The following is a 72,089-nucleotide window of genomic DNA, read 5'->3' on the forward strand; positions in this document are numbered from 1 at the left end:
ACGATCATGGTTGGGATTGATTTTTTGGGTTGGTTGGTTGGTACGTACGTTGGTACTATTGTCGTGTGGCAGAGGATTAAATTGCATGACATTTTTCATTTTAGCGCTTACTTGTGAATTTATTTCACCAAAATGAGAATAAAAACGAACGCTTTTGCTGTTGCATACTGTGGCCAAGCTTGCTATACCTCGAGCTGGGTACTAAAAATCGATACCGATTTGCTCTGGTTCAACCTCAGGGTAATCCATCTGTACAGTGCGACAGTGCAGTTCGCAATCGCTTTACTACACTTCCTCCCTCCCCCACCCCTGGTGCTCTGCGGCTAAAAAACAAGTGTCCCTATTTGTTGACCCTCCGACCGAGACCGAACCGTGCAGTGATGATGGACAATGTCACCCCAAATGGGATCGGTTGCAGGCGAATGGATGGATGGCGAAACTTCAACACTCCCGGTGTAAGGGGCGTCTGGGGTTTTCGGGCCCCTGAAATTAAGCCCGGTTACAATGATCCGACCATGCAGTATCAGGTCGAAGGAAGCAGAGGCAAAGACACATACACATAGACACACACTCACAGGGCACAGGTCTTCGATGACGTGTAGAAGGCCGTTGCCGTCGCAACCACCACCCCGTACCAGCAGCAGCAGCAGCAGCGTGACTGTCCACGTACGCATGAAGTTTGCGTAATAAAATTTGCATAATTTACCATACATTAAATGCACATAATGGCAAGTTGATAAATTTTGTCTTCCCCTTTTTGTGTGAATCGTCGACTGACGACCGCATTCCAACTGTGGGTTTAAGTTGGTAAAGGGAGCGAGAAGGAGAGAAAGGAGGTAGTAAGGGTGAACGATTTTCAGAGATGGTCTGCGTCTCGGCATCCCGTACCGTGTGCAGGAAGCAGGAACCAAAATTTCCCTCCCTCACTTTCCCTCGCTTGTGGCAACGGTCTGTGCGCCTGTGGTTTCTTCTATTGGGTGACACTTTCCTATTGGAGGCACAAAACGTCGGCCCGCCAGATGGTTCGTAATTGTGAGGTTTTACACTCACACACCCACAGAGTGTGTGTGTTGTGGACACTCGATTGCATTGCATTTACTGATGCAGTGAAAAGGGCCAACTACTACTACTACTACTACTACTTCAACCATAGGTCCCGAATTCTGGCACCGTGACCACCTGTGTGCGCACGCGAAAAAGGGAAATTGCTTTAAAATCGGGCCGCGCTTAAAGATTGCGCGAAGGAACGCAGTGGAAAGCTAATTTTGAAGTAAAGTTGAACGATCTCCTGCACCTTCTCGGGTTGCAACAAGTTGCTTAACGATGTATTTATTTAAATGTTATGCAAAGACGGGGACGGTCGGCAGAGGGGCATAATTAAACGTGACATTAGTCCTGGTGGTGCATAACAATGGTGCTTGGTTTTTGGATTTCACGCCACTCGGTGATGAGATAATCAGAGCGCAGTTAAATGTGAGGACGGTTGTTGGCAAAACATGTGGTTGAGGATCACAGCGGATCTGGTGCAGGTGTCGTTGGAATTGGTGAAGTTTTAAGACGGTTCATGTAAACCTTTGTTTTTAAGACCGAAGAATGCTTCAGACAGTCAGTGTGAGTTGGCATGATTGTGATGTGTGCTTGATGGGAAATGATACGAGAGAAACAATCTCACATTAGCATTGGATAATGATTATTATGTCTGGAAACTCTGGATCAATATATTCTGTATGCTTGGGCAAGATTTTGGGCAGACAAACATGAACTTATTGAGTAGAAACAGATGTTAAAAATGAATAAAAATGAATGTTGACGCTCGGGAGATGTTTGAGTTTGGGAGACGGTAAGATTTTAACTTGCATGCATATAAGTGGTTAATATCCTCTTCTCCATCTTATTGGGCACAAAAACCTTGGTCATTGTAAGCCTGTCTTCTTCTATTTGGCGTAACGTCCTACGCGGACATGCCAACCTATACAGGCTTTCGAGACTTAATTCATTACCACGCAACCGGATAGTCAATCCTTGCTACGAGGGGACGGTCCATTCTAGGCTTGAACTCATCACGGGCATGTTATTGAGTTGTTTGAGTTGACGGACCTGTACCTGTAATTTAGGCCTGTCTTTACCACTAATGAGTTGACTATCTGCGATTTGTTATTTCCTCGTAACAGGATAGTCAACGCTTGAACACATGCAAGTTGACGACTGTACCAGGAGATAGGCCAGATATAAGTATGAGTATATTAAAAGTTCATTTAATTTCAAATAAAGATTATTAGTAACTAATTATGTTCGTACAACGTGTCAGAAGTTCGATCCAGCATAATCTTCCAGAAATGTAATAAAATGACGTGTCCAAGACCTTGGTATGTTTGTAGAATTCGTTTTTTCCTGTTTATTTGATTCAAAACTCAATATTTTGACTTCACCTAACTATATGCAGTTAAATTCTCGCGTGAAGGGACTTAAGATTTAGGACAACAAAGTGGACTTACTTGATTAAATTGAGATCAATGTACCAAACAGATGTTCTTAAAATCATGCAATAAAAATGTGTTAACAAGCGACACTTCATTGTATACTCTTTTGCATTAAATTTTACATTCACAGCCAAGCAGCATCAGTTTAATGCTCCCCAAAACGGCCAATAGCTCATCTCGATGATAACGAACGAAGACTGATCCCTCCCTGGGAAGCGAAGCTGCACGCGAAACGTTTTGTGGCACACCGTTCTTCTAATTAAAGCATCAGTCCGGCGGGCTCTCTGCTACTAAAAAGGCCTTAACCTCAAGCGCGGTGTTTATTGGGTTTTAAAAATGATGCAAACACGGTGCACCGTTGCTGGCACCGTTGTTTTGCCACTCCTGTTCAGTGGGTCCGAACGAAGGCAACGAATGGGACGGAGCGGAACAGAAGGGGGGCAAATGTTTTATGTTGACATTGTTCCCGGCTGCTGTACTATCGCTTGTTATCGGATGTCACGAGCTGCCTGTGCTGTGCTGGCTTTGGTGCCTCGCTGTGCTGCCCGACCCGCGGAGAATCGTCCCCTTGGCTGGCGTAGAGAGTAAATGTGCGGTGACAGGCGGACGCGTCGAATATGGTGCACGGCACTGGTGTACCCCTTTCCCGCCGAAGCCCCTGCCCCCAGGAACGGGCATCCTTTGATTCCGACCGTACGTGAGGACTCGACGGACGTCCGTGTGTGGGTGTTTCTCTGTTTGATAAGGTGCAACCGACCGGGGCGGCCGACGTGGATGTGTTTAGATGTGTTAGTGTTGATTTCACCTTCACCGAACCGTTTCTACCCCTTACTCATTCTCTTCACCTTCACACGCACACACATACATACCCACACTGGGAAGATGTCAGCCGTCAGATGAAAATGAAGTGATGTGAATATTAATTCCCGGTAGTCTCTTTTTTTCCTTCTTCTCTTTCAGCTGGCGCTTCCTATCATCTCTCTTTTTCCCTCTCTCTCTCACTCTGTCTATCACAGTTGCGCACCCTTTCCTCTTTCCGGGAGAAAGAAGCAGGGGGGGTGGGGAGGGGATAGATGTGTCGTCAAACCCTCGCTCCCTTCCAATCAAGCGATCCCTCATCGACCGAGAAAGCCTCCAAGTTGGCGCATGCTCCGTATCCTAGGCAACCTGGATGAATTCTACCCAACGCAAGGAAGCAACGGACGCCCGCAACGTTCCCTGCTGCCGTGCTGCCCGGTTTCTATTTGTCCAGTGTGGTGCGGTGCGGCGGGGGGGGGGGGGAGAGGGGGAGGGGGGCACGGCCAGCCCCCGGAAGCAGGAACAACAAATCACATCGCCCGGTCCGGTGGCGCGGGCGAAAGGAGTTCTTCGGCTGCGTGCTTCGGCGTGCCTCGAAAAGGGGCATGACCTTCGGCTGCCTTTACGAAATGGCTTGGTGTGTATGTGTGTGTGTTTTGTGATTTCTACGGCCTGCTTGATTTGGAGATGATTGGAAAATGGTATATCAAAAGTGAAGAGACAGACAGAGAGAGAGAGAAGGAGAAAAGCAAAAAAGGGACAAAGCAACCACCCATTACCGTGCGGGATTGATTTTCCTTTCATCTTGACAAAATTTCCAATTCGTCGTGTCGTGTCTCGCTGATGATGATTTTTGAAAATTCCAACAGAAGCTAGAGAAGAAAAGAGCCCCGAGAACGTTGACGGTAGACCGTTCCGTCGATTGGATTTCAACCACAGGCTCTCTACTACCCGCCGTTCTTTACGCATCTCAGATTGCTGCCATGCCAACTGGGGGAAGGAAGCGCTCACATCACCAGGAAGGATCACGGCTAACGATGCTTTTGTTTGTTTCGCTAAATCTTTCAAATCAACCGACGAACACGATCGGAAACTGATCAAACATATTAAGCACAATGGGGGAGAAGGACACACACACAGAGAAAGAAGGACCGAAAGCAAGAAGGTCTCAAACTGTACCGGAACCGTAGCGCGCCTCGGTTAAGAACGCTTGTCGAAGACGGTGGGACGGAAGACGGTGTTTGACGCTTCTGCAGCAAGCAAGTCCGGATTGCTGCAACACTTATCCGTTAATCTCGAAGGTCGCGCTTTGCATAAACTCTGTTGCATTTAGCCAGCAGCAGCAGCCCGCGTACTGGTGGTAGCGATTTTGCGGAAAATGGCACGCACCGGGGGTTAAAGCATTCTAATTCTTGCCACTTTTCGCTTGCTACCCCTGATCAAGGAAGGTGGGGGGGGGGGGGTTTATTTGGTGGGTCAGTGGAATTGAGTAGAGCTCAAAGAAGAGTGTGCTGGAGATCTTTTGCGGGAAATACTTAAAAGTTGGATACCAAAAATGGAAGAAAAGTACGATGAAAAAATATAATTCCAGCAAAACATTTCATACTTTTTCCCAGTTTTTCTCTGAATTCCAGTTCATTTAATGCCCTTCACCTACTGGAAGTGGGAAAACAAAACATTCAACACACTCACACACACACACATACCGATCAGCTGTTTTTGCAACACACATACACACACCCTATAGAAGTGAAAATGGAAATTCATTTCATGTCTCGCCAGGGTTCTCGTGGTGAGGTACGATAGCGAACGCGCGACCGTGCAATAAATCCGTCGTAAAAAAGCTTTCCCCGCTTCCTTTCTCTCTCTTTAGCACTCTCTCTCTCCCTGCTCCCTGCGTTGGAATCGGGTCAGACAGCTCCCGTGAGGAGTAGCAGCAGCAGCAGCAGTCAGCATGATCATCACGAGCCAGCAGTCCTCGAGACAGTCGAAACTTTCACGGTGCGTGTGTGGAATTTAAGGAATCTCGCCTGATGCTGGCATGCATTTTGGAGTTTCGCTGTTGGCTTCCCGGGTTGCAGAGGTCGTTTGGGTGGTGTGTAGGGCGGCACCGGGACTGCACAATGTGAGTGAGGACTGCATTTCACTTTCTATGGTTTCTAGGGAGCGGTTCGTTGTACGTTGTTGTGTTTTAGGAGGTTGATAGCATCTGAAAGGATATCAATTTTAAGTGGAATAAATACATTTAAATGCGTTAATAAAAGAATATTGTATTTTTATCTAATAATTTGGTAATTTCACACAAATTATTCATCAAGTTAACACAGTTTTTTTTAGAGTTAGTTGCCTTCTTTTCGCTAATGCCTATCTGCCCCCTTGAAACAAGGGAACCATTTTATATCATCAAAAGCGTCAAATAATTCGATTCTTCCAATCTGTTCCAAAACACACTACAAGGGGCTACACACACACACACACACACACACACCCAGCCAGACACATCTATCTTTGTGTGCGTTGTTGATACTTGTCTCCTTCCCTTGACGCATGTAACGCGTCAAGGGAAGGTAGTATACGCGCGTGTGCAAATTTTCCTTCCTGTGCAACCATTTTCCCCATTTTTTCTTGTTGGAATCGGGTAGGCGATTTTGAGCGGTCTGTGAAGTAGTTCTAACATTCTTCTTTTTTTTATAAAAACACACACAAATATGTATTTTACCGACCACAACACATACACACGGTTCGATTGACGATCGGTCCTGTTGGGACATATTTTAGAACGCCTTTTTGAGTGAAAAAACATCAGCAAGCTCGTAAATGATAGCTTTAAGGCAGTAGCATTTACAAAAGGGAAAATCGATAATTTTTTAACCCGTTTTTGAACCATCATGTTTGTGAGATGAGATACTTCTGCTACCAGTTATGTCCCTTTTTCGTGGCTTTGTGGTAGTTAAACTTGGCTTTTAAAATATGTCGATAAAAGGGTATCTTTACCATCATTCTGAAGATCACAAAACTAGTAACAAAACTTTCAATAAACAGGGCTTGCGCCCCATTTCGAATGATTTTTTTCTCTCTCCCCTGGCGGTCACTGCAACCTTACGGAGAGGCATTCCCCGCAGTGAGATATTGCCCCGGATGGCCTAGGCAAAGAGACCATGAATAAATCATTTAATGAGACAAGATTTATGGAGTGTTTGGTCGTCGTTGTCGTTTTCGTCTTCCTATAGTGTGTAGTATGTAATATCCAACGTGCAACGTGTGTGTGTTGTTGGGATTTATTTCGAATGTCATTTTTTCGCAAACAATTTCCCTTTTTGGGGGAGGTTTTGTGGGGGGAAGGGAAGGGCGTCCCCGTTTTGCAGTTTTTATTTCCTTATGATAGATATTTACGCGCAAGTAGTTGTATTTCCACTGTGTGTATTTGGCTGTAGTTAGCACCAATCTGGCCGGAATGCCGGCAGAGTGATGGGGGGCCGTAGAGGGGTTTCCTTTCGGTGTGTGCGGTGTTTTGGTGTGCGTCGGCGCGTCTGTCCCGCAGGACGAAAAACACGTGCGGAAAATTTATGAACACCCGTTTTGTGCTTTTTTTGTCTTTTTTTTCTTTCGCAAAGGTAGCTCTTATTCACTCATCTAACACTCCCTTTGGCACATAAAAGTGTTCCTTTCTGGTTTTCTGGGCTCTTCATCCACCCGGTCCGTTTCTTATCATCATCAATATTTCAATGGCAGACACGTCGTGGATGGTCGTTATTTTTAATTTTATGCGTAACTGACCTCGATTTATTTCCTTACTGTGGACCTCGGGGAAAGGTTGGCGTCGTTCGTTTTTTCCAACAACGATCGAGATCGATGTGTTTATTTTGTTTCTTTTTTGTTGTTGTTGTTGGGTGTGATAGGGTTCTTTTTGAGATTTTTGTGGGTTTGTGTGATTGGGCTGGTTTAGTTTATGGTTTATGGCCATCACCTTGATAGTGCTTGGGAGAAGGCACGTAGGGAGACGTTGTTCTTAAGCAGGTGCCAGAACGTGATTCAGATGAAGAATGATTGAGTTTGATAGTGTTACAAGAAATAATGAATGATTGCTGGGAAGAGTGTGGATTCAAACGAAATATTCAAGATAAAATAATCAAATATTTGGCATTTTACTTGCAATTTAGTTTAGTTAGTTTTTCTTTTAACGTGTCCTATTTGAATCATAATTTTATGGTGAATTTTTCATGATCTTCAAATTTTAAATCTACCTAAAAATAAAATGAAGAAAAGGTCAAATTTGTTCATTAGAAAGATTATATTGTCTAATTATTTCCTATCCATTAGAAACAGTAAAAAATAATTTTAAAATTAATTTCAGAACCCAGAATCGTGCTATTTGTCATACAAAAACCCCCCCTCCCATGTAGTGTTTTATGGCTTGCCAATTAAAACACCGTAAATCACCTTCGCTCGGCGGGAAAATGCTTCCCCATTCAAATTCAATCCCGGCACTCGTAAAACACATCCACAACACGTCGAGATTAATGAAAAACCACACCCCCCCCCCCCACCTCATGGGTCCGATGGGGATGGATGGAGACCGATGGAACACCGGGCGCCTCCATCGATCTCCCCTTCGTTCGGTACAATGGCTGGAACAGCGGACACGCGTTTGTAATGAAAACTGTACTGTAAAATGGATGTGGCACAAAAGCATAAAAAAAAAAAAACCTCAACCACAACGCATAACATAACTGGCGGCGTACAGAGATTTTGATTATCCCTATCCGCCCGTGTTCCTTGGGTATGAGCGCGCGCGAGCGGCCGAAAGCCGAACACCGAAACGCTAATCATCGTGTCATCGTTTTCGATTATCCTTTCCGTCCTTCAACGCGAAGCAGAGGTGGAAAAAACTGGCACTAGGATTGGATGGTCATGTAGCTTGGGAAAACCAAAAAAAGAACCCCTTCTTTTCGGGTTCGGCCGTTCCGTCACTCCCGGGCTGCCGGTGATATTTGCGTTTTGTTTTATTCCCAACGGCGCTGTTGTTGTCGTTCGCGCTTGTCCATTGCGCTCTCACCCCCCACTCCAACCAACCCTTAACGACAAAAGCGTCCCAATCTAGGTAGCCACGCCGTGTGCGTACACAGCGCTTTCCCGAAACGTCATTTGGACGCGATGTGTTTGTATGTGCGAGTCGATTTCCTCGCCAAGCAGGGGGGTTTTTTTTATCTATGTGTTGTTCGGTGGATTTTTGCCACTGCTCGCTCTCCAGTTTTTCTCCCGCTCCCCCTCCCGAACGAAAGTATCATGCGTGAAACATGAAACCGTTTGTGTCAGGTACACTCCACAAATCGTGCCAAACAGCGTCAGCGGGTACGGGAGGGACAGAACAACAAAAAAGCGAACCGATGCGCACATGGCCACATCATGGCCAGCCACTTTGCGAGCGGGATGCGACATGCAGCACTGCTGGCAGAGCCGAAAGGCACATCGAGACATCGTGTCTCGCGTGTGCACTTGTTTAGGGCAGTGAGAGTGAAAAACTCATTGTCATTCGCCGGTTGGCTTTTGGCTTCAAGGGCAGCTGAAGGTGTGGAGGGGTATAGGGGGAGATGGGGAGGCAATTTTATCCCGAGCTTCCTTCCAAGTTCGAAGTGAAAGTGATAGCCAGTTAGAGCGGGCGACTGGGCCCTGTACAACAGCAAAAAAAGACAATTGAAGCCTTTCAAGCCACTGACGATCACATCCGCAAGTGCGCACTGCGAATGCTAAATCTGGCCATTTGTGGACCATCGGCTGAAATGTTCCGGGGGGGACAGAGTGATGTCACTGCATGAGACTCACACACACACGGAGTGAAATTGAAATCCGGCTAAATTGTTTTTCATCTTCTTGAAACTCCAACTATTGGAGGAGCACAGCACACGAAACGAGCGCACTTGTGATGTTGTGGACCCCGAACCCGCTCAGTGAGTAATTGGTCCTGCGTGTGCACTTGAGCCTGCGGGAGCTGGTGGCGGGAGTTACTTCGGATGATTGAATTAATTTTTAAATTATTCGGCCACTTTCGCCGGGCCACAACATCCACACACGCGCGCTCTCTCTGTCACCGGCACTACCGGGCTGCGGTTCGATTTGAATAGAAATGGAAGTACTGAAGGCCCGACCGGAAGGGCCGCTTCAGACGCGCTGGCGACAAAACGGATGGGCTAGCGATTGGGTAAATGGGTCTCGAAAGTGCGACTTTATCAGTACTCGGGGTGACATCACACAAACACACACACACACAAACACACATGCCATTGGCTAATAGGCATGCAGATAGGTTGGCTATTTGGCGCGCAATCTCATCCGGGCCGCTCCAAACGGATTGAGACGGAGGGGCCGTTTAAGGAGACATTTGCTCTAAGTGAGTGGGGCCCTATTTGCATAATGTAATCTGCATTCGCCCCAGAAAAAATAAAACAATTGTCCCAAAAAAAGGGTTCCAATAAAACTGAATTGGAAGAAAATGCAATTACACCGAAAGCGTTCGGCAGCATCTCACTTATTACTGGCAAAAGTCAAAGTAGTAGTAAGCAGCAACTAATAAAGCTTATTAGAAAGCAAACCGACTTGGGAGAGCTTTTCCACCAGCCTCACCCGCAGCGAACTCTCCCGAGCCTGTGTCATCGTGTTAAATGCGTTTATTTTATCGTTGTTCGTGTTAGTAATGATGATGTTGCTGCTACCCTGCTGCTTCCGTTGCATGTTGGAAGCTTCATCATCATCATCACCGTGGCGAATGTGAGCCTCGCAGCTCTCTGCTACAGGATCACACCGTGTGCCATTACCAACTTCCGGCTGGATGGGGAGCAACCGTTGATTCCTGTGTCTGGTGGTCGTTGGCTGTACAGAACGACAGAAGACACCTTCGCCTTTCGCTGCCCTAGCATCCGGTTGTGATGCGATCGAACTTGTACGAGGCGAAATCGAGGCGAATCAGGAACTACTACCGTATCAGGACCGTCCTGTGGTTGTGGTTTTTCGGTGGCAGCAACCAGGCAGAACCCTTCGAACGGTTCGATGTGCGTGTGCGGTTCCGTGACGTTGCAGTCCGTTCGTCTATCCGTCCGGGCGCTACGTTGAAGGATCAGTTTCAGAACGGCTACAATGTTGTGCGCACTAGAAGCTAATTGTAGAAGTTTGAAGGTGTTTTTGTGAATATTTTAAAATAACTAATCTTTAGTTAAACGCTCTTTCAAATTATTGCTGTTTAATTCTACATTTTTAAGGAGAAAAAATGCATGCTTTCTTCCTTGTATACCATTTTGTGTACCACTGTACCATGCCAAAAAGCCCTTCCCCGTCAAGGACTTTCCGGCTGGCGTGATGATAAATTGTTTATCGTTCCAGCTAACCAACTCCAATTGTAGGACCCTCACATTCCTCTGTGTCTCCTGGGCGATGTGCGTGAGCCATCGCTACTTGTCGAACTTGCGTAGCACTTGCTGTGTGCCAATGAACGAACCTCAACCATCATACGGCCAATTGTAGGTCCTAAAAAATGAGGTGACAGATAGAAGCAACAGAGGCTTCTATGTGCAAATCCAGAACGGTACTTCTGAGGCCAGAAAATCGAGCAGGTTTGATGGCCTACACAGTGATGGCCTGCAAGCTGGGAATCATTGGGAATTAAAGTGTTTATGATAATTTCTTTAAAGGGAGTAGCAAAATTGAGGTTGATGTTCCTCAAAAGTCAAAAGCCACATCATGATAATGAGCGTAATTATTGTACTGGCGGTTGGGTTTTATTTGTCGACTTTAAAGGCGTTAGGATGAAGCTCTTTTCGAATGACTTTTTAATCCTCTGGAAAACAGGGACATTATTGCATCTTTGTAAATGATTTGATGCTTTTCATATTTATGCAAGCAATTTCTGCCAAGTTTGTCCATTTGTTTGGAGATTGAGAATTGAAGGAGAATTTTGGCTTTTATGATATGTGACCCTCCCGAGGACAAAACGAAGCACACAATCTAAACAGAAGGTTGCAAAAGAAGCATATTATGATTTTACGATTTCCATCACATTTCGCTCCATAATTCAAGTGCCTCACAATAACTCCTTCTGCCATACACATATACATACCCTTAAAATTATACCCCAGAGAAGGGACCCCATTGAGGGTGCATGGTGAGGGGTTTTATGTTTTGAAATGATAGCAAACAAAACAAAGCGGGAGCTCAAAAACGATTGCTTCAATATTGTGTGTGCATGAAACGGTCCTCGCTGCCATAGATCTGGAACAATAAAACACTCTTCCGTGTGTGTGTGTCCCGTCCCATCGCTCCCCGTTCTTCCGGCTGCCAATGAGGCGCTCCTCCTAGGCAAGCGCAACGTGAGCATAAATATGTTTTTTCATGTCAATGTGGCAGTTTGATGGCACACAATCGACACAAAACTGTGCAACCCTGCCTCAGGTCGCACAAGCTAAATAAAGCTCGTGTACTCAAAAAAGCACCCCAAAATGCGCACGAACAGAGTCGGGGGTAAGAAATGGAACTCTTGTTTTATTATTTATGGTACGCGCGCCCCGTAAACGGTTGCCCTATTCCGATGTGACGATTTCCAGTGCAATCTACTCAATGTCGAGCGGGAGCTTGATTTTTGGTATCGTTTTTTTGCCCAACTGCCAACTTTACTCTTGACTGGTCTTGGTCTTGGTAAAAAAGAGAAGAGGAGCCACACATATATATTTTATAGCGAGCCCCGAAGTTGTGAGAATCATATATTACGACCTAATAAACGTATAACATAAGTCGAAATGGAGAGTTTTTATTTCCCACTTTTTAAGTGACTGTCGTGATGTGTCTGTCTCGTGCGAAGCTCCGCCAGGCACGAGTATGTGCTGCTCAGAGGACACTCGAGCACACTCACTTGTCACGCTTTTAGGATGTAAATTTTCGTCATTTAGTCAGCTTAGTCAGCTGGTAAATGGTGCATCAAACGTACGATGAGCTTCAAAGTAAGCACGATTTCTTATCTGTGCTGCAGGAGGGGGGGGGGATCAAGGGGGAGTTGAAAGTGTTTCAATTTCCTTTTGTACATTGACAGCATTGCTGCTTGTCATCACTCCATCGATGGTAATCTTTCACATTGTTCCAGGTTAGACTTGAACTCAACTTCTTTGCTTACTGTTAAAGAAATCACCTCCTTCTGGCCTAAACGAACGAACGGAGGGGGATTGGGACGGTTAAATGAAATTCGTTCCAATGAAATCAAACAAACTTTCACACACACACCCGTTTCGATGAGTTTCCGGCGTTCAAGGAAATGGTGGCTGGCACGTAGACTGTAGTATTTGGGGGTTATTTCTCGTTCCTTTGCGCGTCTCGGGTTTCGAAAGGCGTGCTCGGTAAATATAATAAAATCCTTCACTTGTATGCGCTCCGGCCAGTGCTTTGTGCACATAGTGAGAGTGACGGGAATGGGGAGTAGGAATACACTTTGCTTCGAAATCACAAACCGATTAAAACAAATACCGAACGATTTTGGAGGAGAGGGTGGAATAAGAGATACAATGTTTATTAGAAAGACAATTTCGATCGAAAAAGAAGTGTTTTTAAATAATAAAGATAGGAATGATAGTGAAGCAAACGATAGACTAATATAATACCGCAAGAAATATAATAAAGTGGCTTAAACTCCTTAGAGATATGTGAACAAAACAGAAAAGAGAAGGAAAATTTGGTGAAATTGTTGTCAAAATTATATACATTCAGTTTTATTTTCATTAACTTCAGTAGGAAGCTAACTTAATGGGAATAAGAAGCTAAAAAGATAAATGTTTTAAATAAGAAGGCAATTTCAATTGAAATTTAATTGCTCTAAATGTAAAAAATGGTAAAAGAAAAAAACATAAAAAACATTAATTGAACATAATACGTAAACGAATGGTATCTGAACTGATAAAAAGAAGTGAAACGAGCAAGCAAATTTAATGAAAATGTTGTCAAATTCCACTAATTTCAGCCTACTTTTCATTATCTTAAGCTTTTGTTTTAAATCCTATGCATTTTGTCCATTCAACCTTCACCCAGCTCAGTCCTTACACCAACAGTAGCAGCAGTAGCAGTAGCCGAAACGAAACGGCTGCATCCCTGTTTAACGATGTTTGATAGGTTAGGTTAAATTTGTATCACTCAAGAAATCATCCCCCTAACGTTACGGGCACGGGGCGAACGACGATCCGGCACGACACGACCGGAACGACAACCGTTGCGAGCCAATCTCGCAACCAACGCGCGCAGCAGCAAACGGCGGGGGACGCCTATCAACCATGATGAACGCAAACATCGACCACCGTCGTCATCAACCTCACACCAGCGGTGCTGTGCGCGCGCTCTCCCGGATGTTTAGGAACTCATTCCCATTTTGGGGGGGGGGGGGAAGAGCGCTGAGGAGGAAGAAAGAGCGGACACAGCGGAGAAGAGAGGGTGGTTCATTTCGGCACAACCCATCGATGGGTCGTGCTCGTGATGCGGAAGGTTTGTTTTATGCTTCCTTCCGTCAAGCTTCCGCCTTTTTTGCGTCTCCTTGCATCCTTTCGGAGGTCGCGTGTCGAATACGCCACCCTTATCGTGTAACTTGCTCGCTTGCTCTCGCTGCGCTTGCCACCGCGCGTCTCCCGTTCCAGGGGGACAAACAGTACGGCGTCAGGCCGCATGCATGTGTTTATGTGTTCGGGCATCAAATAAATTTACGTCACATTTGAGTGCCATAAATAAACTCTAAACAAATCTGATGTTATGATTGCGATAAAAGTGAGCAACTCTTCTTCGGTGGGCAAATGTAGCGTACAAAAAATGCCCAAAAATCGCAGAAATACGAAGGGTGCCGGGATGGGCTTCCTGGAAATGACTAAAAAGAGATCTCAGCTTCTTTTCTTCTTTTTTTTGTTGGCACGCCTCTTCAGAAGGACGAAAACCAGTAAAACTGTGGGTGAAAATGATCGTCGGATTTATGGTGCATCGATTTTCGCCGGTTTTGTGGGGCCTTGCAATCGATCCCACCGTACGGAGCCTTTTGGCATCAATAAAATGAATCCAGGAATCGGAACTTCTTAGTACGTGTTTCAGATGTTTTATTTTTTCACTGCACCAGCCGAAAACACACACACACACACATAAAGCAAAGGGGTATGGCTTGGTGAATGATGCAAAAAACTGGTTCAAATGTGCTGCGAGGCTTTTTCAGGTGGTTTAGTTTGATGGCTTGGTGGATGGTTTACGATAGTTATGTAGAGAGTCAAGTACCGTGCGAAGTGTTTTGAAATGAAGCTAAATCACTCTGAATTGAGCTGCTGTTGGGAAAGTGAAAGTGATTTACTGAGAGGGCTACACAGAGAATTCAATATTTGAAGGATGCTGTCGTATTGTTAGTGAATGGTATGAGGATCACTACAGAAGGACCACAGAAGGAGGTACTGACCTTGTAATCGAGCCTTGAGTAAAATATGTGATTTATTACTTACATATAACATTTAACAAGAAGGAGAATCCCGGGCTAACTGATAAGGCCAGAACGACTATGGCTCATATACTGGCAAGTAAAGGTAGATTCAAAACCTTCAGGGTCTCTTGCTACCACCAAAGATCAACGTCAGGGGGATAGACTTGCCTATCTCTTATTAACCTTGGCGCTAGAGAGGTTTATCTGTGCCACGAGTATGGAGACTATTGAAACCCTTCGTTACAAGTTTTGTGGATCTTTTGTGTAACTGAAGCCTACCAAAGGATTGAGACGATTGAACGATAATGATGGCACAACCAACGGTTTTAATATGACGAATAGGTGAACGCACTTTTAAATTCTTCCAAGAATACTCCTACATCGGATCAAAGGCTGTAAATCAGTCACTCTATAGCCTGAAGAAGCAGTCCACCTCAAAGAACCTGTGGATGGGAACCGAATGCACATTTGAAGCCTCTGAAACATGGACACCTGCACCACGCACCACCTGTTCATCGACTTCAAGGTGGCCTACAACACCATAGACCGGAAGGAGCTATGGAGCATCATGCAGCGGTACCACTTCTCTGGGAAGTTGATCCAGCTGTTAGAGGCCACCATGAAGGGGGTGCAGTGCAAGGTGAGAGTATCGAATTTGACGTCGGATTCGTTCGAATCTCACAGGGGTCTGAGGTAAGGTAACGGACTCTCCTGTCTGCTCTTCAACATCGCCCTGGAAAGTGTCATTCGAGGCGCGGGGCTAGACAACGACATCCGTGGCACGATCCTCTACCGGTCTCTCCAATTTCTTGGCTTCGCGGATGACATCGACATCATCGGCAGGACAACAGCGAAGGTGTGTGAGGCGTACACCCGACTCAAACGCGAATCAGAAAGAATTGGATTGAGAATCAATGCGACGAAGACGAAGTACCTGCTTGACGGTGACTCAGACCATCTGGGAAGCAGTGTATTAGTCGACGGCGACAGTCTCGAGGTGATAAAGGAGTTTTGCTATCTCGAGACAGTCGTTACTTCGGACAACGACATCAGCAGCGAAATCCGGAGACGCATTGTGCAGGGGAATCGTGCATATTATGGGCTTCACCGACTGCTGAGATCCATAAGACTTCGAGCCCGCACGAAATGTGAGATCTATCGCACATTGATTCGCCGGGTGGTCCTCTAGGGACACGAATCCTGGACCATCCGAGCGGAGGATGCAAACGCTCTGGGCGTGTTTGAGCGACGCATCCTCCGGACCGTCTTTGGCGGTGTGTTCGAGCATGGAGCGTGTAGGAGCAGGATGAACCACGAGCTTGCTGAGCTGTACGGCGAACCGAGCATCCTGACGGTGGTGAAGACTGTCAGGATACGATGGCTGGGGCATGTCATGAGGATGCCGGACTCATGCCCCACCAAGAAGGTGTTCGACAGCAATCTCCAGTTCGGCATTTGGCGCAGTGGAGCACAGCGAACTCGATGGCTGGACCAGGTGAAGCGAGACCTGACGGAGATCGGGTGTCTGCATGGACGGGAGGCTGCAGCCAGGGACCGAGCATCTTGGAGAATTACTGTTGATCGGGCCATGCCACATCGACGTGCTCTATCGTGAGTAGACCAACAAGTAAGAGAGAGAGAGAGAGAGAGAGAGATGTTATCTCTATTTGTCAAAGCTGAACTGAGGCGAATTGTTGATCTTTAGTTTCTTAGAAACCCCTAAAACATAATATCCAAGGCCAAATAAGGGGAGAATCAACTCATTAGACAAAAGATAAACTTGTGAAACATCTATGAATGCCACCGTAATTCAACATATACACCAAGTATAGAAGTATCAGAAAGACTCTAGTGTTCCTCAAGAAAGCCTCCTTAAGCCTCATGACGACCTCCGAATCAGTTTTCCTGAATCTGCCCAATCCGATTCGGCCTTCCAAATGGCCATGAACCCGCTCGTCTCCGTCTTCATCCCTCCCCTTCACGCCGCTCATCCCCCACACATTATCATCCAGCTTAATCAGTTAATTCCTCATCACACTCGGGGAAAGGGGTTCCAAATCACGGCAAACCGCGCACGCGAAATTACATCACTTGCGCCTATACATGCGAACAAGATGAACTCGCGAGACTGAGGCAGCACGAACACGGGTATTTAAGGGAAATAGAAGATGTAAACACCCGATACCCCCCAGCCCCGAGACCACAGTGTTGGACGACTGCTGGTGGCAGCTCACAGTGACTTGTGACTTGACTCTACCGTGTTGGGTGACATCGTGTAGGCCATCGGGTTGGGCATACGCTACTGCTGCACTTCTGCTGTTTTCCGCGGGGTACGGGGTGCTGTCTGGCCGGTAAACCTGCGCCAAACCCAAGCACAGGCAGCTGTATGGAGCTGATGGAAATATTTAAATGAGCTCACAACTCTCCTTGCCCAGTTTGGCGTGACGGAGTTTGACGTGTCTGACTCTTCTTTTGCATTCTGCCTGTTTCAAATACTGCCTATGCCGTGTTGGTGCCCTCACTTGCAATCCCTTGGTAAAAGGATTTGTCTTTCCGTTTGTGGAGCTTCGAAGGCCCGTCGAGGCAGAAACGTCGCGACCCGCGATGCCGATCGATCTCGTTACAGGGCGCTCATCATCATCATCCCGTGCAGGAAGATGCATGACACGAGATGACGCAAACTGGGGTATGGGAATAAATTGGTGGACCGTGCGGACCCGTTCATCTCGGTTCGTCTCGTCGGTTTCGTCTAGGGTGGTCGCTCCACAAGCCACAAGCCACACCAAAAACCCACCGAGCGGAAGCGAATGGGCCGTGCAAAGCGGAATATGCAAAATTAAAGTTGAATTAAAAACAAAATGTGTCCTCGGTGTGCCCGGGTTAGGTCGGTGCGGCTGGTGAGGAAGCACGGTGAAGACATTCCTCACGGGCACCGGGATCGAAGGAAAATGATAAAGCAGGGAAATTAATTTATTAAATTGAATTGATAAATCTGTGCTGTGAACTGGCGGTGCAAGGGGGGGTTACACTGTGTCGGGCGGCCAAGGGCGGCCACCTCCAACGACGGTGCTCGTGCGAGATCGTGGGATGGCATTAAATGGGTATTAAAACAAACTGTTATTACTGGAATTACAGTGAACTACCAGATTTCGAGGAATGACGATTGCCCCGTGCACCATGCAACCCACACTCTTCTGTTGTTGTTTCTTCTTTTTGCTACCAATTTTAGTAAGTTGAAGAGAACAGATGTAGGTTGACGTTTGGTGAGCGTGGAAGGAGTTGGGATTTTCAGGAATGTAAATAATTGTACACAAAAATCCATATAATTTAAACAAAAAGAAATTTTTCAAAATGTATTAAAAATTACCCTCTCGAGGGTAAAGTTAGATCTTAATTTACCACGAATAATTTACCTTCGATTGGGCACTGGAACGCTCCCGTTCCACACTGTTTCTGCAGGCAAGCGTTCTCCTGTCAGATTGATTGTCACACGCTGTTTGACAGTTGAGCGACAATCGCAGGAAGCTATGGGCGAACATGGGCAAAGGCCTTCTCCACTCCACTTTCCAACGGGCAATTACTCCTCGTGTCCAACGACACAGCAACAGGAAGTGGGCCAAAAGTAGTTCTGCGAATGTTTTACTTGATTGATTCTGCTGTACGTAAGCAAGTAACAAGAGGAGGAAAAAACACACATATAAAAAAGGTAAGTCCACATACACACCAAAAGCGCGGGCAGGGAGCAGGGAAGGAAAACATTTTAATGACAAGCGCGAATACGCGAATCAATCCTCGTTGCGGTTACGCGTGTGCAACCACCATACTCGGGCCGCAGGAACGGAAAAGGAGGAAGCAGAAAAATAAGCTTCACCTTCGCCCGTCTCGGGGCTTTGCAAGCAAGCAAAGCAACAAACAAAACAAAAAAAGCGGAAAAAGTCTGCAAAAAGAATCTTATATTTTAATGAACATTACTGTCTGCGAAACTGTTGCAGAATTCCTACCACATTTGTAACATGCTTAAGGAATTTCAGCAACCACAACGCTGCCCGGGTTGCGTACATTTCCCATGCATTTCCGCTGGGACGCGGCGGCTATCGTGCGGGGAGCGATCGGTCAAGATCGGGCGCGATTGACGAGAGTCGTAAATGGCACATGGCAAGGGCTCGACCGAGGGGCGTGTGTCATTTTTAAGCAGTGTGCATTTTTGGGGAGCAGAGCCCCGAGTCTCGTAACCACATCATGGTTATTTATTGTTTTCTCTCGATGCATTTCAATGCATCGGCAGCTTCCCAGCCCAGCAACACGCTTGTCCTGGGGCGCGTGTGTTTCTGCATTGTGTCCTGTGCGTTTGGGTGTTTCTTCTTTTCAGTTTGTTTGCTTTGCCGAACAGCTTTACTTAATTCTTGAGATAAATGCAATGCAAGTTTCTTATCGGGGTTTCATTCTCGTTCTTACCGGTTGCGTTGAGTGGTGTATTGTTTTCGACCCCGCGCGCACATTTCTCTAGTTCTGCATTTTTCTGACTGGTACAGTGTGGTTGTGTGTTTTTGTTGTTGTACTTTTTGCCTTTTTCTTCTACTTCTTCTTAGCTTCAAGCAGCTTCTACGGTCTCCTTACAGTTGCATTCACTCGAGCAAAGGGCTGTTAAAAATTCAGCAGAACTTCATTCACCGTTACCGGCGTGTTGTAGCGCCGCGTACGTAGCACCGGATCGGATTTGAGCCATCGCCGAAGACTGGTCACGTGTGTGTGTGTGTGTGTGTGCCTGGCAATTGATGGATTTTTCCTGCCACCATATATTTGTTTGTTTTGTCTTGGTGTTTTTTTGTAATTCTCCTTCTGTTCTTGGACGAGATCTCCTCATGCGTCAAGCCGGGGCCGCTGACGAGGCACCAACCGGGAACCGACGAAGTGACCAGCCACCGGTCCGGTTCTTTCGTTGTTCTTCTGCGGAGCGTGATCGATCGATCGTTCGCATCGCGTCGGTTCGAAGGGTGAACCACGGCGGCGACGACGACGACGAGGAGGATGAAGACGATGATGATGATGATGATGATCGAAAAACGTACCAAAGCAGTTCATTAACGACGACGTGTACGTGCGAGATTGAAACGGAAAGTACATCATTAGGGCACCTCGCATCCGACCAGGGGCGGAAAAGCTTTCCAGTGGAAGCGGGAACTGGCGGGAGTGTGCGGGTGCCGGTGGTCCAAACAATGCTTCAGGGAAAACGGAAAGCAAACTTGACGACGAGAACCTCGACGTATGTACGTGTGGTTTGTTTCGCCAAGTGCCAAGAGCAACTGCGCTAGTGGGGCACAAGTGATTTTCGATGGCGTTCGATGAGGATTTACGAATCGACTGGCTAGCAAGTGAAGAACTAGTGTGTGTCTGTGTGAAAAAGAGAGAAAGACAGAGAGAAAGGGAAGGAGAGATGCAGATTTTGAAGCTTGTACTCAGTGTGGTAAATTAATGTTTAAGAGAAGAAAGTAGAAAGCAACTCGCTGGTGTAATTTTGTGATGGATGACTTCTATGAGGCAAATCAGGTATTGATTCTCATCTGACTAACCATTAAGTCATTAACATATTGTTTACAATGAACCACTAAGTACATTTGGCTCTTTTTCTCGTTGTACTCATATGATTTGCATTGTGATTTTTTGTTTTGATTCTTGGGTCCAAAGCTTAGACAACATGTTTAAACAGAGCTAAAGATATACAGTTTTACAATAGTTTTTAAGATGTTATTTATGTTATTTTCAATGATCTTTAATTACTTTTCTCGTCATATCAAGATAATTTCTTTCATCGAGTTTATTCCATATTCCTGTGATAGCCTAGGTTTTGTCCTGCAGCAATTTTATTAGTGTCCGTCTTCTTGAGATTTGAACTCACGTCGGTTTACGTCTTCTACACATGCACTTAATGACTGCACTGTAAGACAGGTCATTGAAGCATCTGTTAGCACTCATATACACTCATACAGCAATCCAACAAACGTTGAGATCTGTCTGAAACAAAGGTCATGTATAACCATCAAAAACAGCGAAAAGAAATAGTGTTAGTGTAGTTTATATGTAGGTTTCATATTAGAGAGAAATATTACAATTTATATTCAATTTATAACAATACACCCAATGGTGTTTTAGACCAACAGCCCTGAAGCAATAGTGTGATTTATGATGACTTAAAGCTTCTTGCTCGTTATCATTCCCAAAGAAAAGGAAAATAAAACGCCCCCAGAACATCCTCAATTCTTGGCCTACCTTCAGGGCTATGGACAAGAATGCAAAGGACAGGACGAGCAAAAAATATACGACTCCCAGCGGAATGTGTCCTTCGATGGATGTGACTCACAATATTATTGAATGAACTGAATCTCCCACATGCCACAGGAGTAACGCAAGCATCCAGCAGCAAAAACGTACTACTCTCACGCTCATGTCCTAGTTTAGGGACCAACACTACCACCACACAGATTGGAATGTTACCATAAATCAACCATCGGCAACCATGAATTTATTGCGTCCAATTGAAAGATTATTGTCTCTTGATAGATTTTCCGGACACATTTGGGTTAAGGTTAGGGCTAGCGAGAACATCCCCGAAGGGACAACGGACTCCCGGTCGCAAGCCAGTGTGAAAGAATGCCGGTTTCGTGTCCTCTTACGTGAGCCCGATCGCTTCGGTGCGCTGTGATGTAAAAAGAAAGCACACCGAGTCAAATCTTGCCACTGGTCACAATAAATATGTCACCGATTATTGATACCATCTCACATTTGGGTGGGGCGGGTCTGTTTTCCTCTCGCTCTCTCTCTCTCTACTTGCGTTAGAGCCTCAGGATGCAGGATTTATTGTTCGTTCTTTTGCCCACTTTGCCCCTCGAGGGGCACGGGAGTTCATCTCGAGGAAAGGTTCTTTTGTGTTGTGCTGTTATCACTTACTTACTGAAGAAGCTTCAGCTCACTATTTGTACATCCTTTATGCGCCAAAAAAAAGAATAGATACGATCCAGACTTTTGGCGCCCAATTGTTCCACCTCCCCCACCCTTGTTGGGGGAGCCGGTTAAGTCTAACAAATTTCGCTTCAAATCGGTTTTTGCATAAGAACGCGATTTAATTTCCAATAATAAATTCCACTCACACACAACCAACAGCACTGTGAGGGAGGAGAAGGATGGACAAACATGAGGAGCACGCGTGAAAAATTAACAAAATCCATCCCCAAAACCCCCTTATCTCATTCGCTCGCTTTTTGGTTAAAACCCGTTTACATGCTCGTTCTATGTTCTGGTGGCGCACACGATTGGCCTTCGCACAAAGTGCCACCAATGGATGGCGCTGCAACATCGGTCCCGCGTCTCATGGTTCATGGTGAAACCAATTTTGCCAAACTCAATAGTTTGGTGGTCAGTTTGGTGCAACAAAGGGAAACAACGCGGCGAAGGACAATTTCTTCCTAATACCATGAGTTAACAAGAGATTGTGTATGTTGTGGGTACAGAGCGGGAAGCGGCGACGGAAAGCGCGGCCGGAGGATGAAGCTAATTTAAGAAAACAAATGTCGAACAATACACTGGAATATGAATCTTGTCTTGATTATGTTTTGCCATTTCCCCCTGGTCGTGCTTAGGCGAGGGGGGCTTTCGAGGCGTGTGTTTTTTTTTGTCGGGGCATTTTTTCGCAAATCAGATTTGCAAACTGGGCAGTGAATTGTGGGGCTTAGTGGTCGCAAGATAAAAGGACACAAGAGGAGACAGAGAGAGCGAAAAGAAATGCAAAAAAAAACACTCCAAATCCCATATTCACCGAAAACAAACCACCGTCCACTGCTGTATCGGTATGCGAAAAGAAAGCTTACACACACACATACACACAAACAAATAGCATCGCTGGAAATGAAAAACTTATGTTAATTTATGCATATTACCAGCGTGCGGAGTAGTAAGTAAACTACTACTCATGTCAATGGGTAAACATTTGGATTCATTTCATGTTGTTTTTCTTTTTGCATTGCTTTCTCTGTCTTTCTCTCTCTCTCTTTCCCTCTGTTGGAAAGACGGAAAGGAGAATCTGATGAATTCGTTGTGACGTGGTGAAGCAGCAGAAGCTGCCCTGTTTTTTTTTGGGAGGGATAATAGGGGGTCGCTTTTTCTTGCGCTGAAGAGATGAGGAAAATGAGGATCTTGGAATCTTGGAAAAAAGAAAAGGATAAGAGACATTTCGCTCTAGCCCGTCCGTTCACAATCTGAGCGTAAGGCATTTTTGGTAAAAATTAGAACAACTTTCTCACACACAAACCTCTATTTCTTGAACCTTCTCTTCAATACTTTTCTTCCAACCAACACACATAATGGTCACCAGGCAGCATCAGCATGACAACGTTACGGTCCTCGATTGTTGGTCAAATTTCGTCTAAATAATAAGCTCCGATTTCTTGTGCAAAAAGCAGCCAAACAAGCAAAGAAACGCACAAACAAACAAACAAGACCGTGCTGGCACTCTGCTCAATGCTTAAGATCAGATGAAATTGTAACACCAGCAAATTTGCATACGAAAAAACAAAATGTGAGTGAGAAAATGAACCAGAGTATTGCTGTCGCTTTGAAAGGGTTGAAGCGATGGCGAGCGGTTTCAGATTAGATTTTTGTTTTTTTTTTGGGAAATGAAAGGTCCTTCCCTTCTTTCGAGGAGGTTTGCTGAATGGGCGTTGCATTAGTTTTGGGTTAGCCATTCACTTTATTTTTGCTGGGATGAAACAACCTAGAGAGAACACGGTGAAATGAGCCGATCTAAAACATATCTCTTTTTGGCAAAGGATAAAAAAACCAAACCTTTCGAACGTCTCGCCAGCCATAGCTGCAGGTGGCCGTTATCTGATTTGGTTGAATATTTAAACACAACGAACATTTTGTTACACGCAAACGGGTTCACACACTTTGTGCGACAAATCAAACCCGGCAGCGTGTAGAGAAATCTAATTTTCCGCCATCATCATGAACATCAAATGCAGCACATTGCTCCGTTCTGCATTCTTCTTTCCCCTCTGCGCAAGGCGACAAGAGCGCAGGACACATTCAGCCTGATTTAATGTGTTAATTAAGTGATATTGAAATTTCATAATTAAAGTCGCCCCGAGGGACACAGAAGGAGAAACGCGGCACCCACCAGGGACCGGGCATCAAAAAGCAAAACCACCATGACCGGCGCTTCACACCAGCCGAAAGTGCAGCTCAGATCGGATCGGGTAGCCGCAGAAAAGGAAATGTTTCAAACAATGACAAATCTGGTCTTACAACGCGTCACACGTCACAGCGTCGGAAGCGGGGCCCGGTGCTGGCGGGGATGACATTTTCCATTTTCCATTAAAAATTTCCCTCACTTTTGTGATAACTGATCACAGTGGGCGCACACACGGCGACACGGTCCTGGGCCGATAAGAATCAAATCGGATTTTCCCGCACACAAACCCACTGGGCCTGGGACCGCCGGCCCTGAAAGTGTCAGCCCGGAACGATGAGGCCCACGAGCGGAACATCAAACGATTTTGGGTTCGGTGAGGGTGTGTGTGGGAGAGAGAGAGAGAGAGGTTGTTGTCAATCCTCGCGGGATGAAAATCCTCTTAGGCAAGGTGTTAGTACCGACACCAGCCCATTTATTCCCCTTTTCTGTTGGTGACGCGTTTTCCCCGCGTATCTCAACCAAATCTTGTACATCTCTCTCTCTCTCTCTCTTTCTCTCTCTTTCATTCTCTCGGGTGTTAGCTAAAATTTGGTGACAACTTTATTGACCTGAGTCTGAGGGTTTTCACTCTATAATTGTGTCCTTTTCTCTCTCTCTCTCTCCGCCCGTCCTCCATCGACCATCGACCACTTTTGAGTGCTTTCTGATGAGGTGATGTTTGTCATCATTGGACGTCCGCACTCCCATTCCATCTGTTACGTCAGGTATCGGGTTACATGGTGCAAAATAAAGTGAGCGATTTGTCATCCGGCCACTAGAAAACCTCTCCACCGAAATAAAAGAAACAAGAACCATTGCCCCCCTTTGTTTTGTTGGTTAGGAAATTATCCTTTAAAAAGCGCTTCTCCTTAATTTCGTCCATTTATTGTACCAATTTAAATGTACTCTTAATAAACGCTGCCACCGGCCGAAAACGGGCCACCGTCCCTTTTACATCCTGTCCAGTGTAAATGACATTTTCCCTTTTTTCGCTTGCCCCGAAGGAATCGGTAACCGGATACTTTTACTACAGTTCCCCGGTTCCAGTTCCCCAAACAACAGCAGATTGCAATTATTTATTGCATGATGGCTCAATCAAACGGTCGTTTCGCATTTCATTTGCCTGCGCTCCCCCCCTTGTGCATCCGTAGATCCGAGCCTCGTAGATTAAGAGTGAAAATGGACAAGATTTACAGCGAAAGCAAGTCACCAAAAAGGGATTTCAAACAAACGGTGCTTCTAAATAGAAGAAAGGTTTGAAACATTGAGCAGCTCTCTGGCTGGAAGCGAATATTCATGTGCTAATGTGTGTGTGTGTGTGTGTGTGTGAGTGTCTGAGCATGACCGAAAAGCAGAGTTTTTATTTTTGATGGTGGAAAATCACCTGCAGCGTAATGGTGGTGGTAGTGGTCGTGGTGCTTGAGGGCAAGGATTTGGTGTGGAATCATCGACCATATCATCAAGACACGCGTCTCAAGAACCTGGGAGCTGCGGCACAAATCCCGTGGAAAGAGGGTAAGACGGGGCATGGCATCATCAGCAACAACAACAGGACAAGAAGAAGAGCCACAAAAAAAACTACTCGAAAGACAAGAGCACACCGAAGGAAAATCTTGCCAAAGAGCCGAGTTCTTATTGGATCCTTGTTTCTTGTTTCGGTACCTTACACCCGGGTGGGGGTAACCGGTGTCCCGGTTTGCTGTGGCACAGGACAGGGAACAGAGTGGCGTCTTAAAGAAGCACAGCTTTTCACCAGGAAAGCTGCCGTGCTCTTGGGCCGTCTTGGTGGTGCAAGATATCGATTGAGTGCCAACACGGTAGGAAGAACGTGGAGCCAGAGGTTGGGAGTTGGCGGAATGAAACGAAAGAACGAAGTAAACGCCCCACAGTGGGGGGAAGGGAGGTGGTCACGGTGGCCGAGAGGAGGAGAAGGAGGAGTGTCGATGGTGTGCCACACAGTGCCGCGGGACAACAATCCAGCGCAGCGAATATCCAGTGCTACTACACGGGCAAAGGAACACCGGGGGACACCGAAACCTTGTACACGACGAAGTAAAACAAACTATGATGAAAATGTTTAGTATTCAAGCGACGTCCCGCAGAATATTGATTGGCAGTAGGGAGAAAGCGAACGTTCCGTACGTGTGGGTATACAAGATGGGGCATTTTTTTTCTGTTCGTTGCGCTCGCTCTCCTTCGGCCAAGTCTATTTCCAAGGTGGGATGGGGCGGATTGCTGCTTCTTGGGAGCTCCCTGGCCCGGTTCGTGGAAGAAGGTTAAAGCAGCAAAGGAAGGAACAACGGACCGATGAAGGCTCAAGTGGACCGTGGAGGCACATCTTCGTGACCGTCCGCTGTTTTGGCCGGCAGCAGCACGAAAAGGTAAGGCACACACACACACACAAACACTCTCAGTCACATTGGGACAAATGTAAGTGAAACGAATTTTTGTCCAGCAGAGCTTTGTGCTGGATCGGATAGAGCCCGGGATTCGATGTGTTTCTAAAATGTTTCCACCAAGCAAACAAATCAAACATTTAATACAGAAAATATAGATGCACTACAGAGGCTGTGTACTCGCCGTGACAGTTGTCATTTGTGTGCCGTACACTCTCCCGCCCGTGACAGCAAAACATCTTTGACAGCTTTGCTTCATCTAGTGTGCAGCGACATGATTCGAGCGGTGGCGAAGATCTCTTGGTTGGAAGAATGGCGCCTGGCAGACACAAGAATGCGGCACAGCAAATGGGGCAAAGTATTAACGGAACCCCCAGAAAAGGGAACTGCGCTGGCAAGTGAGCGGAAAAAAGTGGAAACGAAAGCAAAGCAAAAGTTCCTACTGGCAGCAGAAAACCATTCGAAGAGGCTGTGTGTTGTAACCCACCACGGCCAGCTGCCGGTGAAGGAGTTTCGCCCAAGAAGGTGCTCCAGCACCCCCCCCGGCAGGGGTTCAAGTGGAAAGCGCCGTGCTGAAAGCCGGTGCCAACATTTTCAGGACTCCAACACGTTCGACGCGCTGCACGAGAGCAGCACGGCTTAAGGATTCGTGAAGGGTCCGAGAAGAGCGTTGAATAGGGAAAGGACGGGAAAAGGTGTAGAAGGTAAGCATTTCATTTTCACCCATTCACCTCGTTTTCCATCGTGAGGTCCAAAGCATCGGAAGGGAAAACTTGCTTGAGGATGGAGTTTTTTCCCCCCTCTTTTCTCGAACGCCCAATGGAATGGATTCGTCTGAGAAAAGTTAATTATTGAGTAGGTTCGCTTTTGCAAGATTCCCTGAAAAACATGGCCCTGTGAGTGATGGGAGCTTTACACGGCGGACGGAAACCAAGAACGCTATCGCTCCTTGCCTGGAGATGAAATACATTTTCCTTAACAATGTCAAGAATTGACATCTTGGAATGAATGTGGCCCTGTTCTCAGGGCTTCACTTCCTGGGGCCACAAAATAAGCCACAGAATAGAAAGGTTAGGCAACAAAATGTCACTCTGTACATGCCTACAGGGGTAAATGATACACACAGACACAACAATGTATGCAAATCGTCTGGGCTGGTGGGCATGCATCAATGAGAAATTGGAGGGCAACGGAATTTCTCCTTCATTTCACCAATTTCCCAGTGATAGATGCAGACAATATTTTATCTTAATAAAGTTATGCAAATATTACCTCCAGCACAAACACAAGCCCACGAAAGTAGTACATCCTCTTCCGGTGTCTGTCCCGGGTTTGGAGTGATTTGTGTATGACGAACTGCCATCGTCTTCCCTTTCCTTGTTGGTAACATCTTCACTCGGTAGAGTTTTGGGAATGGGAAACTCATAGCAAGAGAAAAGAAAATGTTTTCTGAAATATTTTGTCCCCTTCTGTTGCCTCCTGGTCCCCCTCCCCGCTCCGTATTGACAGCGAGAGCGGATGGTTTGATAAGATCAGTACAACCAATCTGGCAAGCGTGACAAATCCTTGCATTAGCCCGTGCGTTACGTTATCGTGATTGGCTAATCTTTTAATTAGAAAGAATTCGCTTGGGAAGGGCTGGTTGGTGAATGTACAGCTTGATGGACAGGGTGCAGTGTTTGGAGCTGATCATGTTTTACGGACATTCGGTGAAGTTCTTTTTGATAAGACGTTGGGAAAAGGGCTCTCCAGGCCACGGTGAGTGTCTTGTGTAATGTTGACGGTGTTTAGCGTTCGCATTTCGCATACTCCTGGGAGTGTGCAGGGAGCCAATGGTACATACATGTTTAAACAACCTCGCACACAACTCACCACTTCCAGTGTAACAACCGTAGAATACTAATGCATCAGGCTCGTATGGCTCCAGTGACCTAAATTCTCGTTACAGCAAACCGTTAAGAAGTCATCCAACTCCTGAAGACAACGAGTTTCATAGTTTTTGGTGATCAATTGTGAGTGTGATTCAATTTTTAGTTGGTATCAATTTGCGTAAAATGATTGATTTTTGACAATCATTTCAAACTCCACACATACGCTAGCAAAGACAACTATTCTAAACGTTGAAATTGATCCTTCGTTTGGTTGCTGTACGACTTTTAGTGCCTCTGTCTGTATCGTCACTCAATCACGCCAACAACCAAAACCCATAATAGACCTCCAATAGCAACAGCATCACGGCATCCTGATGATCATCATCATCGCCGTCGCCGTTGTTCTGTTGTCATGTTGATGGATGCCGAACGTCAGCCACACACACACACACACACTGTTTTTCCGACCAAGTGACGCCACAAAAACCGCGAAACGAAAGAATTGGCGCGGTTCCGTGTTCCGTAACTTTGTGTTGCTGTGGCCACGGCGAAAACAGAACAAAACTTTTTACCATTAGCACAAGGTACAGGTGGATGAGAATAGGAATTGGAAACATAGCGGCAATAACACGGAGTCACAGGCACACATACACAAACGTGCCTGTTGGAGTTGTGTGGTGATGGTTGTCGTCGACGTGCTTGTCGAGTGACAGGACCAACCGATCCATCCGAACTCGAACCCTGGAAAGGCGAAACCCGGGCAGGTTGGTGAGAAATCAGGTGATGATATTGGTTCATTATGCTAATATCATTATCGATTTCAATTTGGTCTTCCACTCGGCATTCGACACTCCTGCTTCGATTTGTTACGTCGATGCATACACACGACTGCCGACTGTCCCGAGTTTAGGTACGAGTTCTTTCTTCTGTTCCGGGTTTGCTGTTTGTTTGCTTGTGCTGCTGGATCTACGCGCTACTGGACGATTATCTTTCACCTTGTCTTTGGCTGGATCTCTCCTTGCAGCCAGGTATTTGGAACATAGAATCGCGCCCGAACCCAATGCCGAAAGATGGTCGAGAACCATTTGTTCTGATTTGCAGTGTGGCTGGTTTTTGGAAGCTCGGTACGGTTGCCCATAACTGCTTCTACCTGGTCAATTGTGCAACAGTAAAGGTTGTTCGTGAGCAGCCGTCGTAATGGCATTTCCACGTTTTTGCCAAACAGTCTACGAATCGGGCTTTCAAATTGGATTAATTTAATTATTTTCACTGTTTTGGTTGGCTGCCGTCTGGTGGCAGCCGGTTTGCGTACTTGCGGAAGATTAGAATAATATTTATGATGCCTTTCAATATTCTTAATTAATAGTGTGAAGAGATTATTGACTTTACAAAATGAGCGTTTAAACTTTTGCACTTTTTTCAAGGCAATCGTCCAATTTCCAAGCTGCATCCTTGTCCGGCTTAGCAAACACTTTACTGGATTGTTTTGTCATCGCTTTCGCCACGCACGCCATTCAAAGTCCAAGTCCAAACACTTGCCCACTCGATCCACATACTTCCCAGCGTCCGATTATCCCCGACACGGTATTTACCAAAAGATAAATCAGTTAAACGATTTTCAAACATCCTTATCCTTCAACGCATCGACTTCTGCGGGGAGAGGGCCGCATCAACAAGTCGCACTTCAAAAGAAAAGACTGACTGACCTATTCACTTTCTCTGCTGCCTCTTATCTTATCGCTGCTCAGAATGTGCGTTGTTTCCCGTAATCGGTTGCCATCATTATTAGACCAGACGGTGCGACGAAAAGTCCAAAAGTCCAGCAGCAATAAGCCCGGGGATCGGTCAACGTAAGATGTTTGCTCTTTTGACATTAATTCCTGGGGAGTCAATAATCAATACCGTCGAATGTTCTAGCCATCAATAAGAGGGAGTTGGGATACAGCTTAAAAGCCAGGCTGTGTTGTTGGGCCTTATTGTTGAGGAGCGGACGCCCAGCAAAAGGGGCCGTATGTGATATCGATTGCCGAATCGGATTTGGGTTTTTTTTTTTGTTGTTTCGCAACACCTCAAAACACCTCTCCCCTAGCTCAAAGACGCTGTACAATCTGGACACTAAGGGGTGGGGAGGTGAGGGATTTTGGCATCAGTCGGCTCACCAATCAGCCCGAATCATCGTGGATAATGTACGGCTGGGTGTTTGTACACATGTTTCCGGGCCACGTTTCACGGGGAGAGGAAAAATCTTCCACAAGAAGAATAGAACCTAAATGAAACAAACACGCACGTACACACACAAACATACTGATAGATTTCCTATTACGGCAAGTTCCTCGGCAAGTGTGTACGGTATTACGCAATGTTTATGTTTCGGATCACACAGTCCCGATGGCTCGCCGCTGCCTCGGGCTGCTTTTAATGACGAACGCGTCGGGTGCAGTTTGCGAAAGCCCGGGGAAAGGAAAAAAGGAATAAAGATTAACTATTGACACCCTCCCCGGGGAACCATTATTGCCGGGGAACGAAGACGAACGAAGCCCGAAATGCCGGCAACCTGCAACCCTGTAAGAAAAGGCAGGGAAAATCGGGATGGGAAAGCGAGAAACGATCAACGAGCAGTTCAAGAAGCGGGAGAGACCGCCAAGCTAAACATATTGTGCGCAATTGGGTATCAATATTTTGTGTTTTTTGGGTGAGTTGACCAACGGAATGACCCTCCCATTACACACCGGGGGCAGGTTCGGTTCGGTTCGGGGTCGAACCCATTACGTGCGACTAATTTTCGGCCTTTGATGGTAATGGATGCTGGTGATTGGGGAGATTTGCAGCTTGGCGTAAAAGAATTGTTGTGCTCATTCAAAGACATTGAGGGTTGTTGAGAGTTGGATGGCAAACATATTTAGAGATCCAACACTGTTATTGTCTTTGCAAGATCAACACTTGGATGTCGCAATTGACGTTTGAGAAAATGTACAAACAATTGAAGTAAACGTTTGCTGATTTTGCTGACTTCTTGATCCCTCGTTTGGTTGTCTTTAACTGCTCGAGAAAGGTTTGTAAAAAGCACCAAGAATATAACCGTTCGTTAAGCCATGCTGGGCCGTCCCGCTTAGGATGTTCAATGGGTCTTTTTTTTGTGAGTTGCCTCTTCTGCTGCTGCTGTCTCCACAGTAGTCTGATGGGGGAAGACGAGCCCACTTGCTGCATTTTGCTGACAATGCACAACAGGTCCGGGGTTGCAGTTTCCAGTTCCCCGCTGCGAGTTTGTGCGAGATAGAACGAGGAACAGGAAGAGAAAGCGATATAGACAGCAAGCGGGGGAAGCAGCAGTCTGCCAGTAGCTGAATTTTGCTGATGGATTGATTGATGGCCCCCAAAAGACAGACAGGGCTGAATTTCATTAAATTTATTTCATATAAATCGTCTGCGTTTGGACGTGGAGAGCGACAGCACGGACGACGCACGGACGGCGACGGTGACGCGAATGCGAAAGCCCAGTTTGGTAGGGGTAAGCGTTGCAAAAAAGGGAATATCGATGCGTTCAGTCGCTTCATTTGTAACTGACCAACTCTTTCGTGGGTCTTTTGAAATTTAAAAAGACACCACATACCATAAAGCTTTTCAATATCAACAAAACGCAAACACGTTGTGAGCACAATGTGCCAACCATTAATCGAATCTTCTAAATTCTTCTCCACGACTATTGGAGTCTTTGCTCCTGCCTATTAGGTGTCTATCACGCTTCCAAACATCCCCCGCTGGAATCGGTCAGAAGGAAGATCAAACCACCAACTCCTCCCGATCCGATAAGCGGATTGTTTGTGAATTGTTCACACAACGGTTCGGAGTGAGAGTGACCTAATCTAATAAAATAATAGATTGTTTGATGTATCAATAAAGAAAATCCGCTCAACCCAGCCGGGTCAGTGCTGGACACTTGGGCGGAGGGGCGAACACTCAACAACCTGTAACGCATAAAGCAGAAGTTTTTATCTTATTTTCCTTCCACAAGACTTTTGCTAGTTAACACGCTTAGGCCCGCCGAGCGATTTCCCCAAACGGATGTGTGAATCTTTGCGAAAGTAGTTCCCGGTTTGCTGGCAATGGCTGGTGTGAAGGGGAGGCCATTACACGCAGAGGGGATGTGTAGTGATAGTCATAGAGTGGTGGATAAGATAATGGCCTGGCGCCACTTGTTGTAGTAGCTTCTCCACAGTCCGAGGAGAGTCTCCACCGTCGTTTGTGCTGGAGGTGTTGATTCGCTTTCGCTTTCGGTAGATGTTCTTTTGCACGATGCGCATCACCACCTCGCGTAGCATGGGATGAAATGAAGAAGTTCGGTAACTATAAATAAAAATAATCAGATCAGGATCAGGGATTTTGCCATCGGTCCACGGGACACATTCGACTCCTTTTTGGAATGGCTTTCTTTCTTTCTTGCTTTCTTTCTTCGGACCATGTACGATGAATTGGATAAGTTCATTACAACTGCTCGTGTAGTGTAGCAAATGGGGAGGGACACTACATTAGCCCACTGCCTAGTGAACAGTGATGTTGCATCACATTCGGCACAGTAATTCCTTTTTAGTTTTTCTTTTTGTATTGCTCTCTCTTCACGGTTTTGGATTGAGATTGATTCTTTTGTATTGGATCAGTTTTTTCCTTTGCATTGTGTGCTGATTCTTAGTTAAATGTGCCACGTGACCGGTCTAAAAAACGGAAGGAAGCAGCCCGACATGGCCATTAACGAGAGAGAGAGAGAGACGTTACACGCACTTCGATTTATTGTGGAAAAAAATATTTCATATCGATGTTTTCTGCAAACTTGAGCTTCAAAGGTTCAATTTTGTGCGCTGTAAAACTGTTTGCAAGCAAATCATCACACAGCCTCACCTTACCCAAAACCATTTCAACATTCCACGTCACAGATGGTGGCAAAATTTGGCCGTTGGTATTGATTTTTTTTTACTTTTTTTACACTTACGCACAACACACAAAACCAAAAAAAAAAAATACATGAACATATGCGTGAAAGATTTCACCAAATCGCACCACCATTTCCCATGCGACGAGCGGGCAGCAGTAGCAGCAGCAGCAGCATCGGCAGCATTTGGGCCGGACGGGCATTTGCTTGTAAATATTTAATGGTCGAACGGAACGGAGAGATAGGATTATGAATGGTTCTGCACCTCGGCAAACGGTTCCCGGGCACGAATCGTTCGATCAATTTCACCCACCACCCCCCATCGGTTTGTCCCAGATGAGATATAAATAGTGCTGCTCAAAAAAGGGTTCCGGGGGTGTGAGAAGAAGAAAAAAAAAAACACGCACAGAACGCACTAACTCCGCACAAAAAAGTAGAAGGAATTCAAACTGTGTTCTAGCAAAGATTTTCACCTCCCTTCGCACTTCGGTAGCAAGAAGGATTCCCGCAAAAAAGGGGTGAGAAAACCACTTGTGCTAATAAATTGCCCTCAATGATGACCGTGAAATGAGGAAATCCTACCACAGGTTTCAGGGCGTTTCAGGGTAAGGGGCACACTATATTTCTTCACCTTAACCAAATCCTTTCAGTGGGCCGGTAGCAGGACAGCAGTAGGAGAAGGATTCCCGGGGGTCTCGGTACCACCATGATGAGCCACCGCTGATGACCGGTCGCCTTTGCTCGTCCATCCCAGTTCCGATAAACAGTTTGTTGCAAAGTAATCAAAACAAATTTATTTACTTTTGAAGGGAACGTTGTTGGTGGGGCAGATTCGGGGCGTTCGGTTCAATTATTTCATTTCAATAAAGTGGAATCTCTGGGGAAATTTGTCACCCCGTAATGGGACACGATCAAAGGGGAGCTGTGGAAGAGGGTTTTTACAACAAAAAAGAAGGGGTTCGTTAGCCTTTCCATTTGTGGTAGCAGCGTACGGCTGCAGGCACGTCTTGTAGTTATTCAATCATATTATTAGTTACGTTTGATTGTGAAACGTTGTGTAGAAAAAGCAGCAATACTGTGTGCCTTTTAGCAACAATTTCTGCTAGAAGGTTTTTATCTAATCTAAGCCCCAAAAGTAGAAAACATGGCTGCAACATTCAGCGCAGAAATGGCATTCTTAGTTTTATTTGGCGCCGTAAAATATGGTCCGCCATTACAAAAGCGTAGCTCGGGCCAGCTCCAGTTGGTGAGCCAGCTACGATTTTATCCTTTTTCATTGGTATCCACTAGAAGTAAAAAAAAAATAAAACCGAGAACCCTCAACAACGCCCAAACACGGTTGGTGCGATTTTCTTAAGACAAAATAAAACTCACCACCTTCAACACCTGTTATGGGAGCGTGAAAGCATAATTTGCATACTAAAATTAAGCGATAGAGCTTTCCTCCTTTTCTTGGGATAGCGTATCGCGTAGAGGAATGCACGGCTTTGTACGGCCAACAGACCAAGCAAAAGGGGGGGAGCAAAGGGAAAGGAATGGAAAGTGTAGCAACGATCCTGCCTTTTCACGCCGCGGTTCAGCCACACGAGCGGCGCGTTCATTCACTCTCAGTTTCATCAATAATTTAAACCCGAACCTGCCAGTGGGCCGGGTTCGCCGCCACGCCCGGGAAAATCCCTTTAATATTCACCGAATCTTTTTAAAGCCTCCCTCGAGGGAGAAGGATCTGGATGTGTGTGTGTGTGTGTGTGTGTGTGTGTGTGTGTGTGTGCGCGCCGGGAAGTTTGAAATCTAAGACACACGTTTCGCTGTAAGACACGCGGACCGCGCCAGCAAAGCCGATAGAGAAGCGAAAAAGGAAAATAAAATCCAGAAGGCTGTGTTGTGTCCCCTGGAACAAAAAAAAAGGAAATCCCTTTGCACACAGTCGAAACAAACCGAAGCAAATGGGATTCGAGACTGCCGCTTATCCCGGGCTATCTTGGCTGCCTTACTCTCGGACTGCTTTTTCCTCTTGTGTGTTGGCCAGCGAGAGAACAGAATTTGTGAGCCTCCTGGTACTGGTGGTGGGGTGATCCTCCCTTGCTTCCATAATCTCAAATCGTCTCCAAAAAAGGTAGGATCTCGGATCCAACTCCTACCGAAAGTCCGAGTTCGGCAAAGGCAAGCGCATTGACAGTGGGGAAGCCGTTTGGCGCTTTGCTGGCCAAAAGGAAAACGAACCCCTGGCACACTCCAAGGCCTCCCATCTTCCCTATTTTGGCAGACGTTGGTGTGCTCTGTTGCTGTTGCTGCTCGTGGTGGATTTACCTAAACTAATGTTAACATATTTGAATATTTATGTAGTTATGCTTCGTTCGTTCCGCTGCCCCGTGGTGCCCTCCGGTGTGTGTGTGTGTGTGTTACTTCCGCTTTCAAGTGGCAGTTTTTTGTTGCTGTTGGTTGTATTTTCCTTTCTCGAAGGCTTTTAGGCGCGCGTTTTCTTTTAGGAAAGTGTGTTTGTTGCGCTCTTACCTTGGATGTCCCCCATGGATGCTCTCCCGCTTGGCTCGGGTTGGTGGCAAGAAAGAAGCCTTTTTCCTCTTGGCGCACGGACCTTCAAAGCGCGAGCTGGAAGGAGAATAAAATAAAAGTAAAATCACAAACGAACAAACGCGAACGCATTGGTTCGGTGCACACTTTTAGGCTGGTTCGTTGGTTTCTGTGGACGTTTTTTGCTGTGCCGTTTGCCTAACACAAAAAATCTAATGTCATTCCGCTCAAAGCAAAATGGCGCACACCGTTTCCCAGTGAGAATACAAAGCACGCGTGTGTATGATGATAATACGACGCAGAATTCGCTACTGCTGCATAGTTTGACAACGGGCTTTGATTGTGGCCGGGGCGGCGGGTGTGTGAAGTAGGATCGTACGGAGCGCTTGCAGCGATACTTTCTACATAAGAGGACAAATTCCTCTTTGGATGGATTACCTGTACTTGCACACGGGGGATAAAGTTGTACAGCTGCAAGCAAAGAGGAATAAGCATGGGAGAACGAGGGCAAACGGCGTAGGATCCGAACGAGTGGGTTATCCTTTTTACATTAATGCGTTTCATAATCCGATCGGTGTGGTTTCGATCCCGGGCGGTATTTGATGAACAAATCGGGATCCTGGTTCATATTATGTTCCTTTAAAATGAGTTGGAATGGAAAGAAACCCAGATTTTGTTTAGTTTGACACGTAGGACACATTTGAATATTTGTCGAAAATAATGTAGTTTTTTTAACTGGAGAAGCAACTCCCAGCGAAATTTGAATCGATTTTCCACGATTTCTGTCAAATTCTTTCGTCGAGTGAAACTTCAGTTCTGTCCTGATGTTTGAACGTCTTACTCTTGTTAGTATAGTTAGTAACAATAACTAGACATCATATCTGATGCATTGTTGATAAATTTGTGGCTGTGTTCAATGTGTTACTTATCACTTACTACAGCTAAGAACGACAAAGATCAAATCTAGATTTAAACTGATGCTGAACATGTTAGTACACCAAAGGCGTTGATCAATACACTATACAGCAGCTCCGAAGTTGGACTGCTAATAAGGCAATACATATCTGGAATAAAAGAAACTTTTGCAAACACTTTAGATCAGCTATTTTAAAAGCGATGCATTAAAGTTATTCGATTTTGACATTTCTTTCATTTAGACAGTTTCTCCAATATGAAGACAACAAAGTCATTAACCACAGAGAAGATCCTTCTTAGTTCACATTAAAAATACCCCACTGTGTTTCTGTATTGCAACGCAATTAATGAATGAATGAAAGCAAACTCTTCCATGATCCTTATAATATGACTTAAAAGAGCGCAACAAACGCCACAAGATGCGCACGCATAAATCGTCCTACCCACAATAGTGTGCTGATTTGTCTACCATTTATTAACCAGCTTCCAGCTTGCCGATCCACCTCCACTGTCCCTCTCTCCAGCAAAACCTCCCGCGGGTGCAAACATGCAATGGTAAAATGTTCTCATTTTGTTCTTCTCCACCTCACTTGCGCTCGTCCGCTTGCAATGCGCCTCAAACGCATCGCAAACACGTAGGAGGCGCCTGCGCTAAGTCTCTCCCTCTTGCTCAACCCACCAAAACCGCCGTTCTTCCCCCGCCTCTCGCCAACGAAAGAGGAGCAAAAACATGGATACTGCCCCAAGACCCCGTGTGTGTGTGTGTGTGTGCGCGCGCCCGCGTTTTTGCTCGGTTTGTGTGTGCAATTATTTAACAAATCGTAAATCATATCACATACAGGCACGCACGCAGCTGTGGCAGCTGGCAAGGGCAAGTGATCCTCCCGGTTTTGCGGTGGGCTGTGTAAAGCGGAGAAGGGGGCGAGCAGGCTGGTGGCCAGCAAAACCAGCACAAAACCTGGCGTGCTTATGTCCTAACTGGGAATGTTGCGCGATGGCGCCCTCCACTGATTTACATTAGCGTCGTCGTCGTAGTGGTCGTTGTCGCCGGATGCATGTCGCTGCATTGCATGAAGCGCATGTGTTGCATGTTGGAAAATGCTTCTTCTTGTTGACGGCTTGTTACGCCTGCGTCTGTGTGTGTGTGTATGGTTTGGTTCCTTTCGCTTCCTATCCTGTTTCCTGTGGCGTTTTCTTTTTAAAGCAAAGGCAGCAGCCACACGCTCAGAACCGAAGCGATCGAAAGGTGCCAGCGCGATCGTCGTCTGCTCGATTGATTACTAATTCAGCGCCGTTCAGTACTGTTTGCTCGTAGATCCGGTTGCTACGTGGACTACGGTCGCATTCGTGTGTCAGATGTCGAAACCGTGTCCCGGGGGTTGTCATCGATACAGCAATATCCGCGCTCCCCATATCCCGCTCCCCCCATGGAATGCTCTCTGTTACCTCGAAAGCACAAAAACACACATAACACACAAAAAAGGTTCGCTCTCTTCTTCGATCTTGCTGGTTTTTGTGGTGTTTTTCTTTTGCGATAACCCACTGCGTCCAAAAGTCGTTCGATACAATCTTGCCGAAACGCTCCACACACAAAAAAAGCAAACCATCTTTCCCCCGCTTGGCAGCTTCTTTGCTGTCATTTCATCCTGCAACATGGCTCCGCGCTACTGTTGGAAGAGTTTATTAAAATTGATTACAATATTTTGTCACCGTTTCTCTTTCGGGACTATTGATCGTACAGAGGCTGCGCAAGCTGCGGTAAACGTAAATAAATGAAGGGGGGTAAATTTGGCACAAACCGAAATGGTTTTACGCCCCGAAGCAACGACCAGCCACGGGAAGGGGTCAGGGTACCCTCTTGGTTGACCACTGGGCACAGTTTGGTGTGTAATGTGTTGTTGGGCATGCTTTGATAAATTACTATCGGCGCTCGCGCTCTCGGAAAATGTGCAGCGAATGTCTATAATTATGTGTGCGTTTCAGCTTCCGTTCCGATAAGGCAGTGAAAAAGGATAGCTTTTTACAAAAAAAGACGACATTAAACAGTACATAAAGGAGTGACTGCTGGCAGTAGGTATGTTATTCGGCCGGCATCACCGGCCCGTTAACAGATCGTACTATTATTACAGAATGGATTCGGTTCCACCGGCGTCATAGTTGTTTATTGGAGCCGTTTGGAGTAAAATGTATATGATTTTAGTTGTGTCGTAAAGCTCATGCTGCCATAAACAAACTTCAGGAAAGCGTTGGGGACGTACAAGAACACATTTTGTTGAGACAATGTTCGTCGACGACAGCCCAGCAGAACACAAACACCCATCAAAGTTTGGGCTCGCTTAGGGGTGTGACCTTATTCTTGTACACTTACTTAACAATATATTTACATGCCTCAACCTCACTCAATGGTTTCCTCTTGCAGTGCGGAACATTTTCTTCATCGCTCCGTCGCTGTCACCATCCCAATTCGTTCCACCATTGATGTCTGGGATGGATGTGTGCTTTTTCTCTCCCGTTGTTGTGCAACCTTCCTTCGCAAAAGGTGCGTGTCTGCATCAAGTCACGGCGTGGTAGTTAGAATCCAGACACTTACACTTTCCTTCGCGTCTCCTTGCTCTGCCATTTCTCTTGCCGCACGAAGATCGATCGTATACGAACGAATGTCAAAACGTGTACCACGGATCGTTGCCGGTGACGAGCCATGATTCCCTGGGCAAGACAATTGCCAAGACAGCCGTCTCCTCCACCGCCCAACCGACTGATGCCTCGTCGGGGATGTCCCACATCCCTGCATCCCTGCCCACCAGAGACATTGTTGTGACGCTGTCCTTATTCGAGTGCGCGTTTCGCCCCAAAAACACCCACTGAGTGATCGGGTGCGAGGGGTGAAGACGGAAATCAGACACAGACACAATACCCGTACCCTGTCTCCCTGCCTGCTGAAGACATTCCAGCGATCGATACAGATCACATTGGGTGAACGGGTAAAGACAAAACGAAATTACGGACCACGATCGTGCTGGATCACCAAACCAAGCCGTCGGAGACCTACGTACGTACGCAGACACTCGGGAGTGGTTTTGTTTTGCACTCTTCGCAGGAGGCGTAAGACGAATTAGAACAGTGCGCCGTCTCCGGGATGACTTATGATTGATTTCTTCGGCGTGACGTGTTTTGCGTAGGATCGCGCTTGCGTGTTTTGATGCGTTTGCGATGTCAGAACTCAGAAGGAAGGAGCAAACAAAGCACGTTGAAAACACGTTCGCGTGTTTCCTCTTTTCGGGGGTTTGTTCTTGCTGCATCTTGATGCTCCCTCGCATGACTCAACCTGTACCTGATCACAGAAAAAACAACAAAAAACCCAAAATCTCCCTCATCCTAAATCAACCTTGCAAAGATTCGGTTGGAGCTCTGTTTTTTTTAATGACATTCGCACTAAATTCCAGTAGCAGCGAAGCTGCCGGAGACTGTCCAGCAAGTCCACCCAGGCTCATTTACGACTTGATTAAAAATGCAGCGCTAAGGAGACGAAAGACAAGCCCAAGAAGCGCAACACCAAACGTCCTTTTCGGCCCATGTTCTACCTTTTGCCGGCGTACAGTCGCGTGGAAAGATGAATGGCACCAAGCACCAAACGACACGGTGCACGGTGCGTGTTGCACCAAAAAGCTCCAAGACATCCTTTTTTTTGCTTGGGACTCACGGCGAGACATTGGAACATTGGGACAGTAGCTAAGGCAAAATGAAAATCAAAAAAAAAAAAAAAACGCACAAAAATTCACCGTCGACAGCGCGGCTGGAATGTCTAACACCAAAGCCACCAGCTCCTTGTCGCCAGAAAGAGCGGCCGCAGTAATTATAATAATACAGCAATGTTAATGGATGTCTGTGTTACGCTTCAGTGTGTGTGTTTGAGATCTCTTTGGGAGGGCAAGCGTTATTAGAGCGTTGTTCGCATGGGAGAGATGTCCCGATGCTGCCGAGTTTTATGAGTTCATTTCGCGAGCTTTACGCGTACTTTTGCGAGCGCAACACATAAAAGTTTGCCAATAATGACTGCCGATAATTGAAGCAAGCAATAAATTTGCTCATAATCTTGTCGCCTTCCACCAAAACGCAAATCAATCAATGAGCCTGCTTGCTTTTAGCGGTGAGCCTCCAGTTCCAGCTCCGTGCGATAAAGTGCCCACCGTCGCGGTTCAATATTTAGTCGCTCATTCCAAGTTCGCTTGTCTTTCGGGCCGATTCAAACCCACAACCTGTCGCTGTGTTTAAGTGCCAAATCTGGACGCACTTTTCCCTGTGCCCACTGATTTATGGGCTCTGTTGCCGACGGGCATGGAAGGAGCCAGTCCGGGGTCGCTTTTTTGCATTTCCTCTTTGGCAGGGGGTTTCTCGCTTGCCCGCACACCAGAGTACGGCTTATCCGGCTGCCGCCAAACCTGTCAGCTCGCTATCGGAATGTGCTAAAAGTTTAAACGTTTCCATTTAGCGGCCAACCGTTCGGCGAATCGTGAGCCGGTGCTGGTGGTTGGTGGCATTTGAAAACGAAAACAGGGAAAAAGAATCGATCCCTGGATGGAAACAGGACACATTTTTGCGAATATTAGTCACATCTAAGGGTGTTTGCTTTTTTTTTTAAAGAAACTTCCTAAAATAGCCTTTACATCCATTCTCTCGTCGAGTGTTTCGCTTAAGTCAGCACAATCACACGATGATAGGACACTATTGAAGCCCGGCGCCCATCTTTTCATCGCGCCTATTTAAACGGTGACAAATAGTTTTTAAAACACCCATCACCCGTCCGCTTCCTATCGCAGCTCAACACTCCCGTCCGCCTGCCGGAAACGCGCGTTCGGCGGCGTGGCGCATGGTCGCAACGGGCGCGCACCGCGATGATGACGGATTAGTATTTAGCCAGCCAAACGGGAGTTTGATTAATGATCGAGACGCTCATGAAGCGCTCACGGCGGCGAGGCACCAGTTCGGATAGGGCAGGGGGAGCCCAGTTAATTCTGAGACATTTTTATTGTCAGTGAGTTTGAGCCTGAGGGGGCAGGCTGACTGAGGCTGAGGTACTGAGCGACGACTGAGGGTGCTGTCTTTTTGCCTTCGCCACCACCGGGGGAGGGTTTAATTGCTCTTTTTCTCCCGCGCGCGCGCGCGCTTACTGTGTGTTGAAGGCAAATAAGTTGCCTTTCACGAGACGCACGTCGCTGGCAATGGGGTGTAAAGATTTTAGGGAAATATATTTTCCAACCCAAGAGAAAGAGAGGATGGGAAATCCCTGTTGTTCGCAGCTTCACGCCGTAGCACTGGGAAACGCAACGATAAAAAAGGGGTAAGAACCCCTTTTGCGTGTGTTCGTGGGTACGATTTGCAACGCTTCGGTTAAGAGCGCACGGGATTTAACGGGCTAACCGTGCGGAGGAGTAAATTGTCTTTGTTTGATATGGCACAACAGCAACCAAAAAAAAAAGGTCCTGGCTGGTATATTCCCTTAACCAGCAACAGTACATGTTGAGGTTCCGGTACGATAGTGATAAGCAAAAGTGTAAACAAAATTTGGTCAATGTTTAGGGATATTCTGGACATGGGAAGACTTTGGAAAAGGAAGTAAACCGTCAAGTAAAAATAGAATACCAGCCAGCAGTCAGCATTTTGCGTATCCAAAACACCATCATCTTCATGATGATCATCATCATCCAAGGTTGGTTTATAATGCACGAGAGCTAAAAGTTAAAATCTGTACCGCTTCGGGACATGCAGCCGAAGAATGAGCCGCAAAGTAATGACGTTGATGAAGTACACGTCGATATCCACACCCGAAATGGGCTGCATAAAACTTTGCCATATCCCTTTTGCACCGATGCCTCAAGACACCTTTGCTGAAGATACTCTGAAACGACGAACAACGGCCAGATCCTTCTCCAAGAGCCATCTTCTTCCGATGGATTAATTCGCACTGCCGCGAGTGCGAACTTCACGCGACGCATCAAGAACGTGTTTTATGTTGCGAACCAGTAAGCAGCAAAACCATCAACAGATTGTTCCGAGCGACGCTTTACGATGTGGCCGTCCGTCTTGCGTCGTCGGGGCCTGCAGGGTCATCTGCACGCCGGCTTGTGTCCGTTCGTCCGTCCGTTTATTATCGCAACCGTGGGGCAACACCGTTTCGTTGGTAAGTGATCGCTTCAATCGCTTCCGCGTTATCAGCAGTCTCGGATCTCGGGTACGGCTCGGGTACAAGGAAGAACAGACTGAAAGGTGTGTGCTACCAGAATTACATGTTTTGTCGGGGCCCTGGTGGTGTCTGGTACAGATGTCTGGGACAGAGTCTGGAGCAGACGATCGAAACTTTGTCAAATGAGTTGAGGTTCAGCGAAAGGGTTTATTTCTTTTGAGCTTTGCGAGTCCTATCAAACGGGAATCGGAGACAGTTCACTTCTTCATTCCAATACTTAGTCAATAAATTAATAGCCATCTTCTGACATGTGATGTACAAACACCTTGAAGGGTTGTTTCTAGATTAAAAGCAAATATCCCAAACTCATAATCGATTGGCCGATCTTCTTCGCCAAAACTCCGATTTTCGATTATCGTCCCAAACACCTCGCAGCCAACGCGAAAGGGTTGGCATCTACCTTTACCCCTCAACTTCACAGCCTTGTACGCGATGGTACTTGATTCATTTATCAAAATAATCATACAGTGTCGGGCGGCGGCAGCCCTTGCCGGTGGGTGCTCGATTCTAATCAAACAATGACAGTACAAAAGGATTATCGTTAACATTTCGCCTGAAAGGCTGGAAGAAAACCACCGGCAGGGACTAGACTTCATTCCATTCCCTCATCCATTTCAAGGTAGTCGATTTAGTTCTGTTTGGCGTACCGCACCGTACCATTGTCATCATCGTGGACTTTGCACGGGGTTTAGTAACCCCTTTATCTCGCCCGAAACTCCGATTGGACGAGGGTGAAGAATCGCTGCCCTGGCGCTTTTGGTCACGTCATATCAGCAGCACCAGGGGTGTTGATTTTAATGCCCGGCTCGGGAAAACTTTTAATATTAGATGAATTATTAAAAGGGTTGTTGTTGGGAAGAGCTCCGAGCGGTGGCTTCTGGTCTGCCGCGCGTGATACTCGTGTTTTACGTTTCCGTCTGCTCGTTAGCAGCTTCCTTCAGCGTTCGACTGTGGCGCTCATCGAAGGGTGAATTTAGTGAAGTCCTGTCTCCCTTCTGGTTGGTCTCCCACGCCGGCTGTTGGGCAGGAAATGGTGTGTAGGTTTGTTTTGCTGTGTGCAGTTTTGTGTCTATAGTGCGTACAGTGAGAGAGAGATACAATTGTGACAAGTGTTTATCGAAGGTGATCTGATCCCGTGGAAGTGTAAATAGAGACAGCACCAAAACAAAACCGACGCACGGGAACAGCGTCACGTTGAAAAAACAATGCGCACGATACGTGGTTTAAACAGGCGCAATCGCGCTGGTTTGTTTTTGGAAGACTCTTTCTAACAATTTCCGATCAAAGACATGTGGAAACGACCTCAAAACAGTTACCCTAGACTCCAGATGGTTTGGATGTCGGGAGTTTGAAATACGGAAAACGCATCGCAAGCTAATCCACCCAATCCCCCGGACAGCACGGCGGCAAACCCCGATCCTTGCCTCCGGAGGACATTAAGGAATTACGTTTTGATTGAACGCGCCAACAAAGCAACTGTCGCCCGAGCAAAATGCTCTGCCCCGTGTCTCTGTGCGTGTTTAATGGGCACACAATGGCAGAATTCGCTTTCAATCAGAAGATTTGATCGGAGGTTTGCAGAGAAAGCAGAGAAGCAATCCTCCTTCCCATGGTAGCGCCCTAAGGCGGGCGCTCCGCTAATCTCCCCAGCATCATTCAGGCGTTGTCACGCGGTGCGGTAGTTTTCTGCGTACCAGCCACAGTCTTTCAGTCTTTTTGCCCCTAGGCGCCACCGCATTTGTCCGTACAATTGTCCATCTGGCCCATGGGCCCGGGCGCAGTGGTGTAATTGAAATATTTCAACATACCCCATAATCATCGTACAAAAGCATGGTAGCAAAAACAGGGGGACAAATTTTTTGGAAGGATTCTGCTTCTTCGTTTTGGCCCCTACTTTGATCACTCCGGTGACACACACACACACACACGCACTGCTGAAAGGTTTCGACTGCCAAGTCGTTTACGTTCAATCGGGCTTAAGCAACGCTGGCGGGCATTTGCGAGGTCCACAAGAGAGACAGAGAGAGAGAGTGAAAAAAGCGGGATAATTGTACGAGCACCGGGCAATTTACGGTGTCCGCGGTTTCGGTTCCAATCCAGTCCGGTGGATCCTGGTGCAAGTGCCCGTGCAGGCTCCCGAAACTCCGAAATCGAGACCCATTTTGTCCGTGTTTGTTTTGGCGTGTGCTGCTGCAATTATCGTGTCTTATTAGAGCCACAAGAACGAGTGATGCTGCAGGCACTACCCATTATCCTTGGGAGTGTTGGGTTTATGGGTAAGCTTCGTGGTTTTAATTTGTTCCCCGAGCTAAAAGCCTACATGCAAGCGGGCGGATAGCTGGCAAGGACTGAAATACTCATGTTTTTTTTCACACAAACAGCAGAGTGTTGGAAGCAAGCAAAAAAACAAGCAAGTTGAGATGAGTTTGGCCGTCTGTTGTTTTGCAGGCCCCAGAACGCCTCTTTTGGGCTTCGTTTCGGGATCACTTTTCGTCTTTCCGGCACTGTGCCCTTCTCGTGCAAAACAAATGACATTATTAATCATCTCATTTGATCTTCTGCCAGGATGGATGGGGGGGGGGGGGGGGGTAGGTTTAGCCTTTCCCTCACCGAAATGGCGTGTATTTATTGAGATAAATTGACAGCACGAAAGCATGGTTGACAGTGGCGGGTGTGAGCCGGTGCTTGGCCGTGCCCGGGTTGTCAGCAATCGCTTTTTTCTCTCGCGCTCCTTCTGCGAGCCCCATGTGGCAATGGATGGGTACGTGTGAGGTACGCTCAAAAGACACGAGGGTAAATTATTAGAAATTATGCTGAAACAGTGAAACACGGTGGAGGGTAATTTGTTTTAAAGACTGAGCAGTTCCTAGAAAAGCGGCACGCTGCCCTCTTTCATTATTTTAAAGAAAGCATGCAAAAAGGTTTGGAACGTGCGATGAACCCGGAACTTTTTAAACCTTCTGTTCTTTTCTAATGTCATGTAAAGCTTCAAATTAATTTAATAATAATTTTAAACAAATATTTCGTAGTCTCATGAATATTCAGAAATTGTATTACAAGAATAGTAAATACAACATCAATAAAGGTGACTTCCTATTTCAGTAGTTGTCTTTTAGTCATTCTAGTTTTCGTCATTTTAGTCAGCTGTGATAATTATAATCATTGATTCTAGATTCGACTAAGAGTTAAATATAGGTTCTTTGGAGTTTAATTTTGTTGAGATTTGTCAAGATTTTGAGGTTTTTCAGGATCTTAAGTGTTCTTTTTCTTTAAAATGACTCTTTTGAATATGTTTACATCAGATCCTTTCCTATCCTACGGTCAACGTATTCATTTGCCACAAAACACCAGCAAAGGCATCTTCCGTTCTATTCTAGCAATCCATTTTCGCACCCAAAGGATGCTAGTGATAATTTAATTATATTTAAACCGTGCCATAATTACTCGTACTTTAGGTCCTGATTGAAATTCCAATAACAAATCATTCGCTTACGCGTGAAACCTCCCATCCGTCGAACCAATCCCGACGAGAGCAGCTCTTTCAACGAACAGCACACTTTGTTGGATCAGTTTATTATTAACCATCTGTGGGACGTTCGTCTTTTTTTTTTGTTCAGCTTCACCTCGATATTATTACCCGCCACGCGGTAGTTGCCGGAGCCTTGCCAAACGTGCGAGCGCGCACTCCCGCGACTGTGAGTGGTGAGCTTGAAAAGTGCTTGAATAATAGAAAAACACACAGATAAGCTATAGGCCAGCCCAACCACCCACCCAGCTGCAGTGGCAGGCAGCACTCGCGGCAGCGTCCGGAATCAGCTGAAATAATGGAGCAATTTTTCCACGAGGATTTTCCACCGGGCACGTCCCGTGTAAGTACGCGTACGAGCGCGCACCACCGGTGGCCCGCCGGTGGAAGGCGGTGAGGGTGGAAGGTGAAAGTGCCCCGGGAAAATCTGGTTAATCGAAAAGCGTACCGAGAAGCCCCGTGCGTGCATCATCACCGCGCACCGTTTCATCATCGAAGGAGGCTAGAAGGCTGTCTTTCTTGTTGTTTTTTGCACTGTCCTTTCGATCAGCTCTCACAGACACACAAAAAAAAACAAGATCACAATCCCTCACCAATAGCGAGTCAACCGCTTCCTTGTTCCGGCTCTGGTGAGTTTTGCTTAGCTCTGTGCCATCGGATTGAAATGTTATTTTTCACGGCTTTTTGAACCTGTCCAACAACAAAACATGCCGCTCGCTCGGCACCGACCCCTGCACGAGAAATATTACCCGACTGGGACGGGAAGCGGAAAGGGAAGCAAAATGCACACGGTGGCGCGGGTGCTGAGAAAGATAAACATAATTGCACACCCGGGGTACTGATGCGCCCCCTGTTTTGCGTACCAAACCAAAAAAAAAGGGGGAAAATAAAAGAATGCGTCACGCAGGACGCAGGGCGGGCGCGTAACGCAACGCATTCAGCGCCGCCGTCAAGCGCCTTCAATTGTGGTGGAAAATTAGGGTCGATTCTTCACAACCGTCGAGTAGGCGAAACGAACCGAAACGAACCGGCGGGGGAAGGGTATTAGTTTTTCTCAACCGGGGAAAATGCAACACCACCTCCGCCACCCTCTCTTCCTAGGTTTTGCGTATTCAAATTCGCCGCCGTCTCTCCCCTGTTCGTTCGCGAAGAGTCAATGAAGATGACGATTAAATTAAACGGCACACAGGAGAGTACATCGCTCGGAGGCGATTGCGTTGCGGTGCTTCGCACCGGGGTCTCGCTTTAGGGTGATGTTGTAAAGTAAATAAAGTAACAGAAAGAATAGAAGAGAAGAGATAGCGCATACAGCACAGCAGAAAAAAATGAAGGCAAAATACCTCCCAAGCAACTGTTCAATGTTCAATGTGATTACGAAAGATGTCTTTTGTCATTTTGGCAAATTCTTTGGAAGGTTCAGTTTCCCCGGGAGCAACTGCGAACAGTGCCGAAAACGATGAATGGGTTTATTGACATGGAGGGTTCGACCGGGGCCTTTGCTGCAACAACACCACTTCCTTCGGGGCATTATTGATCGGGGGGGCAGTGCTGGTGCGCATTTTGCTGCAAAGAGACAGACTGTTGTTTCCTTTACTTTTTGCACCAAAAAAACGGCTTGCGAATTGTAGAAACAAAGTGGTAAAAAAAGAAGAAAAAAAGCGAAATCTACGATGTGATTTTATAGGAAAAAAGACACTTTTAAAAGGGTATTTTGTCTGTAGCTTTGGTACAGACGGTGCATGAGCACACATACACCGAGAGAGAATTGAATGCGAAATTGAAACGTCATCGAATCACGCAACTCTGAGCCATGGTTTCTCGTAAAGCTACCGGGAACGTGTGCTTGTAAACGCGGGGTGTCGCATAAAACGGAACTTTTCTCGCGCCCCGTCATCATCATCACCACCACCACCATGGCACACCGTTGGGCACAATTAAACGTTTTCGAACGGTCGAAAGGACCAGCGCCGGCCGAAGGCGTTTCAATGCGTACGATCACGAAGGGTCATTTCCGAATCGCGCTCGCAGTCCGGGGGCATTCAAATATGATAAATGATACTTTCGGCACGGCAGCCGGGGCAGCATGCACCAGCCCAAAAAAAAAAAAAAACAAACGAAAACGAACTGATCCTTCCGATTACTGGCCGCTGGGTCCCATTTAAATGAATGGTGCTGCAGAGCCTTCGCCAGTCTCCATGGGTATCTGCAAGCGCCTTTGCTGGGAGGGTGAATTTTCCCTTCTTCGGTCGAAATGGTCATCATGCGCCGTGTCTACGCGGATGTGTCGACACTTCCTTTTGCGCAATATTATTTATGGCACACCATGCCTTCCCCTTCCCAGTTGCAGTCGACAGCAAAAAGAGAAAAAAGAGCAGCAAAACATAGGAAACGATATGAGTGACATAATTACGTACGAGTGTGCATTGTGTGGCCTGGTGTTTTGTGAAAGCGGAAAGAAAGCACGAAAGCGCAGCGGCCAGTGTGACCCGCGACCGAACCTTAGCGAAATTGCATTCGAATGGTGGTAGCTTGTAATGCAACACCCCGAAATGGTTTCCCGTTGTGTTGCTTTTATCAAATGCGACTGACGAGAGAGGACGGTTCGTTGCTTGCTCCCTAATTCAACTCCTCGCAGCAGCCGGCAAGGAAACAAACACAGAGCAGAGAGAGAGAGAGAGAGAGAGAGAGAGAGAGAGAGCACAAAGCGAGGATGGGAAGGCATGAAAAGAATGGGCATGATTTGAGTAGGCGTTGACATTTAATTTGCTATATCATTATCATTATTTATCGGACATTTGTTAGAGCGACGAGTGGTTGCGAGTGTACGATGCAGAACGGTGCGAGCTGGCTTGCGCCATACGCTGCATCCGGTCGCTGCGAAGTCGCTGCCATTATTAATGTCCCCCGAGAATCGAACCCATCCCCAAAAAAAGTTCTATAATGCTTCTTGTATCCCTGAAAGGAACGAAAAAGACAAAAAAGATGCTTCGATCGCCCCTCAACCGGTGGGTGCAAAAATGGGAAGCACCAGCGCACGCGACCGATTTGACGAATGGGTCGCAGTTAGATGCGTGTGCATTAATTGTGAGGTAATGAGGACAGAAATTTATCGCTTTTTATTATGGTTCATTGCCACCGGGTGGGATGGTACAGAAATAATAAGCTATTAGGGAATTATTTTTGAAGCAAACGTCACAAAACTTCCAATATTAACCTATATTTAGGAGATGTACGGCGCGTCGGATTCTTCCCAATTAGCAGGTTACAATCACGTAAGCGTATTCCCGATCACAATTTAGCCACACTTAGGCACCCGTCGTCGTATGGCGGACCGAATCCGCAACGGAGATGCGCATATTAGCCGCACTTTTGCAATATATTGCGTGACATAATAACGGCTACGTTGGCGTACGACGGTTCCTTTCCGTTTTGCGATGAAAGTGAAACCGACAGCAGAAAGTGGGAGTGCAGAAGATTGCGAAGGGACGCCGGCATGGTAGTACGTTAAGATGATTGTTATTAGACGGCAGGGGAAGTGAATGTGTGCTGAGAAGGAAGTCGCGTGGCCGATACATGGGACGTATATTGCAGCACGTAGGACAATTTCGAGGGAAATTCGTTTTCTTATAGCTGTGGGTGACTTAAAGGGGAGTTAGTTTTTGCAAAACCTAGCTTGTTTAAGTAATATTCACATGAAATTCTGAAACAATTTTTGCGAAGATATATTGCCAACACTTCTGCAAAACCAGGGCTGCGTCTTCCCAAGAAGACGCAACCAACAGCACAACGACATTGATTGTTTTCTTTCAGGGGAAAGCGCAAACATCTCTCCGTTCGATTCGTTTTGGGAGAAAATCCCCTTTTCAACGAATCGACACCAAAACAAGCATTGACCCTTTGCGAGCTTGTTCCGAGAAGGGTGAGCCTGTCAATACACACAGGATACATAGTCAGGACGATAATTAGACCATCACCAGCACTCGGCGTAACAAGGTGTACCCAAACCCAACAATTGGCTAATTTATGTCAATTCTTTTCCGCAACCCGGAGCGGGGCCCCCCTCTTTACTCAATTTACAGTCGATACAGGGCCCCTTGCTGCCATATGGGTATGGCCATGAGAGCCTAGAAGATGGTTTGTTTGGTTGATTTATGTCAGAGACCTGCGTCTCTATACGTGTGTGTGTGTGTGTGTGTAAGCAGACAGCACACAACAAGAAAAGCATCTGTGGCGTCTCTCCGGATCCGTTCCAGAGTGCCACAAAAGGCACGGTAACGAAAAGAGAGACAGTCTAATTGATACAAGACAAATTCCGGCATCGCAATAAATCACAACGCCACCGTTTTGCGCGATGGTGTAATTATGAGTGGTCCACGCTGGAAAGAATAAGATGAGAAAGGTTTCGTTGCGCTATATTGCCGATGCTGCTGCTACCGGTGCATCGGTTTCGGTGGCGTCTCGGCTGGAGAGTGGATCGGAACTCAACGGCAGCAAAGCAAGGAAGGAATGCACGGGTACACGTTCATTCACGTTTCGCCCGGTGCATCGACGGCGAGCCATTCCCCAAGGAGTTGGAATGCCCTACCGGATTGAGATGATGGTGCAGTAGGGGGGAACGGTGTACAGTTCCCGATCAATACCGACCGAGAAAGGTTTTGGAGCACCTCCGGTGGTGAAGGTAGAATCTCTCACGTACGGCAGCAGGAATGACAGCAGTGTGTGATGTACGGATGGTTGTTGTTTGGCGAAATCTCTTCATTGCATGGCGAGGAGAAGGCGATCGTCGTTTTTATTGCTTTCGAATGATGTGACAATGTACTAGTCATTCAATTGAGGTTAAATGACAAGTTTCGGTAGAATATTTAACTCGATATTTTAAGATATAGTACTAGGAATCGTCCAATAACATCCCTCTTCAATGTCCCAATGATGCACAAACAGCAAACTCCAATTAAACACACACACAAAACAACCGTTTGCATTTGACATCTCCTAGGTGGATAGGCAATCGAGATATCGCTTCCGTTAGGCTGTCACTTGTCACGGGCTGCAGCGAACGACGAGAACGAGACCGAGTCGTCACTCATCGAACGCCACCATTTCCCCCACCCCTTTACAATCCCTGTCTCGCAGGGCAAACATGAGAACCTGTGGCTGCTGGGTGGATGCAGCAGACCACTGCTGAAGAATGAAAATCAACTCAACGGGCAAACGACATTTTTCCCAACCAAGCGAACGTTGGGAAGCAAGCGAAAACCTTCCTTCGCGTGGACATTCCGGGGGTTCCACGCCGGACGGATGGAATCGGATTGGAAAAACACGTTTTGCTTGCGCGTTTTCGTGGGAAGAGAGAGAGAGAGGGAGAGAGACATGCATACGCACACCGGGGTTGAGATTCTAACGTTTGGAAGTCATCGGTTTCGGGAATTGATGTAGCTGTAGGACTGGTGGTCTGGGTCTGGATGGTTGGTGCGACTCTTTTTTTATTGCTGTTGCTTCCCGGGTTGCTTCCCGGGTTGCTACCACTTTCCATCTGGCGCTTGGGCGATTTGGCGACAAACGGGTAAAATCACGACCCATTGGAAGGGACAGGATGGTAGGGGGAAACGTGATACGACGGACGGCCGTTGTCTGTGCGATGGTCATTTAAGGAAATCTGGCCGCCATTCGCGAGTGCGTCTTATCGCGTCTTCCCGTCGGGACACGGAGCCGCCCCGGCAAGCGATAGTTTGTTGTGGAAGGGATTGTTTTTTGTTGCGTCTTGTATCTCGATGGGAAGATGTTTCCCAATGGAAGAGAAAGGCTAGGAAATGAGTATATTTCCTTCCAGAACATACTTTACTTCAAGTAATTAAGCTAATTTGTACACATGTAGGCAATAATTGCGCGGAAAGTAACGCCCAAATATCTATCACCATGAACGTTACAGTAAACCTCCTTCCAAACGCTACATCTGTCCCGAAATCGTGTCAGATCGAGTGGCTTTTGATCTTGAAATTGCCTTCCAAATTGCCCGAGGCATATCAATGTTCTGAACAGCGTTTAAAGGACATCACCTCTGACACTTACTTTACTCGTACATCGCGTTGGCAAGCTCTTACCAAACTCTTCCAAATGTCCGAATTACCCCCTTGCTGTCTGAATGAGCTAAGCGAGTAGCGTCCTTATCGTCACTTTTGCATCAAACTCGTAGGAATACGCAACCCCTCACTGTGCGCTGTAAAGGCTTGGTGTGAAAATATGTTTGCCCTCGGGGAGAAATTCCACAAAACGACACTTTTAGTGTGAAGCCCTAGAACACCAGCGTGCAGTAGTAGGACCCACAGCACTTGAATTGGAAGCATTTTTAAATCGTTCAAACTCGTATGCAACCCTGATCTTTCCTTTCGAATTCAGTACGCTGTATTTGCCTCGGAGGTGTAATTTACGCGTAAAACACTTCAAAATAATACTATTTCCTCTTTCGCTCGATGACAATTGGGCATTTTTCGGCACACTCTATGGAAGTGGCTTTCAAGTGGCTGCCCCACGCGGTGCAAATGGATGTGGGGGGAGCCAAATGTGGACTGTTTGGTGAGTGGAAAAACAAAACTATCCAATCGAGCTGCCATACACAAATGGTTGATAGGTTTATTTCGCCTTTCCATTCGGATGGCACTGTGGGTTTCCATTTCCCCGAAACCTACCTGGGCTACCGGAAATAAACTCTGCGCGCGCGTGTGTGTGTGTTTTTTCCTCTGCATGCACACGGGCGGTTTGTGATCGTGTGCAGCTGTGGGGCAGTTATTTTAACTGGTTTTGGTTGATTTTTTATTCATCTCCATCCGCCCGGCACGATCGGTTAGGGATGGGGTGGAAGTTTCACCTGTGCATTCTCTTTTTTTTTGCTTTCGTTCTTTTTTCACCGCCACGGAAGTGGGTTGCACCGGATGATGAGTCCCGCGCAAATGGAGCAAAATGGGTGGAATGGCACTGTTTTTTTTTGCTTTCTTGCTTTATTTTTGCAAGATAAAAGGAATCTACTATTCGTAAAGCAAATATAGACACGTATTAACTCAATGGCCGGCAAATGGGGTTTTGGCGCTGGGTGGAAAATGGAGCCCGCTGAAGGCTGTGGCGGGGGTCCCTTTTTATCATTTATATTAAATTTTAATTGGAAAAATAATTAATTTCCCTTTTCTGCGCTCACCGGTGGTGTTTCTGGGTCTGAGTAAATGTGTGTGTGTGCGCGCGCTGATGTTGAATGATTATTTTTGTTTGGTTTTGCATGATGTATTTTTTATCTTCGCTTCGCTCAATTTTGTTTGCTTTGCATTTCATGGCATGCGTTTGTGTGTGTGTGTTTTTTTCGTATTGCTTTCTTTTTTTTTCGAATTTGGTTGTTGCTCTGAAGCACTTTATTTTGTCAGATTTTTTTTTTGTTCGCTACGTTTTTGCAACCCTTTCCAGCCTCGCCACCAGCTCTCTGCTCAATTTCTGCTTTCTGTTTGCATTTGTAAAATTAATAAATTTCCATGATAATAAATATATTGAGCAGCAGCAGCAGCAGCAGCAGCAGCAGCAGCAGCAGCAGCAGTGGCAGTAGCAGCAGTGGCAGGGGAAAGGAGGAGCATGCTTTGAAGAAACTGCAACGATGGTGAATGCACACCGCCAATGGGATGCACAATCTGTTTGTGGACAAAAAATAGATGCAATTGCACACACACACACCAACACACGCACATACACACGCTTATAAAATCGACAATAAAAACAAGGAGTATGCAAAGAAAAACACGAGCAACAGCACAGAAGAGAGATGAAGAGCAACAACAAAAAAATGTTTGTGAAATTAATTTCAATTTCCGAGTGGCATTTTTTGTTTGCCTTCGCTTTTCATCCCGAACGTCGCTTCAGTTGCATTTTCCTCCTCCGCCCATTCGCACTCATGGGATGGGAATGAATGCTTTGCGAATGAATGAATGTATCCAGCAGCAGGATCGTGTGTCTCTTTTTATCGTTTTTTGTTGTTGTTGTTGTTGTTGTTGCTCCTTCTCAACTCCCTCTAACGACCATGGAAAAGCACTCCACCCACGGATAATGGAGTGTTATTGGAATGTGGATGAGTTTTTCCAGCAGGTGATTGTTTTATTTTCATCTTTTTTTTTGTTTTGCTTTTACTATTATCGAATGTTTTCCTTTTTTTTTTGGACTGTGCATGGGACAAGCCGGAAGCATCATTGTGTCCTGTATGTCCTTAGTTTGTTTGTCATCATTTGTTTCTTTAAGAGTGTTTGTTTGTTTGGCAAAGCAAAATTTTGTTTACAAAATGCAAATAATCTTTTACTTGGTTTTCTTCGATTTTGCCACTCTTTGAGCTAAATTATTTTAAATGATTTCCTTAAAAGTTTCCTTATTATTTCCTAAACATTCTATTTATAATATAAATGATTGCTAATATTATCTGTACATTCACACGATAACAACAAACCATAACCTTGCTTACATCTTTTGCAGCAAAATCCTCTAAAGACATCACCATAACTCACCAAACAAAACATTTCCACCGATTCCGCCACTATACATCCTTCCAACATCCGAGCGACGTTTCACTTTCACTAGGTCAACGACACCAATGCCCTGTCTGCAGCCGGAAAAGTCTTGCTTTCCCTCAAGCCACCCAAAAAAGCTGCAATTCTCTATCCTCATCCACCACTCTCTCTCTCTCTTCGTTCTTCACACGCGATCGTAAAACCCGTCACTAACCGTGCCGCGTGTACAGGACCGAAACTTGCTCCGATGCATACCGATGATTGCACACTCCTTTTTATAGTGAATACACAACGTACTTAGTATGAGCGTTGCGTCCTTGTACACACACACACACGTCTACAGCTCGCACAGTATGTCAAACAGTATGTGTGTGTGGGTTGGTTTTTTATTGTACTACTGCTCACTGACAGAGATCCTTTGCCACTCTTGGATGCAGGCCCGTGCAGTGTCAGTCAGAGGCGCCTGCACTGCCTCTTTGTGTCTGTCTCCTTTCGAAGGGCCTTTTTGCACCCCAAAAACACACTTACTCTCACTGAAAGCGAGAGAAAGAGAGCGATAGCTGTACGTGTATGCGTGTGTGTATGTGTGTGTGTGAGAGTGAAGTACACGTGAGCCGGAAAAGTAGGAGCCAAGTAAAACTCAAATCGCATTCAAATGACGCATATTTCAATTTCACTAAGCCAGGAGGTCAAGTTCACCGACGCGCACCAACCTAACGACGATAAAAGGCAATGACGACGACGGCGCCGGCAACGGGAACGGATTCTCCGTGACGAATAAATTTGAATTCTAAATCGGCTTCTGCCGGTCGCCGGCTAACACTAGGGAGAAGAGCACCGGAATCCCTTTCCGCAACCAGTTGTTGCTTCACCAAAGAGGGGGGGCCATTAAGTGAGGTGGCTCTCTGAGGAGGAAGCTTTGCGAAAGAACCGTCCGTTCGATTGATTAGTGGCCTTTTTTCGGATGGTGTTCCTCCGAGTGTGTGTGTGTGCTTCCGTTGTTGTTGTTAGATGTGAGATTTGTACACGATAAGACACGAACTTTACGCCCGATGCTGCTGCACGCTGGTTGGAGAAAGGTGCAAAGGTTGAAAGAAGGAATGAAACATCTCCCAAAGATCAATGCAGATACACATTCCGGGACTCGCTCAACTCGGGTTCATTCATACTTCTGAAGGTCTCAAGTAGGTTTGAATTAAAGGACAAAGATAAAAAAGGGATGATTGCAGGCATGAATCTCGCTCTCTTTTGCTTCCTTGCCTTCAAACAAAGGACATTCAACGCGCTGGTGTTCCTATTTGACTTTCAAATGGCGTTTTGGCCGGCCAAGCAACCGGTGGAACAACCAAAACACTTTATGGTCTTCTTTCCTTCCACATCCTATAGTGTGGAGTGTGCGGCTTATTTTGTATGAGTTTTTGCCGTTGTTTTGGCATTCCAAGAGGGAATTTGATGCGATTAAATGGTGCAAGGTGTGCAGGATGTACATACAAACAACGATACAGGCAATGTTAAGAAGGTGTTGGCGATCCGTTTGACTTCAGAAGCTTAATATTTGTTGATAGTATTTGAGCCGGTCTTGTAGTACAGTCGTCAACTCGTACGACTTAACAACATGCCCGTCTTGGGTTCAATCCCCAAATAGACCGCGCCGCCATACGTAGGACTGACTATTCTGCTATGGGGGGGGGGGGGGGGATCAATTAGTCACTGAAAGCCAAGCCCACAAGTGGGTACAGGCAGGCCTTGACCGACATCGGTTGTTGAGCCAAAGAAGAAGAAGAAGAAGTATTGGAAACGAGTTGGCTCCTGCAATGCTTATGTTTAGATCCATTCAGCTGAATGCTTCATTTCGATAAAATGCAACGTATTTAGCATGATTTAAGACTTTAAATCACCAAATGAATTAGTTATAAGAGGTACTCCTGCTTATGAGGACTTTCATAAATACCCTGCAGAACTTCTAGATTGAGAATTTCATTAAGTATGAGCTTTTAGACAGCCACTAGTTTACTAAAATATTCATTTTGTCAATAGATGTACACTGAGCTAGTCTATGTAGTGTGTTGCTATTGTCTGAAAGACCTTGGATTTGAACTTTTGAGGATTTGAACTTGCGATTTGAATACAAAACCAGCAAGTTGTGTTCTAATGCATGAGACAACAATAAGAAAGCAAGCAAAAAAGCTTGCCTACGATTGCTGAAATGTCACAATAGACTTACTCAACCAGATTGTGATCGTTTTTAATCAGCTTGTCTTGTTAGATACATATCTGGATTTGATTCTCAATCTCATTGTGCCGACACCAATGTGGGCACTGTGCCTTCTTATAGGGAACGACATTTGCCATGTAATTTAAAATAAAATTCCCTTTCCTCTTCAAAGTAACTGTCTCTCTCTCGCTCTCCTTTCTCTTCATTTCAACCGAAGGCTCGTCAGCTTGGTAATGGATGCGGCCAAAAGCACGGAAAAGTGTCAGGCAGCTTTTGCCTTCGTCAACAGATTTTTTTCCCCAGCTCCCTTGCACAAACCAATCACATGTACGCGTCATAAAACCAAAACAAGATTTTTCTTCACTCACTCCCAACCACTCCCCCCCCCCCATCCCTCTCTCTCCATCCCTTTAACTCAACACCAACATATCGAATATGTTTCCTGCTGAAAAATTTCCCTTTCGATACTCGCCACCACTGTTTGCACCAAAGTGATAGGCCGAACCGTATCACGGCATAATGTCAAAAGTGATGAGTCAAGCAGAAGTTACCCACTCAACCCTTTTTTCCCTCCCTTCTCACCTACAACACCCTTCCTCTGGTTCTCTTCCACACAACCCACACTCTCTCTCTACATTATTGCGCAACGTTAGGCGTCGATTTGGAATCGTCGTTTTTTTGTTGTGCCTTTTTTCAAAACGAAACAACCAACGGTGGCATCATTGTGGTTATACGGTGGCTGCCAATGGCTACCCCTTGGGAGAGCAAAGGGAAAAAAGGATGCTGCCTGGCTACAAACACACACGGGCACACACACTTCAGCATAGGCTCTATATATTTACTTTGCAACGGCGTTTAGAGAGCGTACAGCACAGCGACAACTCTTCAACGCCACCGCATGGAGCGCATTCGTGCGTTCCGTTCTTATTTCTTCGAGAGCCTTCACAGCCACGTCAGACTCGCTTTACCCTGCCCGGTTCTGATGGGTTGTCTTATTTAAATAATAATGACTTTTTTTTTTGGTTTCCACCTTCAAAAACTTACCCATTGGCGTGCCCTTGTCGTCGGCGTCGGTTGTCTTCGGGCCGCGCGCGCGCTCAAATGCACAAATCGCATTCTTCAACGCACTCTTTGATTTGTGCGGGTGAAGTGATGTTCAAATCCAACGCGTGCCCGTGTTGAGAAGATCTAAGGTAAAACAAAAGGAAAAAGAAGGCAAAAATGCTGATCAAGGATAAAGTAGAGAGATAGAGTGGGGTTACAAAAACCCTCAGAAGCGCCCATGAACGTCACTCCCAGAACAGTTCTGTGTGCGTGAAAACCTGTCACCGTGACATAAGGCACCTCGCAAGGTGGCGCAAAGCGTGAAGGCCTCTCGCCACAGAGGCCCCGTGGTGTGTGCACGAAGAAGCGAAAACGCAGAATATCCAAGCAACCCCGAAACAAAAAAAAAAAAAACGCCACAACCCACAAGCTGACGTGTTGGTAAATATTGACATTCCATCAAAATTTGTGACAGATTTCTCATTATGGTTTTTTTCGTTGTTGTTGTCCGACTTTTTTCATGCTGGCACGGTGCGTGAACGTGTGCGCTTGTCGTGGTTTGTTTACACAAGTTTGATCAACCGGTCAAAAATAATAAAATTTACCAAAAGGGGAAAAGCATTGTAAACGGGAGGAAAAATGGACGCTTCGTAACGTCTCTTCCCGGTTCGTCGTCGTCGTCCTCGTGCCTGTGTGATTTACATGGCGTTCTTCTCGAGAGAAAGGAATTTGATGGGATTGAAAGGAATGAAGTGACACAAAGCAAGGATGGTTTGTGTGTTTGTATTTTTCCCTTTCTTATTTGACTGTAATTTTGTTATAATTCTACCACAACCGCAACCCACAAAATGGTGCGCCCAAAGCACCTACATCAGGAACACACATGCTAACAACTAACTTCCTTCTACCGCGCGCGCACCAATCCACCGCGTGTATGAAGATATAACCCCAGAACACACAGCCCAGAACCAGGACGGGCAGGACATAAAACTCACCGTGTACCGCAAGTGTTTTTAATTAGCTCGTTCCGGTGCGCTGTAAAGTGGCGATTCGTTCTGGAGTCTCACACACACCACACCAACCCCTCGCATAGTGGTAACGTTGTTTCACCAAGAAATCGTTGAATGGACGCCGCAGTGGTGTACTTGGATGTTTGGGGAAAAGGAAGTTGCTCGTTCGTTCGCACAAACCAGCGAAGAGCGACGGTAAGGATAAGCCGCAAGCGGAGGCGGTGGAAAAGTAAATGAGTAAAAGTATTTCTAGTTACTCTCAAGCAGGGGAAGCACCACGGGTGAAAATTGTGTGCTGTTTGTAGGAACAAGTTTCCCTTTTTCCTTGTGGATGGACGGACGGGTGGCGCTCGTGCGCGTTCCAAGGATAAGTGGAACATAATTTAGTTGCGGCGTAAAACTTCCACCACACGGCGGTTCCGCCACGGTGTGAGTTATTGTTACTTCGTTAGCGCAAAACGCGCGGGTCCTGTGCGTGTTCCACCCTCTACCCCCTTTTAGGTAGGAATGCAGATGTAACAAGTCAAGATGGTTGTGGAATTTGGTCCATATGAAGTGGTTCCCTTTTTCCTAACCACTCTATTTGCGGTGCTGCAGTGTTGCGGTTTAACACTTCAACTTTAATGCACTCTCAACACATCTAAAAGGACACATTTGCAGTTAGTAAAAGTAGTGATTTTAAACCTTCCAAAGCGTTTCTTATCACTAATCGTAAGCAGAAGGACACACGGCCTAAGCACCAGTTTACAGTCTCACTCGATTTGTGATGCTCTCCCCCGTTAAACACTTGGATACGGTGATGACCCTTGCGCTTGTTTCTAATTCCAGATAAACACAAGCACAGTGGTAACCTTCGACACGGATCTTGTGGCCTTTCTCCGGCAGAGAGACTCATCAAGATAAACAACGGAACCTCGGTCTCGTCGTGATGAGCCTGTACCTTCATCAAAACGTCATACAGGATGTATCAAAATCGCATTATCATCACCGGAAGACACGACCGGGACACACATTCCACGGGGAGTGTGTGTGTGAAAGGGGTTTTTTTGCGATTCACCGATCCAGCCTTGTGCGAGTCCTTCCAGTAGGAGCAGTCCTGCAGGAAGGTTCATTATCATCATCGCCACTGTTGGGAGGAAAGAGGACGACGATGTCCCGAATGCCTCAAAGCCGGACATTTTGGGCCTGCCAATCGTGGCATATGTCACGTTTCGGTTAGATCTTCTACGGAGCTGGGCGATTGCAAGGGAATTGGGGAGGTTTTTTTTCTCTCCTGTTTCTCCTCTCAGCTCTGATCTCCCTACGGGGGTTGATGATGGTTCATCATCGACACCCTTCTTCTGCTACTAAAGCCGGGCGAAGGAAGTTCAAAGTTTACAGCGCACAACAGACACACAAAAAAAACCCAACATTTCTCTTGCGAATGGGGGAAACACACAACCCAGTTGGAAGCCTCGGGGACAGTCAGCCGCGGTGGCTCGGGCCGATTAAAGCCGATTTTCTGTTTTGTCATTTCAATCTCATTTTCTGCACTGTCGCCCTTTTGGCCACGCTGATGCTACGGTTTCGCCGCTGCCAGCTTACGCCGCGCTAAGCCCCGGCAAAGACAATCAACGATTGATCGATTCGGTCCGATGCGGGAGCGCGCGCGTGTGTCCTTTTGTCCATTTTTTGAGGGATTGTGTGTGTGTGTGTAGGAGACACATTTAAAAGTGAAGAAATGAATGAAACCCCGACTGCACAGTTGGGAAGGCTTGGAGGAGAAATTTTAAACATCCATCAATCAATTATTAATAACAAGTTAAATCCTTCCTGCTGCAGCCGGGATTGTGCTTCCCGTGCAAACCATTTGCGTGGACGTACCGGGAACTGTACATTCGGGTGTGAACGAGTGTTGAGGATTCCGCTTCACACTTTCAGCAAGAATTCTCTTGAGCCAAAAATTTCATCAACCTCATCTTCCCTTCAGAGCGGAACACACACAATAGGAGTGACAACTTGACTGCATTGTTCTTCTCAAACTCGTCTCAATAGCACTTGGCGTGGCGTCCCCGTTGTTGCCTACCGAGCAACACCCTTTTTGTAAACGCAACACCACCACCATCCACTTGACGAGTCCCCGCGCGTCAACGGATTCCAATCAACGTACGGTGTGCCCCGCAGCGGTACGGAACACCCGCAGTGCCGGCCGCAAGGGACCAATATAACGCTTCCCTCATTTTTGCACCACCCCGACGCACCAAGGGGAACGCGCAAACGCGCCGAAGGGATATCGGGCGTACACAACAGAGTGTGTCCGTGTACCGATGTGCGCGATGCTGTAAAGCTAATCCCGCGTACCAGGGATTCACTTGCGCCTTAATTCTTTCCAATTACAATTACACCATAATGCTGTAAACTGAGAAGCAGAGGCGGTTTCGGAGGTTTCTGCGGCACGGCGGCGGCGGTGCGAGAGTGTGGTGAAAGTTGTGCGGAAACAAAGAAGGGAGAGCTAAACTGTTGCCCAGCCTAATTAGACAATTTAGTGCAACCGGAGGGCAGTTGGCGGTGGCTAATGAGATGGTTCGAGGCCGCGCGAGACTGCATGCACCGGACCGGAGGACAAATGTCTCCATTAGGTGTGAGCATTTGGGGTGTACGGCAGGGAGATCGGATGTTGTTGCAAATTGGACCGTGTGTGTGTTACGTGTGTGCAAAAATGATGTATTGACGGCAACGGGGGAATTGGAGGAGGCCGTTAGGGTTGATTAGACGAACTATGAAGGTGAAGAGAAGAAAATTGAACAACACTATTGAGTATCGTTATGATTTAGTGTCGAATAGTATGGATGGGCAGGTTTCGATGGAATTGAAGTTATAGAAAGAGAGAGAGAGAGAGGAATCAGCAAGAACAAAAAGCCATCTTGTGTACGTATGAGTAATGATTAAATAATATTACAGATATCGCTAAAGATCGAAGTATCACTAAAGCTATTGGACTAAGGAAAAATTTTGATGACAGAATCATAATTTCCCAGCGGTTAAGATACCTCAACTTTAAATAAAATTTACGTAGTACAATTACTGATACATCTCATCGGTCATCCAACCAATCAACCAATCATGTACCGTGTTGCTTCGAATTACGGAAACTTAAGAAATTTTTGGTATGTAATATTTTCTAACTAATTCAATTATTATCAGTCAAACCTCTGTATAACTCATCTAACTAAAGCAAACCTTCTACATTTGAGAAAAAAATATTAAAATTTCCAATAGCTTTTCTCGAAACATTGCAAAGATTCATGAAATTTAACAATATTTTGATTCATATTCCGGACAGTTTCGAGCTCATGTTTCAAATAACAAACGTTTTGATTAGAATTTCGGACGGCCTCAAAATTTCCTCTATTCTCTTCAAATTCATACTCACGTTAAACTTTTTTTAGTTTTTAAATTATTTTATGTTCGAAACATCCAATTCTGAGTGTAAGAGTTCTCTAGACCGACAGGAAGACGGTCCTAAACACAATGGAGTTTGCTTTGAAGATCTTTTCCGTACGGCAATCAAGCCATTTGTCACAAAGATCTTCAAGCCATTTGTCACATAGTTTTCTTGTCATTGTCACTTTTTAAACACACATTTTTATGAAATTTATCACAATTTACTTCGGCTGTTCGGAATATAAAACAGGATACAAAATTTAGCTTCGAATTCCGGACAGAATTAAATATGAGTTTGGTTGCAATTCAGAGCACAATGTGATAGAACACTGTTATTTTCACTTCATAGCCACTTCCGCTATGTATCCCGATGTAATTCTTTGCACTTGGATAATATTAATATGAAATATTGAAGAAATAACACTGGCATCGGTTTGAAGCAAAAATGGCAAGAATGCCTATGGTCACAAGCTGACCGAAGAAGATTCTAACTGTTATTCGTCATGTCCAACTGCTCAAAGACGGATGGGATCTATTAATGTTGCAGGCAACATTGGTTTAGCTGTCTGTATGCTTTTGATTGATATTGGAACTCTGTTTCTTGCCCAGCTAAACTGCTTTAGATCAGTGACTCAGATACTTCTATAAGAATGCCTCTATAACAAAAAGCCAAGCTTTTGAAAGTGCTCTTGAGAGATTCAACAGTAGCTTTAATCACATGTTGAATTATGGAATGTCAGGCAGCTTTTGAGATTTTAATGATCTGGCTTTGTATTTTTGATGATAACGCTACTGTCACAAAACGTTCAAAATTGTACCAATAACCTAAAACGACTGCTTTCTATGAAATAAGCAAACTGGACATAAGCTGAAAAGACATCGAAGATTGTTGTCTTCAAACATTCAGCCATATCATAACATTTTTCTTTTATATTTGAATATATTCTATTCACCTTAAAGAAGTACACCACCAGTCCAATACTATCAAATATTTCTTTTCTAAACTAACTGCTGATCATGCATCCGAACGCAGCAAATTTAATTTTAAACACACTCTTCCATCAGGCGGCTATTTTTATTACCACCTCACTTTCCAACCAAAAGAAATGTACATTTTTATAAACTGCAAACACACACACACACAGCAAAAAGGCTGAAATGGCTGCAATTTGAACACGCACTCAGTTATACACGCTTCAGACTCAGCAATAACTCCATCCACTTGTGCAAGCAGCCCGGGATGGTTCTGCATTCCTGTCAAGTAAGCAAATCCTTCAGTGCCTCCGCCACGGTTATTACAATACTCAGTGACCAGAAACGACCGCAGAACAACGGCAAAGAGATGAAGCAGACATTGCGTGTAACCAAAAAAAAAGCGGCTAAAAGACAACCTAAACGGTCACACAGCGTCTAAATACAGAACGAGCGAAAGGCGAAACCATAAGGAACTTTCTGTTCTTGACGGCTATAAAATTTGACGACCCACGGGCTGGAGGGAAGCTACAGAAGACGCACATAAAATTGCGCGTTCAGATCACTGTGGCAGTGAGGAGTCAGCTACCCCGGAAAAAAGGCTGGGAAGGTCGGTTGGTGGACCATTCGAGGCTGGATAATGTTTTGCGTGGCGGAAGGAGAAAGTCAACGAAGAAAGTAAAAGGAGGAAAAAAGGCTCATCCTCGAGCTCGTCTCAGTGTCCGTGCTACAGTTTTGGACAGTGCTTACAAGCTCCATTACCACCGTCTTATGAGTGTCATTTGCCCCCGGATCCTACTCCTCCGGTGGGTTATCGTTCAGCCGAATCGGTTAAATGGAAAGCGAATTGGAAACTGGATTCACTGAAACTGTGAAGCAAAAAAACGCACAGAACACAGAAAATGGATTCCCCCATTCAATCGTCAAGGGTTAAAGATAGCAAAGCATCGGGAAATAGTTGAGTTGCTTGTGTTTTTCGCACTCTTTTCCCTCCCCGCTTTAGCTGTATGGTGGAATAGAGCAGAGGAATTTCTTATCAGTCCAATGTCACACTGGCTGTACAGTCTCGCTGTGACAGTGACAGGGAAATGTACCAATAAAAGGGTTTTTTTTTTTATATCGCCAAAAAAGGAGAAAATTCCTACGACTCTAAAACTCATCCAACGCATTCCGTGCGGAAATCCGTTTTCCCTTTGCGTTCAGGGAAAACTGCCCGTCACAGCAAAACGCGCATTACAACAAGAAGCAGCACACATACAAAAAATCCAACCAATCCTTCTGACTCAATAATCACCCATTGGCCCCTTTCGGTCGGGTCATTTGTTCCGGCGAGCGAGTTTTAGGATAAGTCGATAACGGGCTCGGTTCATGACCTTTCCACCTCCCCCTTGCGAGGGAGTGCTGCGGTGCCCTGACGGCTTGATTTTATGAGAGAATGAGTCTGATGCGGTATGTTTTTTCATTCTGCTTCTTGGAGAAGAGTATTTCGGTGGCAACAGGCAACGAACCACCACTTTCTGATTCACCCGGAAACAGTTGTTTAATTGATGTTTTAATTACTTGCGGTGCTGGACCGCGTGACCGACCGACCGACCGACCGAGCGCTTGGAGGCTGGTTAAGGAGTTTTATGAGCCATTCCGTGATTAAACACACAGCTGGTCGCGGGCAAAGGGACGAACGAGAACCCAAGATTTTTAATGGCAACCCAGCCGAAACGAAGCTTCTGTGGCTGTAAAAGCGGGATGATGTTCGTTTGACACGATTGTACTTGACTTTTGACACATTTATTGACACCACGGGCAAAGGGTTGCCATTGGAGATGATGATTGGGGGGTGATGCGATGGAAAGAGGGAATGTTACCATCTTAAAGGCATCCCGTTTGCAAGCGTTCAAATGGCAGTGAAGGACAGCAGCAGCAGCAGCCGGGCAGCAAGCGAAAGGCCGTGGTTTATTGAGCGAGTGGTGCAATAAAATGCATTCACACATGTCATTAAAATGCATCATATTGCGGCGTGCTTGAAGCGAAGGCTTTTTTATGGAGGTTGCCGAGTGCACTACACGCCGTTTGGTGGAGAGGAATCTTGTTTGCTGGTTGTGTTTTTTTACCTCCAACTTGAATGAATAAATCTGGTGGAAGTTAAGTGTTTAAAAAAATGGCAATAAAAAGATGATTCTTTTTTTTTTGCACGCGCGCGCACGATCCTCGAGGCACGAGCCCCTTTTGGCAGGTCCAAACAGAAGCTTTGTATGCAAATTAGCGTGAAACCGTTCATTTACCACTTTATAATTGGACGGTTTTATAGCGACAACAGATTTGGTGTTGATTTCGCTTTAATCTGATCACGGTTTTTGTCGGGCTTTATTAATAAATATGGTTGCAATGGTCGCTGGGTGAGTGATTTATTGAACGAAAGGCAGAAAGTAACATTAAACATGCATAAGTAAGATTGGGTGAATTGAATCATTGTGTGTCTCCTTCCATTTCAGCCCAATTTCCGTGCACTGAGGTAGTATGGAGTCATTAATAAAAGGGGAAATCATAAAACCATTTCTCATTCCTTCGATCTTGAGAAGATCACTTAAGATCAAAATACGATCTGAGCTCCTTTCAAGTCGCAGTCCAACGAGTTGCGTTTGATAAGACCTTAATTCCATATCTCTGGTGATTATTGAGACAAATCCTTACATTATCTTTACAAACATTACACCTTATCAGTTGGACCACTGTTGATGGACTCTTAGTTTGATCGTGAACTTGGAAATATTATTCGCTATATTTGTTCATTGAATTCATATTATTTCCAGTCCTGTTCCATCCATTTTTGCATGGTAATTTGCGAGAGATATCACGGAATAGTTGCAAAAATTGAAAGATTTTAGATTAAATTCTTCAATAATTTATTGAGGAATTCTATAACCTATTGTTTAATACATTTTACATCATCAATCAGCATTTTATTGGACAAAAATATACTAAAATGCTGAATGTCTCTTTAAAGCTACCTATATTTCAATATTAAATTTCGAAATCGAATTCATTTTTCTGATTAACGTTTAGTTTGTGTAGTGCTGCTGTTTTTCTACAATAAACATGTTCAGCAAGGACTTGTTTCTCAGAATGATAAGGGAGATGTTTCGAACGACACTTTGCTTCCAATAACAAGACTCTTTACCATTGCCATTGACATTCTTTCCACTATTCTTACGTTGAGTTGGAATATGAAAAATGGACTCGTTTATCAATATTTGTTTAAACGAAGCCATAATCCATTTTTTTCTACCACAAAATGTGTATCATTTATTCTGGAACCCTGCTTTAAACCGTTGATTTGGTGCCACACATTTCGATACGCATTGCGCCTTCGCAACGACGAAAAAGAAAAAAATCTAAATCAAATTCGATTGTCCCTTGGCACTGCTTGCTTTTTGCAGAGGGATTTGCTCAATCCCTCTGTCCCACCTCCCACTTCTCCACCTTACACACACACTGCATACGATGTGGATATTGCTTTAAAGCCTAGAAATAAGATAATAACACCATCGCCGTACCCCGTCGCACCACCACAAAAATCAACCACAAACGGTACGCTTTGCACCGGAACGGGCGAGCACGTTCAAGGCCCCGGGAACTCCTCGTGCACAAGGGGTGAAGCAAAATCTCCCCCACAAACCAACACACCCTGCGAGTGCGGGATGCTACCGTGCGCAAGGAACACGGAACCTTGAGCGCGCATCGACAAACCGTAACGAAACCGGGGCCCGACAGCAACCAAAGCCCAATCCCCCAAAGCCAATGCTTCTTCATGGTCCTTTCACCCGCACACACGCTCGCTCGTCGCTTGTCATAATTTTTGAGCCTAATATCATTTCCCGCCGCCGCAGCCGCAGTGTTCTCAATTTAAAAGTCCCAACTGTCCCGGACGCACACACACACAGCTGGAAGGGGGATGACTGCCAACTGTCAAAGGACTGTGCGCGACGGAAAGGATCGGGTGGATGGCACAGGACGTCCTGTAACGAGGGTTGATTTAAGACGGAAGAATCCCCACACAAGCGCGAAACTCCCGGTAAGGACTAGTAGACTGGATGGTGGAGGGATGTTTGGCTGCTAACTCTACCGGGAGTGTGGAAAAAGGCGAGTGAGAGAAAAAAGCAATCGAAAAGAAGGGAGAAACACTTTCACTACTGCACAAGCCCGCGGTACAGGCGCGGAACATGCTTGCGAAAATCTACGGTCTACGGGCTTTTCATCACTTTGGCTTACTTTCCTCTAGTTTCGACGAACTACACCGTCAGCACAGCCAAGTGTGTGGCGGCTTGTTTTGTGGTTTGAAATGTTCGACACATTTTGAAACACATTTTCACGAGAAGTAGCAGCAGCAGCAGCAAACAAGTTGTAGTAGCGACAGTAGTTTGTGGTTTTGTTTTACGGCGAATTTCGGTGTACCGCCGGTGTAACAGCTGGCACTGGCAAAAGTGAGTTTTGAAAACCGCTGGTGAGGTGGAACAGCGATTGAGCAACAACGGCAACAACGGAAAGAACGGTAGCAGCTGGTGCTGGCCATTGATTTGCGGGCATTTTGGGGGAAATTGCGATTGCGATTGATTCTGGAATGATCAGGAAAATGGCGTTTAATACCGTTTGCGTAGAACACCGTTTGAGGTTGAGGTTGTGCAAACGTTCCGAGAGCAATGTGAGCCAAGGTCAACTTCACCAATCCAGTCTGAAGTCATTCCAGCAGCTCTCAAAGTAATCGAATTCATACTTTTTTGCAATTGTACGCCATGGTGTAACGTGTACATGTCTATCAATCGTTTGTTTGCATTACTATTGTTGCACAAACGCGCCTATTAACGCGCCCGTTTGTTAGTACCACGAGTCGATGCACCACTCCCAAACCTCGGGATCGGGACAGATTAATTGATTTATGTTCCCCAATGCGGGCTCTCCCTGTGTTTTTGCCACAAGGAACACCTCCACAGCTGCGAGATATTGATGGCAATCAAGCGATCTAAGCCAGCCCACGGAAACTTCACCGATCCGCCGATCGGGAGAGACAACGTGTTCCGATGGGTTCGTATTTGGTTGTGGGTCCTATTTACCAACGAGTATCGATCGCTTGTAGGTGGTGAAGCTGCGTCTCTCCGTGTACCAAACCCAAACGAGAACCCATTTATCATGTATTGCATATTTTAATAGAGATATCACCGTACAACGCAAGCTTGGCTTTAGTTGTGGTGTAGTTTTGTTTCAAGAAAACCGTTTTGTTATGACAAATTTGTTGAAAAATGTGCTGAAAAACACATCGATCATGGTTGGATTTATGTTAAAAAAAAAAAAAAAAGAACCTTTTAGTTTAAAACACCCATAACACACACACATTTTGCTTTAAGCGCCGGACCAGTTCCCTAGAGTCACACTGCCTCTGTGTGGGCTCTGTGGAATTATGCAATCAAACATTTGCATTCCTTTATGAGGTGCTAGCTGTGATGAATTGAAATCAATTATGGTAACAGAGTGTGTGTGTGTGTTTTTTTTTGTATGTGCTTTTCTTTTTTATTTCCCCCCGGGGAGTGTGAGCGGGATTGTGATATTTGTTTTTTTTTTCGTTTGATCAACCTTATCAAGTGTCCCCTCGAATGAGCTACGCATGCATGGTTTGTATTGTTTCAGGCTGCTAATTAGTATTTCCATCCAAATGGAAGCAATTAAAGGGGTTGGCCATTATTGCTGTCGCTAATAAGGAAACCCTTTTCACTTAAATTTCAAAAATTGGCACATAACAGTCGCTTAAAATTACACAAATTTGATTTTAAGTGCCAAACGATCATTTTCAAAGTCAAAACTGTGGTTTAATAATGTAAATGATTGGTCCAAAAATCACATTTTCTTGCTGCTGAGTTATTTCCTTAAAATATCACAACTAATACACATCATATTGTCTTGAACACGCATTGTGTTTATGTTGCACCCACCGTAAAAAAAAGCCCCAATGCAATCATTTGTGCACCTTCTAATTGTGCCAATATGTGTACACCGCCATGGGTCCCTCTCCCCACACACGTACAACGACGTCTGGACAAAACAACGCGCCCGGGCCCTGGGCCGTGTCCGCCCGCCAATTCGTGTTTGACAAATCGCAATCAAATAATTTCGAATGCAAATAGTATCCATTAATAACAACAATAATGATCGCGTAATGGAATAATTGATTGATTAGTTGTTTATCCGACCGCAGCACCCCTCTCCCCTCACCCTTCACCCCTCACCAACTGTGGAAGAGAGTTTTTCCTTCCCACACACACACGCACTCGCTCGCGAAATCACGCGTAAGCCCTAATACAAACTAACACTTTTCACCAGCCATTAGCGTATTGCGCACGTTATTCGAATTTGCGAATAGTTTACGAATGAATGAACTCGATGATTAGGTTGTCGCAAAAGTAGCCCGCAGCAGCAGCAGCAACAGCAGTGTATCTGATTGGAAGAACAGGGGGAAAAAGGGGTTATGGTTGGCGGTCGGTTGGCTCCAATTTAGATTGGAGTGCATTTCAATTGGCTGGAGGCTCTGCATTAGGGTCTGCATTATCGTGCCGGACACCTCGCCCTGTTCCCGCGTGGTCTCTATCCTCTGTCCACACCTTGGTCCCCACCATCTCTCTCTTTATCCCATTACCATTCTAACGCCATGGATTGGATGAAACGCACCCGGCCGCACCAGCGAAAAGAATCGGTCGAATAAATAAATTTAAAATTTATGACGTGCAAATTAGATAAAGCATTATTATAGCATGACCTCCTAAATACCTCCTACCTGATCTTCTCCTACCCCTTCCCACCGGGTGGTGAGATGGGACCAATGCGATGGCTTTGGCGTCCCAATATCGATCACGTTCTGCTGCTGTCTCGTTACGTGAGGAAGAACATTTTGGCGAGATAATTCGAACGCTTCCCTGAGGTTGATGGTGGGCTGAGCGCGAACTCGTGCTGCTGTTTTCCCAACCTATTGGAATCAATTAAAAGCTGCTCTTGGTGTCCATGCAGGATGAATCAGAAATTATTCGTTTGGAATGTCCTTAAGAAAATGTGGTTTTTGGAATCCAACTGGAATTTTAATAAGAAAATATGATTGAATGTGCAAAAAACTGTTTCATTTTCTCATCTCATTGCTCTTAATTTCCAGTTGGATGGTGTAAATTTTATGGATCAAACTCATACAACTGCATCCAATTAATATTGCTGACACTATGGCTTTGATCTATCCTTACACTCTCACTCACAGAAACACACACACACGCAGCCATACACTGCCCTCTTTTCACCGACATTTTTCAGGCACCATCTCCAGCGCCGGAATCGATGATGATGATAAAATTTTAATTAGAAGATCAAAATGGTTTTACGCTTGATTGTGATATGATCCGATGTGCTAATAAAATGAGCGATAGTTTTTTCACCTCCCCACCTCCCCCCCCCCCCCCCTGTGGACTCCCTGCGTTGCCCTCAGTTTGTGGGGCCATTTTAATTCACATCACATGTTTGTCCGAAGTGATTGAAATACCCCCTTCACACACACACCACCCAATAGGCATTGCGATGAAATCTGCACGTACCGAAAAACCGCAGCACCGCATATTGTCCTCCCAACACTCCCCCAGGTCACCACGCCCCGGCCCATTTGGTCATCTGGAGCCCTGGCGATGGGAATGGGGAATGGAGGTCACCACACCAACACCAACATTATTAATTGATCGAGCGACGCGAGCTGCAATCCATTTTTAATAAACCATACGCATTCGACGGCTTTATCCATTTAGAGCGCCCGGCCCGGGATCTCTGTGTCGATCGAGTTCGTGCAATTAATGAGCATTAAAAAACTTATGTCACCCATACCCCCGGGGGCACGACGCTCACGAGCTCGCACCAAAGCCGACAGCAATCGTGGTGCATAATGAGGTGGAGAAGGTGCATCGATACGATCGCCAAAGGGAGGGGGGTTGAAAAAGGTGTGGGACGGCTTGCGGTTCTTCCGAGTGCTGCGAGAAACAAAACCACTGGGAAGACGGGACATCTACGGGAAGGCGTTTGACGGGTTGCCAGTAAATGATTAATTTGCCCGTCCATCAGCCGGCAGCGAGCGATATGGCGATATTGCGGGGGCAAGTCAATCACGCCCAAATGATGATATTACGTTTAGCGAGAAGATGGCGATTAACAATCGACGATTGGCGTTATGTTACATTTGCCTTGGTCGGGGCAGTTTTTACACAGTTAGTTGTGATTTTGAAGAAATTAATGTTCTTTGATTGTATCCTTGTGCGCCGTTTACCTTTGGGCATTGGAATGAAGAGAAGAGTATTTCTTTATTTTGAATTTAAATGTGATTTTGCGCTTCTTTTGGAGATTTTATACTTTGAGAACTCTCATGAGAATGAATAGAACCAAGTTAGCCTATTGGAAAGTCGGCTTAATCAAAAACCTTGAAAACTAGATGTTTCTTACGTGTACTGATGTA

The 72,089-nt window shown here is 45.9% G+C and overlaps 1 long non-coding RNA gene across 1 annotated transcript; it reads right to left on the bottom strand.

Moving 5' to 3' along the window:
- Positions 1-18,499: 18,499 nt before the first annotated feature.
- On the bottom strand, positions 18,500-58,292 carry LOC133391781 (uncharacterized). Its single transcript, XR_009765250.1, has 3 exons — positions 58,167-58,292; positions 35,677-35,772; positions 18,500-20,139 (listed from the first exon to the last, which is right to left on the bottom strand). It is a non-coding gene; the product is annotated as an uncharacterized LOC133391781 (long non-coding RNA).
- Between the last annotated feature and the right edge of the window lie 13,797 nt (positions 58,293-72,089).

Source organism: Anopheles gambiae, chromosome 2 (genome assembly GCF_943734735.2).
Source record: "Anopheles gambiae chromosome 2, idAnoGambNW_F1_1, whole genome shotgun sequence".
Taxonomy (NCBI): Eukaryota; Metazoa; Arthropoda; class Insecta; order Diptera; family Culicidae; genus Anopheles; species Anopheles gambiae.